Raw genomic sequence first — 72089 nt, forward strand, 5'->3', positions numbered from 1 at the left:
AGGATAGAATTTCAGCATTAGAAGCAGCCTTCATGTTCATTAACCCCAGCCCTGGTCTGATGCTAGAAGCCCTTCTAGGATACACGCGCGGAATTGTGTTTTTTGCTTATTCCCAAGACAGGGTGCTCACTACCACCTGGGGAGGGGCTTGGACCACCCCCGGGACACCCATGCAGAGGCCCCAGTTTGCAGAGCCTGCTTCCAGCTTTGGGGAGTGTGAAGGCTGAGGAATGATGTTCCCTGTGTGTCTGGCTTGTTCGGCCTGCCCGGGGCCCCAAGCACAGGGATTCCAGGCTCTCGGGTTGCATCTCGGGTGTTGGAATGGAGGGGCCAGCTGCCAGCCAGTCACTCTGAACGCGCACAGCAACTCAGGGCATGGCATGTGCCTCTCAGGGCAAGCAGCACAGCCCAGCACACGGTGCCCTCCCCAGGCTGTCCCCCTCCTCTGCCGTGGGGCCCGTGGTAACCAAAGCTGTGACGGGGCCTCACCTGGCATCTCGGCTCAGCCAGCAGGTGCATCATGCTGTATTTAGATGCACTGTTCACCTTGCTTTGGAGAGTTCTCATCTCATAACGTTTTATGTCTGTCGTGGCCGCAGGGGGGTCCCCGGTCATTCTTCCAAGTGCATCGAATGTTCTAGTTCATGAGAGCAGAGGGGCCGGATCTCTACTGAGCCGCTCCCTATAAAGTTGAATTATCCACATCACTACCACCTCCAGTCCCCAGTCAGCCCCTCTGCGTTTTTCAGTGCCCTGCCCTCTCTCCCGACCCCTTCCTTTCTCAGCATCCCTCTCTGCCATCCTCCTCCCAACAGAGAGTTTTGTTCCATCCGTCCCTCATAGCCTTTGAACCACATAGTAGGTTTCAACACGCGTTTGCCGAACGAAAACAATGATTACAATTTGAACCCTGCCCCCTTCCCAAATCTCACAATTACCCGGGGACAGGGAAATGACAACACATCATTGCAAACAAGCAGGAGGAGTATTTGCAAGGGGGGGAGGTGGCAGGGAGTCCATAACCATGAGTCCTCCATAAACATGTGACTGCTTGATAAACAAGATGTAGACACACGATCCGTTTCTTTTTTCTCCGCTCATTAGCCATGACATCCAAACAAGGAGCCAGCTGCCTTCCTTATAACACACATCTTGGTTTGTAGGCTTAAGTAAGGAGAAATGTCATCCTGAAAATCATGACGATTGTATTTGTGCGGCGATGTATAGTCTTCAGGGTGTCCTGTGAACAAAGCATTTGTGCGTGCCAATGACGGGCCAGATGGCTTCTGGAACTTTTTCTAAATCGCGTCCCCTTGTTTTATGGAAAAGAACAGAGATTCCAAGTGACTTCTCCGAGTTCCTGCAGGGAGGTGGACACGGGGCCGGAGCTGCAGGTTACCCCATTACCCCGCGCTAAACCCACTCTGCCCAGCCAGGTGCCTCTCCTCCAACATTTCCAGGAAAGACCCCCTTCTTTTTACAGCTCCCCTCAAGTGATCTACTGGAAAACATCTTTGCTTTCCAAGACCCATTCAGAAAAAATGCTGTCCAGGACACAGTAAGACACAGCTTACCTGGTGATGACAAATCATCTGTGGTTTTCCAACCTGTGCCTGGAGGTTCTCCAAACCGTTTGCTCCTGATCATAGGCCCCCTGTACAGCTTTCTCCTGCTCCCACAGTGGAAGCCCGCAGAAGTGGAACTCTTCCCTGATGGGATTGTCTGATGAGGATCTATCCTCCATTTAAGCAATTTGGGAGGGTGCCCCCTCGTAGCATATTGATTTTAGGAACCAATTCTAAGACGATTTCTATGCCAACAGAAGTGTAATATTAGTGGTCATGGAGGTGAAGTGAGTTTTTTAATGAAAAAAAGGGGGAAAAAAGACCCTGATTTGTAGTGTTTGCTTATTTCTGTGGTGTGGATACTCCCACCACGGTCGATTTCAAGCTGCTAACATGTCATTCGACATGGAGCTCATGTACATAGTTGGCTCTTATCAGCTCTGCTCCAGCCACCACATTTCCTGAGATTTTTTTTCTATGAGCTAGCGCCTTTTTAAGCTCATGGAATCCTATCACTTCACTGTGATTTATCTATAAAAAAATTGGAACAATAAAAAGACTTTCCTGACAGGTTTTGTGAGGACTGAATGAAGTAATACACACAAAGTTGACTTAGAGCAGTACCTGGCCCATAAGAAGCACTCAATAAACAAACACAACTATAATTACCACCATTACTGCACACATGATCTCATTTAATCTCTTCAACAGCCATAGGAAGCAGATGTCCATCAGACAGCTGACAGGAGCCCCTGCTTGGTGAGCAGGTGTGTAGGTAGAGCTAAGAATGTTGGGTACTGTCTACTGTTCTGCTGGGGAAAGCAATGCTACACATTCATCTCTTGACACCAACACCCCAATTTACCAGACCCCCTGAGGATGGCTGTGAATTTCACTAGGCTAAAGGATGCCCAGATAGCCGGTAAAAATGTAATTTCTGAGTGTGTCTCCAGAAGAGATTACCATTTGAATGGGTGGACTGAGTGAAGAAGATCCATCCTCACCAATGCAGGTGGACCTCCTCCAGTGCACTGGGGGCCTGAAGAGAACATAACAGTGAAGGAAGGGTGAATTCTCTCCCTCTGCTTGAGCTCAGACCGATTGGTGCCCTTGGTTCTCTGGCTTTCGGACTCAGACCAGGACTTACACCATTGACCTCCCCCAGAGAATTAATCCATATTCTCGAGAGGAGCAGAACCAGTAGGACACATAGAGAGATGTACAAGAGGACATATACTATAGGAATTGGCTCATGTGCTTATAAAGGCTGAGAAGTCCCATCATCTGCCCTCTGCAACCTGAAAGATCAGGTATAATTTAGCCTGAAGGCTCGAGAATGGGGAGACCCACGAGAGCCCACTAGATGGTCAGTGGGAGTCCTGGGGCATTTCAGCACCAGCACCCATGAGGATGTCCCATAGGCCTGCCCACTTACAGGTGCATTGGCCCCTCTTGCCCCGCTCCCCAACACCTGTCGGTTGAGCTTGACCCTGAGCTGCCGGAGAGGGCTCTGAGATTTCGCTAGGCTGAAGGCAGGTAATTTCCTTATCACCCGAGCAGTAGTCACAGCCCAGTCACTCCTCACCTGCCCTGGTCTGTTTCAGATACATCTCAACATGGTCTTCAAGAAAGAGGGGAAAGTATGCCCGGCACTGAATGGTGTTCACTGGCACGTGTGTGTAAATGAGGTGGGCTCATCTTGGCTTACAAGCACCAGCTCTGGGCACATTTATTTCCTGTTCACAAGGTCTGGATGGTTCCATGGCACTAGATGCTTGGGGGAGGGGAGCTGAAGGCAACCAGCAGCTGACTCCTGCCTGCTCAGCGCAGGTCAGAGTCGGGCTAGGTGGGGGTGAGTCTGGGGTTGTCTCGTGGCTGCTTCTCTGAGGAGCTGAGTTCTGCTCCCCAAGGTCCTCACACACTCTCAAAGATGGTCTCTCCTGAAGGCCACAGACAGCACCCTTGCCAAGCTGCCCAGGGCAGGGGTGCACAATGGGGGCCTGTTCCTGTGGAAGCCAGGAATATTCTATGAGAAGAAAGCAAGAGGAAAAAAATGTCTAAATATCTGTTTTTGCATCCTACACCTCACCCACTCAAAACATTAACTTCATACCAAGCTCCCACTGGATTGGTGTCCAGGGACTTCAGGCAGCCCTCAGGCAGGTCAGGAAGGAGCCGAGGAAAGTCAGCCATTTCTATATTAGCTCTGGTACGTGTCAGCCCCACAGCCGTAGCCCCATGCTTCGTGCTTTCGGGGTTTTTTGTGGGGTTTTCTTTTTTTGGTTGGTTTTTTTCTGTTTTGTTTTTTGTTTTGCGGGTTTTCTTTGTTTTGTTTTGTTTTTTAGTTTTTGATGGAATTGTTTGCCACGGTTGTATTCCAAGGGTGCCAAGGGTGGGATTATTTTTTTTTTCCTGATTTGCATTCTTCTCCTATTTTGGTATTATTTTTTTTCTTAAATGAAAAGGGCATAACTTCAGCCAACTACATGAACTGGTAAATTTACGTTTTGACCCTCCCTATCACACCTGCTAAAGATCACCTAAGCCACGGCATAATTTCAACAGGTTTGGGTGCAAGCAGGGTTACGACTTCAGGGGAGGTGAAGGAATACAGCTTTTATTTTACGATCACCTTGTTATGAGATTTAACCTTTCAGAAGGAAGACGGGCTTGTCAGCTAACAGGATCAAGGAGCTTACATCCTGTGCAACATTCTGGTCACCGGGGAGAAAAGAGGGCAATTTTAGACCCTAAAAATCGCTTTCATTCTTGCCAAAAGGCTCAGTGACCATCAGGAAAAAATTACAGAAAGGCCCTCTGGCCTTACTCTTATCAGAAGGTAAGAGAGGTTTTAAAGCTGCATTAATGAAAACAATTTGATTCTGGCGCATAAACAGGCAGACAGAGCAATAAGCCAAAAGGAAGAGTCTCAAAAGATACTGAAAAACAGAATAATTTAATGTGTAAAAAAGGGCAAACATCCAATCACTGAGAGGAAAATGGATTATTCCACAAATACTATTGGAAAAACTGGCTAACCATTGGGGGAAGAGTTAAACTGAGTCTTCTTTCATGTCCTTACACTAAATGTCCTCAAACTGTGTGTTTAAAAAAGACAAAAGTCATGAAAATACCAGAAAAGAACATGAGATCATTTTTTATGTCAGTTTGGAAGAGGAGAAAGTCTTTCTCTTAAGACAATACTCAGAAGCCATAAGTAAAAATATCGATGAGGTTGACTGTATAAATATTTAAAGTTTCATCCATACCAGAAACACAAAAATGATGTCAGAATACAAAGGAAAAGATGCGGAAAATATTTGGAAGACAGATTATGGATAAAGCACAAGTATGTAAAGGGCTTAATATGAGAACAAGACTCGTGAACTACAGGCCAAAAAGGCCAATGACTCAAGTTTTTTAAGAGTAAAACATATAAACAAGAAGTTCACACACAGAGAGAGGGAAAGAGAAATGGCATATAAACAAATGCAAAGAAAAAAAGAAAAAGCATATTAAAATCTATAAAATTTGTTACCACACCGTCAAAAAAGATATATTTTTTGTTCCTAATTAGGTTGACAAAGATCAAAACTTTGATAATACGCAGTGTTGCGTAAGATGTGCCGAAACCAACATTCTCATCGACTTTGGAGGGAAGCATAGACAGGTGTGACCTTTCCCAAATATCTGTCCAAGTAAGAATGCACATACACATCAACCGCATTTGCAGGAACTCATCCTGGAGATTCCTTACGCATGTGAGCAGAGACACAGGGCACCCTTCACTTTTGTCTGTCATAGCTAGAGACCGGAGCCCACCTAGATGGTCACCGAGAGATTACATTGGTTAAATGCTGGTTGCACACACTATAAACATTCACACAACTATATACTCTGCAGCCATGTAAATGGATGTGGTGGCTCTATGCGTTCTAAGAGAAACAATCTCCAGGGTTGCCAAGTGCAAAAAATAAGGAGTGGAACGTGTGTGCGTGTGCATGCGCGTTTGGGTACACTCGTGTGCGCTTGCTCAGCAAAGCTTTACTGAACATCTGCCACGTGCCAGAAGGTTTTCTACACAGTGAACAAAATAGACAAAATCCTCTTTTCATATATACAAGCCTTTGTGGAGCTCACATCCTTATTATATTACATGTTAGCTTCTTATATCAACGGGGAGAAGAGTAAGTGGACAGGGTGGAAAGTCATATGTGGACAATGAAGAGATGGGGGAGGGGTACAGGGACAGGGGTGCCATGGTCAATCAGGTTCTCAGAGAAAAGCTGAGAAAAGCCAAGGCTTGGGGATGGGGAGGGGGAGGGGCTTCGCACCTGGATGGGGAAGAGCGGTCCAGCCAGAAGTTGCAGCAAGGGCCAAGGCCCCAGAAGGAAGTCTGGTGGCTGGATAGAAGAAAAACCAGGGGCCAGGGAGGCTGAAGCAGTGGGTTCCAAGGAGAGCAAGGGGGAGACATTCCAGAGGAGAGGGAGCATAGAAAATCATTGGCTTTTGAAGGACTCTGGCTTAACACCCAGAGATGTGACATGATCTAACCCCAGGTTTTAAGAAAATACAGAGAAAATTTCCAAACAGATGCACACCAAGCCATAATGGTGGTCGCTTCCAGGGAGGGGAAGAGTGGGGAGCAGGCAGGGAGGTGTGGGAGAGAATGACTTTGCATTATATTCTGTGGCCTGTTTTGTTTCTTAGTTTCACTGCACACAGATTGCTTTTTCCATTAGGAGCTCTTTGCCCTGTGTAAAATACAAAATAAAAGAACATCCCCCAGAAAGGGACCCCCCCTTATTCCTGGATGGCTCAATAGTCTAGAGGTTGCCTGTGTGATATCTCAGGTTAGGTTCCCCTCCAGGGCATCGGGAGAAAGCTCCCAGGAGGAGAGTTGCAGGTGCTTGAGGTGGGACTCCATTGGCATGTACAGGAATTGGAGGAGACAGGAGCTGTTCTTTAGTGCATTGCACACAAAGAAGGAGTAAATAGAAGGGAACAGGTGGGCTAAGAGAAGAGCTCAGGAAGTTGCACAAAACCCAAAGCCTACCTCTCTTGGAGCCCACACAAAACCAAGAACGTCCTGGAAGGAGGGCATAGATGCAAACCCCCTCTGCCTAGTGTGCTCTGGGGGGGAAACATGTTTTTTAAAAGTTTTTAGGAAAATCTATGGTTCACCAATTTGTTGGGGTTTTTTTTAGGAAAGGAATTGTAAAGGGGCCCCCTGAGTGGCTCAGTTGGTTAAGCATCCAACTCTTGATTTGGACTCAGGTCATGATCTCAGGGTTGTGAGATCAAGCCCCATGTCGGGGTCCATGCTCAGCAGGGAGTCCGCTTGAGATTCTCTCTCTCCCTCTAACCCTGTTTGCGTTCTTTCTTTCTAAAATAGGTAAATAAATCTGAAAAAAAATGAAAAGGAATTGTAGACAGCAGTCAACTTTTGAATACACCTGGGATGCCCCACCCTGTCCTCCACACCCATTCATATCACTTTCTCTTTAAGCCTGGCTCTAAAATCCTCACCTCTTCCAGAAAGCTCTCTCCAAGTAATTCACCTACCCTCATCCAGTCTACCAAGAGATGCTCAGCACTCAAGCCACTAGGCCCACTTCCCTGGTCCATGGCAGATGTCAGCAGTGGACCTGGAAGACACGGATGCATTGAAATCAATTACTCGACCAAATCACTGGGCCTCTCTGACCCTGTCTCCTCATCTTCAAAATGATGGCATGAGATTAAAGGATCTCTATAAAATGATCTCGAACAAATCTACTCACTCAATCATTTGTTCTAAAGCAACTGGTTGTTGGGATAGCCCATGACCCAACTCAGAAAATGAGTTACTGAAAATGGAGCTCAAAAGCTCTGAGCAGGCCCAGCTTTGCTGTAATAAAGACACAACCTTTCACTTTGATGACTTTGAAGGGGACAGCTCTCACTTGGTATGAAATTTCCCATATATACTTTTTAAAATTATTTGTGAGTTCCTCAAAGACAAGCCTCTTATCCTACTTTCCCTCATCTGCTCCAAATTTAAGGTTCAGCATGGAGTTATTGATAAGCCAGGTCAGTGACAGAGGAAAGCCAAACTGGTTTTAGCCTCTGCTTATAGATTTAGCTGTTACTCTGCTTCAAACCCTGCCATGGCTATCCATCGCTCTTGGGAAAGAGGTTTGTCTTCTGGTTTTGATTTTTCGAGGTGACCCACCTTCACCCTTTACCTACCCCCCGCCCAGCCTCAGCGTGGGTCACTCAGCCCACTAACCTTCCCAAACTGGAGCTTCTCAAATTGCTTTTCAGGCTACCTGCATTGGAATTATCTGAGAGGCTTGTTTAACATGCAGCAGTCTAGGCCCCCATCAGACCTATTAAATCATGCTCTCTCAGTGTGGGTCCCAGGAATCTGCATTTTTGGCACATGCATAAGGCAATTTGTAAGAGCTCTGAGGTGTGAAAACCACCGTTTCTGCTCAGCCACCCTAACCTTCTTTTAATGTCTCGAATGAACTAAACTCCTTCCCACTGAATTGTCTAGTGGTCTGTAAAAAATTACTCCAAGATTTAGCAGCTTAAAGCCACCAACACTTATTACATCACAGAGTTTCTAGTGGTGAAGAATTTGGGGAACAGCGTGGCTAGGCACTTCTGGCTTATGGTCTCTCATGAGATTTCAGAGGTGTTGGCCAAGGCCACAATCCCTTGAGGGGGCCGGAGGATCTGCTTTCGAGCTTTCTCACATGGCTGTTGGCAGGAGCCTCTATGGGCTTCTCCACAGTGCTGTCCACATGTGGTGGCAGCTCATCTTCCTCACAACAAGTGACCTGAGGCAGAGAGTGGGCACCCAAGACTAAAGTCACAGTCTTTTTATAACCTAATCGTACAGGTGACAGACCATCACTTCTGCCATATTCTACTCGTTAGACGTGGGTCACTAGTCCAGCCTCACATTCAAGGGGAGGAAATCAAGTTCTGTGTCTTGAAGGCAGGAGTATCAAAGGATTTGTGGACATATTTTCTAAAATACTGCTGTACTTCAACATCTTCACCAATGCAATTTTTAGTAAGTGAAATGCATCCCCATCCCCTACACACACACACACACACACACACACACACGCACCACTCGTGCACACTTGCCAGGCTAAATCCTCCTTGCTCTTCAAGTTTGAGTCAAGCATCACTTCCATCAGGAGCTAGCTATCCTATGTGGTCACAGGGTGGTAGTACAATTGCACAACCCCAGGGGGCACCATTCACCTGATAGTCATTATAGATTTATGTTAAGTAAAACAATTTTTCAGCAGGTGACTGAATGTATAAGAGGCCTATATTCTTGAATATCTGTCCCAATTTTCAGGGAAGTCTTTGTCTGGCTACAGGCCGGTGAGAAGCCATCTCAGGAACCCCATAGGTCCACCTTGCATGGCCCACTGCCAGGCCCCAGACTCACAGCAGAGCTCCTACCACATGCACCCCCCATGGAGGGCCTACAGCCCAAACCCCACTTGCTGGCTGAGCTCCAGGCCATGTGGTGTCTTTCAAGCAGTTGGCAGCACTGATGAGTATGAGCTTGGTTCTACAGGGCAGAGTCTCATGACTGTTTGTTGGGCAAATGCATCCTCAGGTGGTTGGATGCTCCACACCCTCAATGGAGGAGCTGTGAGCTGTCAACTCAGAGATGATCCAGGGCAAGAACTGTGAATCAGGCAGGGCTGATAGATGCCTGTGTGGAGAGGCCATGCTGACTGGTGAGGAAAACTGAGTTCTGAGAGTCAGATACAATTTCTCTGCTTGTGTGAGCCTAGGACCTTCTCTTAACCTGGGTCTTCCCCATCTCGGGATGGTTGAAACATTAAGTAAGGTGTGAGAACACACTGAGATGTATATGTTTCATACAAACATAAGGCATTATTCCACCAAGCCAAATCTGAGGGCAGGTCGGGGAGAAAGGAACTCTAGAGCTCGAAGACTTTGTAGAAATCAAACAAGCAAATCGCATCAGGAAGCATTGATTACCACGAAGTGTCATCCAGCTATTGAGAAGAGTGAGTTAGATCTCTACCCATTGACTTCAAGGACATCCGTGATGTGATTGTTAAGTGAGAAAAGCCAAGGAAATGTATTTTGTGAGGCGCGTGGCTGGCTCTGTTGGTAGAGTATGGACTCTTGATCTCAGGGTTATAAATTCAAGCCCCACATTGGGTGTAGGAATTACTTAAAAATAAAATCTTGGGGAAAAAAAGAAATGTATTTTGGGATCCCATCTTTGTAAAAACAATGACTTTTTTAAGGAAACATTAATTTAGCTATTTCTACCTATGAGGCCAGGGTTGCTGTGTTACGCTACTCAGGGAGTTCCATTCTCATTATAGTCTATGTGAAACTGCATCCCTACCCCCATGATTAGTGCAGTTCTCAGCCTGTGCAACTGTACAAAGAGCCCTGAATAAGATGCTGTGCAGGGACCTAGAGGACATAAAAAGAAGGGTGAAGTAGTCACTACCCCTGCTTTGCTTCACAGTTATCCTGTGAGACCACTTGAACACCAGGATCTCTGATCATCCTGTTTGAGCATTTCAGAGGCCAGAACTCTCCCACCGACAAGCACATAAATGTCTCAAGAGCTTACTGGAAAAGAAGTTCAAATATGGGTCTCCGATACATGATAGCCCACTTACCTCCATTTCCTCAGGAACAGACCCTCAAAAGTGACTGAGACACTCAAGGACATGGGCATGAGAAGATGAGGGGAGGGGATCCCTCAGGAAAGACATCAAGATCCATTGCAGCAATAATAGGTTTCCAGAATGGGGGAAAAATTGGAATCAACCTGCATATCCATCAGGAATGGATAAAGGAACTCTGGTATCTCAAAGTGATCCAAAAGGATGGAAGCGATTTAGGTACCTCAACAGGGAGAGATGTCAAGTGAAAAAAGCAAGTTGCAGAATATGTATAGTGATTCCATTAAAAATAGCTGTGTGTATTATGGAATGCATATATTATGTATATACATATACTAAATGTATCTGCTTTGAAAAAGAGTCTTCAGGGTTATATGCCAACTGTAAACAATGGTTACTTGCTGGAGTAGATATCGAGGGAGAGAGACTTCCACCATTCACGTTAGACGCTCAGTAAAAGCAAGATATAAAATGTATTGAAGTCACAAAAGCTGAACTTATGTCAGGAGTTCTTAACGTCTTTTAAATAAAATGCATATGAAATTATTTTAAAACTAAAGGAAAAGAAAAAGGAAACTAATTATTTTAAGGAAGGAAAACTAATTATTTTAAAAAGGAAACTAATTATTTTAAAACTAAATAATCAAAGTATTTTTTAAAACAGATGTTTTTGAAGTGGACTGTGGGTTTTATTAATGCATTACATAACAAGATGTAGCAGCAAGTCTAATGCTTACCATCATTTCAAAAAAGCAGTGAGCACACACAGTACTTCAAGATGTCCACGACCATCGTGTAGTATGAAGACGTCTGTGATTCCTACTGGTGACAAAGTCACAGGTACCGTGAACCCCAAAGTGCTAAAACTCACTGAGAGATCAGTGAAAATAAAGATGTAATTTTTTTATTGTCCAAGTTCATGGACTCCCGAATTCTATTCGTGGACCTCAACTGAAGAACTCGGATTATTTCCGCCATCTAGAAGGTCAGCACTTGTCTCTTGGTCAATTCTTCCTTCTCTTCTGGGAGGGACCACCTTGGAGAATTTGTTGATTCATGCAAATGTAGGGGATGTTCTTGGGGTGAATAGTGTCAGTGAAACAACCCAAATTCAGATGCTTCTCATGGTCTTTTTTCCCCCACTTTCTTGAGATATAATTGATATTTAAGGTACACAATGTATTGATTTGATACATTTATGTATTGCAAAATGATTACTACCATAACATTAGTTAACACCTCCTTCCTGTCACATAATTACTTCTTTATTGTAGTGAGAAAATTTTAAATCTTCTCTCTTACTAACTTTCAAGTATATAATACAGCATCATTAGCTATAATCACCATGCTGTACATTAGATCCCTAGAATTTGTTGAACTTATAATTGGAAATTTGTACCCTTTGATCAACATCTCCCCACTTCCCACCCCTGGACCCCTGGTGACAACTCTACTTCTGTTTCTCTGAGTTCAGCTTTTTTAGATTCCACATCTAAGTGAAATCCTACATTATTTGTCTCTCTCTGTCTGACTTATAAAATAGGTCTTTAATTGAGACTGTGCCTTCCCTGGTTAGTGATGGTGGTGGTGATGGTAGTGAAGGTGATAATTATGGTGGTGGTGGTGAAGGTGATGGTCATGGTGGTGGTGGTGGTGGTGGTGATGGTGAAGGTGATGGTCATGGTGGTGATAGTAGTGGTGATGATGAACATGATGGTCATGGTGGTGATGATGAAGGTGATGGTCATGGTAGTGATAGTGGTGGTGATGGTGAAGGTGATGGTCATGGTGGTGTTTGTGGTGGTGGTAGTGATGGTGGTGAAGGTGATGATCATGGTGGTGGTGGTGAAGGTAATGGTCATGGTGATGATGATGGTGGTGATGGTCATGCTGGTGATGGTGGTGGTGATGGTGAAGGTGATGGTCATGGTGGTCATGGTGGTGGTGGTAGTGATGGTGGTGAAGGTGATGGTCATGGGAGTGGAGTGGTTGCTATAGTATGTGCTCTGTCCAAGAGCTACTCACTCTTGGACATCAGAAAGTATAACTTCCCCACACTCTGGAAGCAGGACCATAAAGAGGGCAAGACAAAGCCCTTTGTTCTGCTGAAGAGTTCTGAAGTCCCAAATGCACTATGTTCTGTTGAATATTTGATTGTCTTTTCCAGGCCAGAAAAACTAAACCTTATCTTATGAATGAGGCAGTTGGTATTCCCGGTGGCAATTTTGTTTGCAATCAAGAACAGAAGGAGGCTATTGCCGGCGGGGGGGGGGGGGGGGATGTAGGGTGGAGATAGTTCTTGTACCTCCAGGAATAAGGTGGAATTGGGCCTGGACTGTGAGTTAATGAAGATGCACTGAGATCCGTGTTGGAGGCCGTGCTGGCCCTCACCAGGGAACAGAAATCAGACTGAGACTTCTAGGCCCCCCAAAGTAGATGCTTCTGGTAGCAATTGCTATTTACTCTGTCGTGCTTCTGTGATCCCAGGTCTTCAGAGCAGACTTGTTGACTGTTACCATCTGGGCAGAGCTGAGCTTCAAGAGGCTTCAGGGACCCCCAAAGGCTAGGTTGGGAAGAAGCCAGACAGCACTGACCTAGGACCTTGAGGCAATGCTTTTGGGGTGAGACGGGTGGCCAGACTGACAGGTGGCTACAAGGAAGGTTTTGTGGAACATGCAAGCATTCCTCAGAGCTCCCCCACAAAGTACCTGGGGACTTCCTGCTGTCCTCAGGTTGGAGGCTCAGACTCCCGGTATCTGAACATTAAGGGGACATGCTTCTCCCAAAGTTCGTGAGTTCAAGGTCATCTTGGTCACTTCTGCTTCAGGGAGCCTGATTCACTTAAAACAAGCATCATTTAACTTGGAAATGACTAAATAAATAACAGTGAAGATCAAACAGAAGGAAAGCAAGTGGAGGGAGGAAGAGATGGGAGCAAGAGAGGAACTATATGGGTACAACCAGAGGGTGGAAGGAGACAGAGTAAGAGCAAGCAGGGAGAGCCATGAAACAGCACACTACTTTCTCCCTGGGTCGAAATGTACCCCTTGCCCCAAATCCACACAGGGGCCTACAAAAACCTGGAAAAGCTGATAGGAAGCAGCGCTGTCTGTCGTAGAGAAGAAGAAAGGTGGACCTGATCCTTTTGCTCTAGAAACCTGGGGAAGTTGCATTCAGACCCAGTGGGCCAAGGGCCAATGTTGGAGGCCTGAGCTTGGCCCCTGGCCTGGGGTCTGGTGGGGAGAGTAAGGGAGCCCTGAGGTCTCCTTTGAAGCTGCCCAGCCCAGTCCTCCAGGCCAGAAAGACAGGCAGGAAGTGAGTGTGCTGGGACAAGCAGTGTGCAAACATGGGCACTGTGTCTGGGTTGCTGCAAGGGGTCGAGAGGGAGACGCCCAACCCCGAAACATGCCTGAGCTGGATGACAGCTCCACAGTGCGACAGAAACAAACATGAAAGTTGGGGGCCAAGCATCAACTGGAGGCAGCTTTGGGAAGTTTGAGAAACTCACCAGGCCACTAAAAAAAATGCAACTTCGCCAAAAATTTGCCATGACCTCACTTTTTTTTTTTTAATGAGCAGCTGTCCTGATACTAATCCTGCCTCTTTCCATAATCTCGTTTTCATGAGATTGGAGGGAACATGTCAGGAGCCTAAAGCAAGTATGTTGTCATTGAAGCTCAGGCTTCTTTATAACGTGCACCGTGATTGTGATTGTCCGCTGTGTCCACTGCCAGATGTAAGCCTGAGGGTGCCATGTTCACAGCTGGGCCCCCAGCATGGCACCTGGAAAAGCAAGCTCTCACTGCCCATCAGCATGGCTGCAAACATAGGGAGGGGAAGGGGGAGGTAGGTCTGTGAAATTGCGTCCCTTCTGACAAAGGTTAGAGAAAAAATATGGTCCACTTGGAATTCCATCATATAGTCATGGGTTGGTCGTTAAACAGAACCACCAGACATTCAGTTTTAAGAAACTGTCTCTTGGCCCTCAAATATCCTATAAGGAAGGGTACGTCCTTCCTAGAAGGGCATCCGGTGGGGTGGGAATTTTTATTTGCCCTAGAATAGAAAGCCTGGGAGAAGCGATGGGGGTCTCAACACCAAGTCCAATATCTTTTTCATGACACTGTTTATTCTGCCCTGCCCCATATGGAAATCGGGTCATGGTTGGGATCAAGGCACAGAATATGGGGGTGGTAGTGGGTTTCACCTAAAATTGAGGTGTTCCTGCATCACTGCTGGCCTTGACTGCACCCCACCCCCAAAGCCCCAGAGAAATCACACATGCATGTTCACTCCAGGAACAGGCGCAACCCAGCCATGCCTGACAGGTTTGGGACACTATAAGTAGCTGGCTGAGGCTCTGGATACCAAGTAAGAGATTGGGATGGGGAAAGGGGTGGTGAGGGAGGAAGGGGAAGGATTTCTGGATTGCCTGACAAACATAAACCCAGGCCTGAGCTTCAGTCCGGGCTCTGAGGACACGGGATCACAGTGTATCTCAGGTGCCTGTTTACTCCCTCCCCTTTCCCCACCTCCTCCCCCACCACTCTCTCATTCTGTCCTCTCTTATCTGGCACCAATATAAAGTGCAGGCTCTGAAAATGTGCGGTCTCTCGAGAAGGGTGGGGCTACCAGAAAGCTTCTAGGAATGAATGACTCAGCCAACGCTGAAAAGAGCCACATTGTCTAGATGCATCCCTTTGCTCGCACACATCTCACAAAGAAAGCACTTTTATGACCATTTTACCACCTCTGTTGACACATGGAGCGAGGCTACAGGCCTGAGATTCCTGCTGCTTCTGGTTTTCTGTCTCCACACACACACTGTCCGTCCCTGGTTGGGATTCCTGTGCTGTATCCCCTGCCCCGTGGAATTTCTCGGCTACCTCTGAGGACCCTTATCAAAGCCCAAGGGTCAAAATCCTTACCTCAGGGTACCCGTGTTTTGTTCTCCCTGTCCTAACAAAATGACTTAAGGGGATCACTGTGAGGTCTTTGTGACTCCTACATGAGGACCTTGGGTCAAGAAAAGGAAGATTAGCTGCTCATGTTGTGCCAGTCACATGGGCTGTTAATAAAGTCCACCACTCATGGAAGGCACCTCTGTCTTGGTCCCACCAGGCCTCCCATTCCAGTAAGAGAGCTCCCAGGCCACCCCCAAACATCTGGCTTGCACGCACCTGCACCAGCAGGTTTATGCAGTTAACCTCCTGGAGGGCTTTCTGGGAGGATCTTATCTGCCAAGCAGCCTAATCTTCAAGACGTGCTCCCGGGCCATGACTGAGACATTGCAGCATGCGGGACTATCTGATGTCCTTACAGACCCACCAGAGTGAAAACGACCAGAGGCCGAGGTCAAGCATTACTGTTTAAACACCAACGGTGGAATTTGCAAATGGGTAAATACCATATTGTGAGCAGGAGCCAAAGAATTTGTTCAAAAACAGCTACTCAGTATGTGTCAGAAGGAGGCCTTCGTTACAGAGCAATGCAGAAGGGCCAACAAAATACAGATTCGGGTGTTTCGTAAACCTACCACGGCAGGGAGACTAAGTGAAACAGCTCTCCTGCCAAACAGAATAATTCCAGATGCTGAAGAGATAAATAAGAGGCTGTGATCTGTGGAACATCAGAGAAAGCTAGTCCCCTCTTAGAGATGGAAGTTCAATATGTTCAGAGGAACTGGGATAGCCCAGACCCCTCCAGCTTCGAAGAATCCCCATTCCATTCCATGCCCCACCTGCTCAGCTCAGATTTCAGCCCCCGGAAGGGCTGCACGCCTGTTCTGGGAGCACCAGGAATATCTCTCAGGTTCTCATGAACAAAGCTGGTGCCGCAAGCATCCACTGGCCTCTGGCAGACCCAGGACAGTGGGACCCTGCGTGCTGGGGTGTTGTGAAATCAAGAAGCTCTCCTCCCCCTTTCTGTGCATACTCAGAGCTTTCTAGGGTTTTAGCAAAAGAACCTTTTAGGAGGAGTTTGACTCACTGGTCCCCACCTCCATCGTGCTCAGGAAGGTCTGGAGCAGAAGACAAATCTAAGCAACACGGATTACTGAGGATCACCCTCCCTCCCCCAATGACGGAGGCTTCATTACTGGGTCCAACTGGTCTTGTTTAACTGTGTCTTCCCAGCAGCCCCCTCGGTGCTCATGCAAACGTAATCACGGCTGGTCAAATCCCCATGGTGGCTGGGCCTGTGAACCCCAGCTTGGGCTCGAACAGAGTCCCCCCTTTCAAAAGGAATTAGACTTTTTCTTTCTTAAAACTGTCTTAGGAGGCAGTGGGTCTGGACTATAGTCCCAGATACGAGCAATTTTCATCACAACATAAGGTGTTAATAATGTCCTTCCACTCATGCTTGTGTTGTTATAATAGGCTGAGAATTAACTCAATCTAAACACTGTTATCTGTAAAACCATCATTTTAATTTAGAGAATATATGGATGCTTTTGTAAAAACTATTAAACACCTAGAAAACTTTAAAAAAAAAAAAAAAAGTAACTGCTCTGCCCTCAAAGGGATTGGAAGAAATAATCCCCTAATCTCCGTAAACTCTAACAATGTTAGACATTTGCTGGGACTAACTTTGTTCATGAGAACCTGAGAGACATCCCTGGTGCTCCCAGAATAGGCAAATCTACTCCCAAATCTACTCCAAATATATTCTAGCTTTAAATTCCCATGAAAGGATAGAAGAGATAAAAATTCTTGTTGGAGGAATTTATCACCTGCCTCCATGTCTATAAATGATCCACGGACACAAAATACAGTCATTCAGATTCACTGGAAACCAACTGTATTTTTGCAAGAATTCGTTCTCGCCAAGACCTGGCAACCCACGAAAGGGTCCAGAGCTCCTAATTTCTGCAGCTGTCTCAACACTACTCACACATCAGAGGTGAGTGCCAAAGTTGCTGCAAGATTCCTGTATGGAAATAATGCATGTGTAGGGCAAATTTGACTTCTTCAAATGGCATTTACAGCAACTTGCCCATCACATCCTCTACATCTCTCTGAGGGAAGCAAGATGGGTATTGACTGCTTCATGAATATAAACACAGAAATTCAGGTGAAGTCAAAGAAAAGCTACCAAAAAAATAAATAAATAAATAAAAGAAAAAAAAAAAAAAAAAGAAAAGCTACCAATGGAGCCATGCTATCCTCAATAGATAAACTCCAATTGTGAGACCAGCCAGGTCTCCCTGTCATAACCAGATTCCCCTTGCATCTAAAGACAAAGCCTGTCCGCTTTGAGGCTAAGTTTAACATCACTTGCTTTGGGGCCAATTGGGAACTGCCCAGAGCACGGATGGACCAGTGCTAAGTGTGGTCTGACAAATAACAGCTGGGGTCCAGCCAAGAACTTCTCCCCTGCCAATTCTGCTCCACAAGGCAAGCCTTAAACTAGTACAGGGGAGGAAATCCTCCATTTCTCAGCAGGGGACACTCACACTCCCACTGCCACTTTGTAAACCCACCAAGGAGAAAACATTTCAATACCAAGTTCAGGTGCCAGATGGAGCAATGTGGGCTTACTCAGAACACCACCATGCTAGTTTGGCTTCAAGTCTATCCTTTTATCCTATGCTGAGATGTTGGGGTTGCGGATTCCGCAAACCACATTCCTGCTTTCCTCCCTGAGAGGCTCTGCCCATAGGAGATATGGGACAGGGGGGAGCTATGAGGCTGGAAGAAGATGAAGGAATTCTCTCTTGGTTTGTTTCCTGTTTACCTTCTGTTGGCTTCCTGTCCCTGTCTGTTTCCACTGGCAACGCTTCTTGTCCACTCAGGCAGTATCAATTCCTTCCAGAAGCATTTGAGTCCAGTTTTTGGTTTTCTCAACAATCACAGAAGCAACCTCAGCCAAAGAGCTTCCCCTCCACAGAGACTGAGGTACCATCCCCACTGGAAATTTCCTCTGAGCTCAGGGACACCAGAACCAGCTGAGGAGCATCACCCACCCCGCCCAGTCTCAGAAATCTCAGATTCAGCCCACATGCCTCTTCTCCAAGTGCCTAACTTTTAATAAGTCCAATATCTCACCTTTGTTCCCCCAGCCTTGGGAAACCTGCTTCCTGCAGGTGGCTACCTCCTCTAATACCCTTGGGTTCTCTTCCCACCTTTTCAGTTACCTGGTTAGAAATTCTTTCTATCAGATTATCTCTGGCATAGTAACTGGAGTGATTTCTGTGTCCTGCCTGGACTGGGACTCATTCACCCTCAGTTAGGTTCTAAGCATCTATGGCAGGAACTAGCGTGTGGGGCTTCCCAACCCCATCTGACTATGATGCTGGAGGGGATATACCTGCCCACCCACAGCCCACATTCAGATCTGGTTTATCTAAGCCAACCTCTGCACAAGCAGGGGCAAGTTCACATTTAAAGGACATAGTGAAATTTGCGGCAAACGGAGCTTAATTGCTGTACAATCTTGGGCGGAGGAGCGGGAGGGGGGGATGACTGCAGGGACTCCCTGCTAAATATTTGAATGTTTCTCCTTGCTGGCTAGAAGGGAGCTGTATGGAAGCATCCTCATCATGGGTTTTCGAGAGAAGATGATCTTGTTATAGTTTGCAGTGGGATTTTCTCTGGCATCCGTATGAAAGTGCCTTGGCTCTGGGATAGTGGTAGGACCCATGGCCGGCATGGAGTATGAGCTCCACACCGATAACATGGTCTCTGACCTCGAGTCCTTCAACACCAAGTTTCCAGAGCACTTAGATGACTTTCTCCTTTTCAGCTGCGTGATGCTGGCTGGCTTGCTCTGCCTCGATGTCCGTTGGCTTTCCTCGAGTGCTTGCATGCATTCCAGATCTCTAGCTTTGCTTTTCTCAATGAGTCTTTTCACCATCGGGGACACATATGTGACATAGGCTGGCCAAGGGTTGTGTTTCTCAAGCACGTTCAGGGGAAGCCCGATGTTCTCTGTGAGTTCTACCAGCAAAGAGAAATACAGGTGATTTAGAGGCGCTTGCCTACAATGATCCAGTTCTTCGAAGAATTGGAGGGTATTGGAACCACATTTTGAACTTTTCCCCATCGCACATAATTGGCCTTAACACCCCTTGTATTCAGTGGGAATAAAATCGAAACCAAAGTTGGGAGACAGAATGACATTCCATGGGGTATATCAATTAAAGGAACAGCATGGTGGTAAAGAGCAGGGAACTTGGGAGTCCAGCAGGTTTGGCTTCAGATCTTTATTTAATATTAAATTGTTTACATTCTGGACTTCTATTTCTTTTCCACCAACAAAAATGGTTACCAGGAGGCCATTGTAAGGATTAAATAAAGCAATATATTTTAAGGGCTTGGAACAGTTCAGCTTAGGGCCTGAAAGCATGGGCTATGCAATTAGTCTGGTTGAGTCCAAATTCCTTCTATACCCACACAATCGCTGTGAACCTGAGAAACCCCGTAGCCTTTCTAAACCTTAGTTGCCTTATGTGTAAAATCGTTGTTAGAATATAATCAACTTCATAGAGCCTTCTGTGGGTTAAAGGAAATGTAAAGCTTTTAGCACAGTACCTGGCATGTAAAAATCAGTAAATGGTAACTGTGAACATTTTGGCTATGTCTCCTCTCCTGTACTGTTTTGTTTAATCCCCCAGTTAACTGAGAATGAGACCAAGGCTGACTAGCTTGCATAACTAGGGAATGGTGGGTTTGAACTCAGATCTAACGGGCTCAGAAATCCATAAGCTTTTCACTATAGTGCTGGCCAGAAGTTTTGGGTATTTGGGGTAGGGAGGCTTTACTAGAAAATTCTATTCATGAGTTTACCAAACATCTTCCTTTGTAGATACCAAATCATGGGCAGGTCAGTCCCTCCCTTTTCCCTCTGCAACTTCACTCTGTCTAGCAGAAATGCTTCACGATTTCGCTCCTGGTGGTGCTACATTCCCTGTTTTCTCAAATGGTGCATACTTTGATCATTTCAATAGGGGTTTGGGAGGCAAGGAAGTTAAAAGGTTGATCTTGCCATCTTCAACCTAAATTCAGTAAAAAACATTATCACTGGGGATAATCAGAGACAATGCAGATTATACAGTTATTCCCAGGCTGCCTTGTGGACATTCAGGAGCTGGAGATTGTCTAGGGACAGATTTGTCAGTAAAGAATGTGTTGGGGACAGATGTTGGTGAGGATGCAGAGAAAGGGGAACCCTCCTACACCGTTGGTGGGAATGCAAGCTGGTGCAGCCACTCTGGAAAACAGTATGGAGGTTCCTCAAAAAGTTGAAAATAGAGCTACCCTACGACCCAGCAATTGCGCTACTGGGTATTTACCCCAAAGATACAAAGTAGTGATCCAAAGGGGCACCTGCACCCCAATGTTTAAGCAGAAATGTCCACAATAGCCAAACTATGGAAAGAGCCTAGATGTCCATCAACAGATGAATGGATAAAGAAGATATGGTATATATATACAATGGAATATTATGCAGCCATCAAAAAAATGAAATCTTGCCATTTGCAATGGCGTGGGTGGAACTAGAGGGATTATGCTAAGTAAAATAAGTCAGTCAGAGAAAGACAAGTATCATATGATCTCGCTGATATGAGGAATTTGAGAACCAAGACAGAGGATCATAGGGGAAGGGAGGGAAAATGAAACAAGACAAAGCCGAGAGGGAGAAAAACCATAAGAGACTCTTAATCTCAGGAAACAAACTGAGGGTTGCTGGAGTGGAGGGGGGTGGAAGGGATGGGGTGTCTGGGTGATGGACTTTGGGGAGGGTATGTGCTATGGTGAGCACTGTGAATTGTGTAAGACTGATGAATCACAGACCTGTACCCCTGAAACAAATAATACATTATATGTTAATTTAAAAAAATTAAAAAAAAAAAAGAATGGGTTGGGAAAGACTTCATCTCCCTGCAAGAGTTGTGTATTATTCTGCCTGAGGAAGGCAAGATGTGTGACATCACCCCTCACTAAAAAAAATGCACATCGAAGCTTCCAGGTGCAGACTCGATGGTTCATCTTTGTCTCCTCCAAGCAAATGCAAAATGCAAAGATCTCAGGACGCCTGGCTGGCTCAGTCAGTAGAGTATGCACGCAATTCTTGGTCTAGGTGTTGTGAGTTCAAGATGCACATTGGGTGTGAAGATTACTTAAAAATAAAGTTTAAAAAAAAATACAAAGATCTTGCAGGTTAAGGCATTTGCTTTTATCTGGCAGAGGTGAAACTATACTTGTCTGGAACAAAATGAGCAGCAGCTCTCCTTCATCTCCCCAGCATGCTGTATACTCTCTACCTCTGTAACAAGAGTGGCCGCCCTGAGCCCCACTTCTATGTCTTCCCACCCCAGATCTCTCAGCTTTCGCTCTCAGCTCGCAGCAGGAGCTCCCATTGCTAAGGCCCCAAGCCCTACCTTCTTCTGTCTTTATCTTTCTTGCATCGATCATCTCCATCACTAAAGAGTTCTTCACATTGAAGGCCCAAAGACCTTGGAGGAAAATAACACCTGTTAGCCAGGGCTACCACAGAGTGAACTGAGAAAAGAGGATGCACCTTCCATGGAGCTGGGGGCTAGGTGAGCTCAACACAAGAGGTCACAGTAAATGTCGTTTTCTCTACCAGGATGCAAGCATGGTCATGTTACTGGGCCAAGTTTCTGCCTCCTGGCTGCACTTCTCAGCCAGCAATGGGGGGAAGGTGATCATGCATGTGGGCAGTTTGATGGGCACTGTGGTCTAGTGGTCCTCAAATGGGAGGGTGAATCTGCCCGGAGGGCTTGTTAAAACACAGAGTGCTGAGCCTCACCTCCAGAGTTCCTGATTCAACAGTCAACGTTCTAAACCAGAAGTGGGGAGGGAAATGCTGACAGTCTGTAAGGTTTTATTATTAACTCCTAGTGACAGGAAACAGGTCCAGGAGATCTCTGTAGGTCCTTTCCAGTTCTAAGACTGGGAAATGAGCAACTGAGAAATTTTAGCCAAGAGTTCATTATTTTGTATGTTCAGTTTGGCCATCTTTGTGGCCCTTGAACATTTGAAATGCCATGGAGCATTTCTACCATCACGTGCTAGTGAAAAAAGGCTCAGATGGTTTTTCACAAGTTCCCTAGGGATGATAGTGCTATGGGTCAGGAGACCACACTTTGAGAACCAGCAGTCTAGGGCAGTGCTTCTCAAACTTTAGTGTCACCAACATTGCTTGGAGAGCTTGTTAAAACACAGACACCTGGACCCACCCACCCTGCGATTCTGATTCAGTAGGTCTGCTTGGGAGACCTGGGAATGTGCATTTCCAAGAAGCTCCCAGGTAAGGCTGCTGGTCTGAGGACCACACACTGAGTGACACTGCTTTAACTGAATAATGATTCTACATTTTTCTTTCTGCTGCAACATCCGCAGGGGTTGACGTGCTCGTGTGTGAAACATTCCCCTGAGATAAGCAAATTCCCAGGTTTTCCACCTCCTTTTTTTCTCCCAACCAAGGAACCGCTGTGGTATGCAAGTATGTTACTGACAAGGGCAACCTTAAATCCCACTATATTTCTAAAGTAAGTTATTCCCAATGTCAGCATTCTGTTATAACACACCTAAAAAAGGATAGCATCCTAGACATTTATTCATACTCTTTTTTTTGAAAGCTACTTTTTGTCAAACCTGCTCAGATCCAGGCCTTATGGGGTCCCTACTGTCCCGTCTTAGTGGTAATCTTTCATGACAACACATTTTTAGGAGAATTCACAGTATCGTTTTTCTGAGGTTAAAGAAGAAATAATGTTCACATAGTCCTCTAGCCTACAGCTTCAGGTAATAATAAACAACAAAAAAAGAAAGTTCTATATCTCCTTCTGAGACCATGGATCTCAGGATTGTGGGCCACCCATCCCAAGTCCCCAGTAATGTAGAGGTTGTAACCTCAGTGCTCCAATGGAAGAGATTTCTTGACTTATCCCCCGTATCTGCAGAACTTTTGGAAATGTATGATAGGACTAATCCATCGGGCCAGATGATGGGAAAATGTTTTGAATTCATGATATTTGGGGAATTTTGGGATAATGCCTTTCATCTTTGCTTCTAAGTTTCTAGCTAATGAACCCTGAAGCCTCAAAGAAGCTCAGTTCTTAACAAACCGTTTGTCTCAACGCCCACGTGCATTTGTTATAACCCAACATCTTGCTCAAAGCTTCTCACCTTATCTCGCGGGACCCCCTATGATAGCCTGCTGTGGCTCCTGAACAATTCTATAGAATGGTACGTTTTTGCCATGCCTGCTCATGCAGGCAGGGAAACCCAAGGCAGGGAATGTTTGAGACGGCCTCAGAACTCATGGGGAGGACTTGTTTGTTTGAAAATAAAGGAGACAAATAGTTGACATTAAGTCTGAAGACAAGCTGTGGGCTTTTATAATTTCCTTCAACTCTGGCACAAAGGTTCCATTTTGTCTCCCCATAAATGAAATGCAAACCAGCAGTCTACAGACAGAAACAGCATTGATGGGAGGGGCAGGAGACATAACATTGAAGTGGGTTTCTTGTTTCTTCTACAGGCACAAAGGCCTATGTTCGATCCACTTCGTTTTCAAGCCCAGCTCCTCCCACCCCAACCCATCTCTTGTCCCACCATTTCCAGAATCTCATCTGATAGGCTGGCAAGGAGTGACACTTACCTGGGATCTGACACAAATTTGCTACCTTGATCATGTTCGTTAATGTCTTAGGACCTCCATTATCTCACTTGGGAGATCAGGATGAATCTCTGCCTGTTTCTCTCACAGAGGTTATGGCTGTTATAATAAACTGTCCAGAAACTAAAGTGCTTCTAAACCAGCAGTCCTCCAACTTTACTGCATATTGGAATTACCAGGGATCTTTTAAAAATTCATATGCCTGGCTCCCACCTGCAGCGCTGTGATTTAGTTGGAATGGAAAGAAATACAGCCGTCAGAATTTAAAAGCTTGGTTCTAATCTGCAGTAAGGTTGGGGAACCACTGTTCTAGAAACCAAGTCAAAAAACACTGAAGATTTATGGGGTATTCGCTACTTAGAAATGGGAAACAGGTTTGGGGGATCATTCAGTCCTTTTGCAGTTTTAAGACATACTTGCTTTGAAGGATTCTTGGATATATATGTATATATATATATATGGTACTGAATGTCAGTGGCCTTTAAGCATTTAAAAGGACCATAGCTCATTTCCACTACCACCTGCCAATACCAGAATTTACTTGGATCAAAGGACAGCCAGAGCCTTAAAGTACTAAGCTAAGAAAATTGGCTGTGGATGGTATCCTCATGCAAAGCTAATCTCACCCTCTGTCTGTGGCCACAAGCTGCATTCTTATCTCAGGAAACCATCTTGCAAAGGGATTTTGTGGATTCCAGGCAGGATTGATGGATGAGTGCATTGACATAAGTCAACCCCACTCAGACTTTGTAGCCCACTAATGCTGTGGGAGTAATGCCGTTTGCACACTCATGATGGGCAAAACATTATCTTAATCCAGTGTTTCCTAAACCATGTCCCGTAGAATGCAAGAATCTCTCAAGATGTTAATTGGTGTTACTTAAAGATAGGGGGCAAAAGGAGGTCACCCTGTAAGGCTACACTGATTGTTTAATCCATGGGGCAGAGCAGGACTGCCTTCAGTCAGGGAAGTTTAAGGAATGATCTGTTAAACAAATTCCTTTAGTACAGCACTTCTCAGAGCCTTTAATATGCTACCTTGCTCTGTAACCCTCCAAAAGGGACATTGCTATGCAGTATCCGCTCATCTCATTTGACCAGGACCTGATCCATCCGTCCATCCATTCATTCAATAGGTAGATCATATCATGGAACTAGTAACCAATAAACGTTTGTGTGGATTCTAAAGCACTGTCCTTCTGCATCCTTGTTTTGGAACTCTGAGCATCAGAGGCCGTGATGACATAAGAGGATGGAAGGATGAACTTGCTCAAGGTATAACCAGATCTCCAATGACTCACTTCCTCTGAAATCAGCCTCAGAAGCTCAGTCCCACGAAAGTGAACGTGAGGGCCTTGTGCTCCATTGGGAACTAGACCTATTTTCCTCTCTTCAGCCTCTCTCCTCTCTCCCCTGCTCCAAGCTGCAGGCATTTTGTCTTGCTTGCATTTCATCTCCCACTCTTCTCCTGGAGCCATACCTACGAGTCTTGTCTGGCCCCAGAAGGAGAACAATTTCCCAAACAGGAAACTGATGTGGGGTGTTGTTTCACCTCGGCCTGCTATCCACCACCCCCTCCACCTTGCATATCCTCCCCTGCCCTCTGTTCCCTTTTCTGCCCTCTGGCTACTCTTCATTTATTTTGGCTGAAGAGGAAGCTGCCACTTAGGCTATTAGCATCTTGGAAGATTTATCTCTAAGATCAGCAGAAATGTTCCTGTGCGTAAATCAACTTGATGCGGTGTGTGGTTGATGTGTTGATGTCCATCCCAAGTGGCCTGCCCAGGAGACACACAGAGCCCCCCTCTTATAGGCCAAATGCATGCTCTGACCCCCTGCATTCCAGGGAAATACAGTGCACATCCAACAAGCTTCCCATTAGCCCTGCCTCATCATGACTCTTTCCGCCTCACTACCCCGCCCCATCCCATGGGTGTCATGGAAACTCTTGTCATAGCCTCACCTCTACTTGGTGGGCTCTAGGGGGATACACACACGATAATGGTTTGATGTGTCTTTAAGGACACTGATGCTAGGGAACATGGGAATCTTACAACTGTTAAGACAGAGGAGAGTGAGAGCGGGGAGAGGCAAGCTGATCTCCACCTCTCCGTACGCAACAATGTGCTGGCCACCTTCCCATCCTCATCTTTGCCCTTCCCCAAACACATACACTCCACTGCAAAGAGAGGAGAAACAAGCCCATTACTGCACTCTGTTAAGCTGTACCCAATGGACAGCATAGTTGGTAGCTGTCAACATGTTCGGATATAGACCATGCTTCTCTCTGGGGGAAGCAACTATCTCTAACTACGTCTAGGGTGGGGAGGTGGGAGTCTAATCAGAATTGCCCATCTTCTAACACAGACCTAGCATTACTGATTCACCATTTATGGTGGTTGGGAGGGGGATACACTGTTTCTCGAAAATGCTTCTGTCCTCTACATATTTTCTCTAAAGATTATGCATGTACTTTGAGAGAGACAGAGTGGAAATAAAGTTCAAGTACCTATGGCCAAGCAATAGTCATTCATTAATGCATGCATTCAACATTGAATTCCAAACCCTACACTTTTAATGCATGCAGGTTGCGCTCACCCAAAACACTTTATGAATTCTCCACATTCACCTCTTGCTTTGGGGTCTGCCCTCCTCAATGTCAAAGGCTTACAGGGCAGATTTGTTTTCTGTGCCAATAACAAATCAAACAAGAATAATCCATGTCTTCTTCATCATCAAGAAAAAAAAGCAGAGAAGTCTCTGTGCAGAGGCCAAGATGAGTCCCAGGACTCACTCTGCAGATGGTTACTGAGCGTCTCCATGTACCAAGTACCGCGGTGAGTGCTGGAGACACAAAGCAGAATGAAGCACAGCCTTGGTTCAAGGAACTCACAGCCCCTTGAGGAAGACAGACCACAAGCTTCCTAGCTCAGCCTGGGTGGGGAGAGATGTCAAGAAACAGATTTGAGAAGAGAAAATGTGTTTGTGCTGAGTCTTTAAAAACAAGGGAAATGATAGTCAGCAGGCATGGTTTAAATGCCAGGCTCAATGTTTTCAAATGTTGAGTGATGTGCTCAGGGCCCACATTCTTCTTCCAGTATGCAGATCATAGAGGCTGTTTCCAAATGGTATCCTTTCTGCATATGAACTTCAGCGTTGAGTGGCTAAAGGAACACTTTACAAATTCACCACTGGAAGAATCACTGGGCTTTGTATACCTATCAGGTAGAGCTATGGATCTGAATTTTATATTTACCCAAGGTCTATTCAGTCATAAATATTAAAATTTCCATTTTAAGATGTAATATGAAGACCCATTGGGCACAAAGCACACGTGGTCATATTATCTATAGATGAAGTTCCAAATCTTAACATCAAATTTCCAGAGCAAGCCAAACAGGTATAGTCAGAGGAGAGCTTTTCAACCTTTTCCTTCCATGGACATTTTGGGGACACTTGTACATGGATAGACTAGACAGGTAGGAAAGATGTGGAAAAACAGGCAGCAAGAAATAGTCTTATCATTTCATAGTCAGGAAACCAAATATGAAAGGCTGTCAGCAGTTTGAGCTCAGAGACCTTCTCTCTGCCTGACAGCTGGCTCATGAGCCATGGGACTGTGAAAATGTGTGGCCCCACAATGTTTAATCAATCAGAAAAAGGAAGTCCTGCTTCACTGGAACAATGGGGCATTGTGAACCTAGAAAACACATGGGGGAAACAGGCAGGCATTTCCCAGGACTGGCCTCAATCAATGGGCCAGGCCACCCCCTTCTGAAATGCTCAAAGCACTAGGAACGCAGGCCAGTGTTTGTTTTGAAGAAGGTGACTTGCATTTGAGACTTGGCCTTGGAGCAAAGCACTAAAGTAGCTGCCTTCTATAGGATTCAATTATTCCATCAGCCTATTGACAGCATGTCCTCAGTATCATACAGTTATCCCAGTTCATGCCAGAATGTGAGAAAATCCACGCGTCGCACATTGCTTGCACCCAACTCTTGGGTCACAGACAACTCTCATTTATGATTAAATAAAAACTCTCAAATGTCTGGGGTTGAGTTGTCCCCACCCAAACCACAATCTACACTAATCATCCTCCTGAAAACTAAGAGTTTGACTGTGCTTTGTCCCAGATCTCCTCATTCATACTCAGCAACAACTTTAGTCCTAAAACAACGTACAAAATGGAAATGAAACAAAAGGAAGAGGTGACGTTTGGGACTGAGGCAAAGGAAGGAAAGTTTTGAAGATAGATACTCAGCACTATTACAGGTGGAAGGTGGGGTGAAGGAGGCTAATTTCAATGCTGTGCCAAGATAGCTCTCTCTGATTAGCATAGTCCCATACTCCTTCTTGCATGGGGCCAGCCCCCTCATGCACTAGCAGATTGTGGGGAGGAATCAGAACAAATCATCACCTTTCCTAGAAAAGCAATTCAAGGCATGTGTCATCTATGATGGCCAGTTGCATCTTGCTGTATTTATTTGCATGTGGCTTCATAACAGAAATTATACATCAGCATTATAGAAAGTTTGGAAAACATTATTTTTTAATTTCATAATCCCACTTACCAACACACATTTATCTGGGCGCTCTCATTCTTGGCTTACATAGTGATGGCCACAAAATGTACATATCCTTCTGAATCCACCATTTTTGTCCTAACATTAAGATCGTATTTTCTCATGTTCTTAGAGTCCTCATGGTTATTTTAGAGGCTGCTTAGTAATCCATCAAGTGAATGAACTATTATGAATCATGCCTGCATTTGGGAATTTTAAGGTGTTCCAATTTTAGCCACTGTAAGTGATGGCAGTGTTTTTAAAATGGAGAATTCACTGGTGCCCTTCTGTTGTTTATAAACCTATGTATAAGCAAGGTGCTCAGGAGATGTTGGCTGCTGGTTTTTAGTCTCCCAAAGGTCTCAGTACTGCCAAAGCCACTCCCCTATCAACGCTGAGAGGTGATTTGTGTCCTCCCTGCTCCCCTGTCTTCATGGACAAAGAGCAATTAGGATATTTGTGGCCATAGTCTCTAGGGGTCCTACCATCTCCAAGGTCTGTCATTCACTGGAGCACAACCCATAGTGATGAGGTCAGAGACTAATACAAAATCTGTGAGCAACTGCTCCCAGTGCCAAAATGAGGCAGACTTCAGGCAGAAGAACTGTAGCTAAACCCCACCTCTGCCACCCCATCTGGAAGGGTTGGGAGAGACGTTAAAAAGAATCAGCTCCCTGGGGACAAGACCAGCTGTGCACAGGGAAATTGCCCCTCAGAAACAGCCTGCATGTTGCAATGCTTTAAGACTGTATTGTTAGCAAGGAGATAGCAATGAGAGCAATGAAAAATACTCTAAGTTTTCAAGGTATGGTGCCTAGAGCTCAAGGCATAGGAGCCAAGTGAAAGCCACTCAACAACTGTCTCCAAACAAGGAGGTACAAAATATTCCAGCCAACTGTCAAGACACTGGGTGACTGCTGAAGGAACCAAAGAACCTCAAAAAGCAAACCAATTCCCTATAAAAGTACAATGAGCATGAGCCATTTAGTGAAGGGGCCACCAATTCCAACTCCCCACTCCTCCGCCCAGCTGTAATGAGACCATTCCAGCAATATCACTCCCAATTGAAATCATATATGCTCTTGATAAGGTCCCTGAGTCATCAAGAAATTGTCAAATTATGTGCCATTTTTTCTAGTGAGAAAGCAAGGAAGTATGAAAAAGATCTTTCCAAAGTTTACAAGTTTCCTCCAGCAGTATGCGAAGGGAGAGGGTGCCATTAACTTGGGAACATCCATATTTGTTCTCTGAAGTGACTGAATAGAAAGGGGGGCCTCACTGGTTATATGGGTTGACAAAAGTGGTCCCTTTTGCTCTTGTTTACTCAGCAATCTTCTGAAAATTGACATATCAAATTACTCAGGTATATGTCCCATTACAAATTATTATATTGGCATCCTGAATTATTAATCATTTTCCACTGAGTGTGGTCAAAATCACTTCCCCAAAACCGTATCACTCTACCTCTTCAGTACCACTAGGACCTTGATAGTTAACCAAAACATGCTCCTAAGACCCATCTCTCTTCTGAGAATAGATTCTTATTTCTAGCCGTATATTAGACAAGTTCCTCTAAGTGTTTTGTCTTTTCATCAAATTTAAACCTTTTTGAAACTAAGTATCTGTTATTGCACCTATATTTGCACAAACATCTCCTCCATCTCCATGCCCTGTGTCTGTCAATGACATCACCATCCTTCCTGACACTCAAAGTAGAAATTCAACTCTTCCTTCCCTCTCACACTCCGAATTCAGGCTCTGATCTCCAAATATGTCTTCCCACCTTTATTCTTTTTCCCTCTAGTTCATCCTCCATATGGTGGCTGCAAGGAGTATCATTTATAAATATATTAATTTATCCATTCAACAAATATTTGCTGAATGCTCCTTCAAGCACTGTGCCAGGCATGACATTCTAATCAGAGAAAAACAACTGAGAAGGTTCTGATCGTGTCACACTTCTGTTCAAAATTATTTACTACCTATTTCCAAGAATGCCCTTTCTTTAAAATCTAGTCCCAGAAAAGCCTCCCAATCTGGGCTCTGATCACTACGACTCACCCCTGCACACACACATAGACACATGTGCACTCAACTCCCCACTGTTCCCTCACACTGGCCAAGCCCTCAGCACGTACCACTGCCTTTGTCCTGAGTCCTCTTCTCACTTCCCACTTCTAAGAGGCTGCATGTCCCCAAAAACCCAAAGCATAGCTCAACCACTCAGAGAAACATTTCCTAACCCTCCCAGGGGAGAAAAGCTGTCCTTCTCCTGTGCTCTTGGAGGAAGGCAAACATAATCCTATTATAAATAGCATTTACAACATTACGTGAAGAAAATTGTCAGGGATCAAAAGGTGTAGGATTTATCTGAAGCCTTAAGTAAACTGATAAAATTGTGTTCAAAATCTGAAAAACTGAGGATAAGAAGCAGAAATTTGGAGACACCCCCACCCCTATACATCCCTGGGACTTTTCTGCAACAAATGCTTTGTTGGATCATCACCAAAGGATGTGCCCTCTCTTCTCTCAAGGGAGGGCGGTTTTTTCCCTGAGGACCCACAAGTTTCTGGACCTGGAGGTGGGTATTCATCCTCCCTACTCCCCACTGCCATTCTCAAACCATTTTCCTCCCTTCTTCTTTGAAGCTCATCCTATCAGACCATACCACCCCTTTCCCACCTGGTTGTTGTCAGTCTCTGCCCCTCAGCCGCTGACAAATTCAGCTTCTGGCACACTGGCTTCCTTTGAACCAACACCACCCCATTATCAGTAGTGGTTTCTTCATCATCTCACGAGTGATGCATGCATACTGCCTTCCCTCCCACTACAATGGATAAAGTACCCACATTCTTATCAAAAAACACCTCTCCACTGCATCCCAGGCTCCTCCCCCTCTTATCTTCCAAAATGCAGTGGTCATGGGTAATAGTTGACCACCCTCGTGTCCTTGAAACATCTTCCTACTTGGCTTCCATAACATCATACAGACCTGTTTTCCTCCCATTTCACTTGTCACCCTCCTTTTCAGATTCCACTGATGGTTTCTGGGCTCCTTTCTTTTTTTCTATCTCCACATGTCCCCAGGATGACATCAATGAGTTCTGTGGCCTTGAAGCTCATCTATTTGCCAAATCTTAGCACTAACCTGACCCTGTCCCCAAAGACCAAACGTATAAATCCAACTGCCATCTCTACATTGTCATTTGTATGTCTAATAGGACCTCAAACTTGTCATGGTTCAAACACAACTCTCCACCCTACTCCCTAAAATGTTCCTCTCCAGTCTTTCCCATCTCAGAGAGAGGCACCATCGTTCACCAAATCACCCAATTCAAAAATGTCAGGGTCGTCTTTGATTCCTCTTGCTTCTTCACTTAGTACATACAGTTCATTATCTTCTCCCCACTCACACTCTATTATTATGTAACTCTTCATCTCCACCCTAGTCCAAGACATCAATATCTATTCACTGGACCACTGGACACCTGCTCACTGGTCTCCCTGCTTCCACTCTTATGCCCTTACAATTCCTTCCCCACAGAAGACCCAGAGTGATCATTTTTAAATATAAGTCAGATTAAGTCATTCCACTTCCAATACCCCAATATGCAATGCAAATTCCTGACCTTGGCCTACAAAGCTCTCCTTGATCTAGCCCCCACCTACCCTTCTGGCCTTAGCCAGTTTCACTCCCCCACCACTCACTGCAAGGTCACACTGGCCTTCCTCCTCTTCTCAAGCCCACCAAGTTTCTTCCCATGTTAGCATCCTTCTGCAGCCTCTGCCTGGGATGCACTTTTCCCTGATTTCCACATGGGTTGTTCCTTCTTACAAGTCAGGATCCAGCCTAAATGTGAATTCTTCGGGAGGCCTTCCATGACAAGCTAGAGTAGCCACCAATCACTACCAAATCTTCCATTTCAATTCTGTGCATGGCACCATCCCTGACTGATATATATCCTATGATTTATTCATCTGTTTATTTTCTCATAACCAACTAGGAGGTAGGCTCCATAAGAGCAGGGATCCCATTCATCACAAACTCTGTCCCCAGGCACTTGGAACAAAATCATTAGATAAATGAATTCTCCTGCAATTGCCACAACAATCGTCCCTGGAATTTCTAAAAATTTTTGGAAATCCAAACATCAGGCAGCTACACGCCTGTGCAGGGGGCACAAAAGGAACCATGGACTAAATGACCTGATAATAGCTACTATGAAAGAAGGTCGATTGGAAAGGTGAAACATCACCCTAATAAATATGACAAACAGATAATGGCTCGTGAGAAGAGCTGGGTTCAAGTCCTAACAACAACACTTACTGCTTCCAAGTGGACAATCACTTCCCCTCTCTCTGAGCCTTAGGTTTTCCCCATCTATAAAATGGAAATGATACACCTCTCCTGTAGGATTCTGGTAAAGATTAAATGAGACACCTCATGTGAAGTGCCCAGAAGGAGCAACGCTCGGAACCACAACCATCCAGGATTCAGGCTTCATGAAGAAGCTAAGTGATTATTTATGATTATAAATTAAATGCATGCTCCCCCCAACGCCCCTCCCCACCCCACTGGTCTCCTTATCTCTCCTCCCAGGGCTGGTCCAGTGACACTTCCCTTGGGAGCCCGTTCAGCCATGCAGGTGGGCTTACACGTGCACCCCCGTGTACCTCAACTCTCAGGGCCGTTTGTCCCACTGTCTGTTACTTAGTTGGTATACATCGCTCTCCCTCCCAACACTGTGTTTCTTAAAGCTCAGAAGTAAGATCTTTAATTTCCAGTCAACTCCCGGCCCACATGTTGTCTACTTTGAAGACTAACTATGATCATGATCTAAGGCCAGACTTGCTTACCTTTTTCTGATCTCTTCTTGTCTTCCCTTCTCCCATCTGGAAGCTCTTGCAAGTCTCTGGTGCAGTTCATTTAACTAGGTTTCTGGAAAAATAGAATGAGAAAGGTAAATTTGTAAAACACAATATATTGTAACTAATATGGATAGTTTTGGGGGAAGTGGACAGTGGAATGTATAGAAAACTGTTACCTACAGTTAAAAGAGAAGATAACAATTGCCAATCCCCCTGAGGTCAAGGAGGGAGGGGGTCTCTTGAAATTGGGGAGAAATATTTAGTTACTAGTCTCAAATGAATCTTTCTAGGCACAAATATACACAAGTAGTATACAACGAAACATCACTGCTATCCACATCGAAAATATGTGTGGGTAACATGCCAGGAAATTTTGAAGTTCTGACAAAAGGAGTTTTTATTGAGTCAGAAACCCAATTAAACAACGAGGGCTGTAATGTGTCTCCTTGGCATGGAGGAGGGATGCATCAAATGCTTTTAAGATCCGGGAACAGGCCCCTCATGGAGTGTGTTGTGTGGACGTCCTCTGCCCAACGAAGGTCTGGCCTTTGAGATGCACCCTCGTGGAGCACCACAGCACCAGCTCTCTCCTTGCTGTCATTGTTGTGTTTCTGGGATACCATTGTGTATTTCAACATCTCAAGAGGGCAAACCGATAAGAGAATTAGCCAAAGTTCCTAAAAAGGCAAAGCTGCATAGTAAACAATTGTTTGCAAACAATTGTTTGCAGCTCGGGACAGTCCAGCAGATTCTTAGCTGTGTGACAAGAAATAAGATACTTCAACTTCCTAATCTCTGTGTTCTCATCTATAAAAGAGGGGCAGTAACAGGAACTATGCTTGGATGGCCATGAGAATTTTTGTCATAATTCATAAAAAACATTGGGCACAGGCCTAGGCCCATGGTAAGAGCTCATTGGTTAGATTGTGGACATCATCATGAATGCAGGACTGTGATATTGTCCACAATTCCAAAACAATGTGGTCCAGTTTTCAGGCTGGAGAAATTAACCAAATGTGTCTCCTCAAAAATGGACACTAAATTGAAGAACAGGGAAGAGATTGGAGCAGTGAGAGGTCAGAGGATGGGCCTCCAACAGAACCACTGCCATACTGCTGTCCCCACATCTCACCCATCCCACCCCACTTCTCAGGTCTCAACAGCCCTGTTATACCATCTGCTCATCAAAATGACACCCACTGAGATCATCCCTGAGCCCAGGCAGGTCTGAAACATTTGTGTCCACCTGCAGACATGCATGTGTTCACATGCACTCATACACACATAGCCCTGAGTAGAATATCTGTACAGTCCCTAGGATGAGAAAGAGTCTATGAGCTGCACGCACACATGTATACACATGCATACTCAAACACTGTGTAACTCTCCAAAGTCACCAGCCATGTCTACCATGCAAACTTCAGCTTTGACATACCCTGTCCCAGCTGGGTTCTATTTCTCTTCTCAGGTCACTGCAGCCCTGGTCTAGAATGACTTAATGAGCAAACTGGGCCAAGAAGTCTCACCAGATTCCCAGTAGGAATAATCTGGACTCAGATATGCAAACAACTTTAAAAGGGACATGGGGTGGAGCACAGAATTGGAGTTGGGAGAACTGGTTTTAAAATCCAGCTTCATTTTTTTATGTCCAATCTTGAGCAAGTTCCTTAATCTTTCTGAACCTTGGTTTTTTCGCATCCAGAATGAGAAACATCCTGCCTCGTGGATGTTTAGAATGATCCAATTAATTCAGTCAAAAGCATTTCATGACCCATAAAGATCTTTCTAAGTCTGCTTTTGTGTTGAAGACAACGAACCCTGAACTAATGGTATAAATTTCATTCTCTGGTTTATGACCAGGGCTCCTTTTGGTAACGAGAATACTGAATAACATTGGCACCCAAGGTGAGCACTAAGTAAACTCCAGAGAAAGCATCTGTGTTGGGGAGCTCTATTCATAAGTGACAAAGACCACAGAGAGAGGGCTGTCTTGGACTCATCTGCTTTCCTTGGAGTGAAGGTGGGATGGGATGGGAGAGTGGAGTTTAAGTGTATCTAGTTTAGAAGTTTAGAATCATTTGCCCCTGAGAAGTCCTCAGAAGGCTACACCAGTGAAGGTACCCACCTCCCAGGAGGAGTAAGAATGAACACAAAGCTCTGTTCCCTCTGCCCCTCACAGCCACTGGCTTATCAGAACTACTGGGGTGGCAGGGTCCACAGGCGGAACAGACTCAACAGCCATTGGGCCCAAAGGCCTGTGGTAGGCAGCGTCCAAGATGGCCCCCAATAACTCTCTCCTGGTGTTCACATCCTTAGGAAACTCCCTCTCCTTGAGTATGAGCTACATCTAGCGACCCACTTCCAACAAATAGAATATGGAAGAATGGTGGAATGTCACTTCTGAGGTTAATTTACAAAAAAGTATGGCGTCTATCTTGAATATGCTCTCTCTTGCGCTCTCTCTTATTCATTCTGAGGGAAGCCAGCTGCCATATTATGAGCTGCCCTATGGAGAAGCCTCGTGGCCAACAGCCAATAACCATGTGAGTGAGACTGGAAGCAGTTCCTCCCCCAGTTAAGCCTTCAGATGGGACCACAGCCCCAGCCAAAGCCATGACTGCACCTTCATGGAGAGACCTTCACACAGATGCACACAGTTAGTTACATCACACTCGGATTCTTGACCGACAGTAACTGCAAGATAATAGACGTTTGTTGCAACTGAGTCTTGGGTAATTTGTTACACAGCAAGAGGTAACTGATACCAGACGAAGCCCCTGAGACTAAGATGGAAGAGAGCTTCCTACCTTACCAGCAGTGAGAGTGATCTTCTCTGCATCATCCCACTCCCATCTCTAGGGGACCATGCAATTTCTACTGGAAGAAGGGAATTTATCTAAGTGCAGAATTATAGCTATAAAATACCACAGAAATAAAGCCATCCTGTAAAAGCCAATTTTGATAAGGCCATTTATGACACAGCAGATATAATGATGTGGCCAGAGAGTCAGGGATGGAGTAAGGGATGGAGCAAGGTGCAAAGTGGGGCTCAGAGACTGTGCTAGAGCACTTGCCTTGCATAGTACTTGAGAGATATAGGAAGCTGAAATTTTAGAGATTTCTTTTTAAGACCAGGTAAAAAGGTCCTTGGCATAAAAATGGCTTTGTGAAAGCAGCCAGATCAAAATGTCAGGTTCTATCATGGAATGATTTTATCCAACCCCACCACATACTCTTTGGGCTTCTCCTCGGTCCTGAAGACAGGAGGATTGCCACCAATCTTTCTTTCCTGCTTGTGCATGCACAGGCATACACATACATAAAAGGGATTCAGGAGCAGGTTTCCTGGGTCCAAAAGCACAAGGTCTAAAATGATGTGAGTTTCAAGGCCACCATCTGCCCCACGCCCTACTTGGATTTGGGCTGTTCAAATTCAACAGGCTGAAAGGCACCTGCCCAGAGGCTGGAGCTTCACCAAGAACTCTACAGAGAGCAAGTCCTTGTGGGGTTCCATGAGAGTCCCCCCTGCTTTGCTCGTCAGCTCAGAACACAAGAATGAAGACACTGTTTACTGTGGCTGGTGGAAATGAACGGTACCTTTATATTAGAATGGATCCCGTTAGTTTCCTGAAGTGTTCTATCTTTAAAACCATTGACTTGGGGAGCCTGGGTGGCTCAGTTGGTTGAGCGACAGCCTTCTGCTCAGGTCATGATCCCAGGGTCCTGGGATCAAGCCTCGCATCGGGCTCCCTGCTCCGCGGGAAGCCTGCTTCTCCCTCTCCCATTCCCCCTACTTGTGTCCCCTCTCTCGCTGTCTCTCTCTGTCAATTAAATAAATAAATAAAATCTTAAAAAAAAAAAAAAACATTGACTTATCAACACTTAATGAAGAATGTCTCCCATGACCACATGTGGTTTGTGGTAATAGCAGTAGTTACAAGTTGACACAATCCCCAACCCCTGTGGTTCTGAGAGATCCATTCAGCTCTGTCGGGGACAGTTCCTTCCAGTCTGGCTTTCTAGCCTTCATGTCTCTAGGCCTCTCTGTGCCTCAGTTTCCCCCTGTGTAAAATTAAGGATTTGGGCCTCCCGTCTCCCATCCAGCTCTGCCCTCCTGGGTATCTCTGAAACCTCATACCGCAGGACCCAGAAACTGGAATGCACTCTGGTTTCCCAATATCCCACCAAATGAATTCCTTATGAGCACAACTTCTGGGTTTATACTAACAGAGAAAACACTGCAAGCCCTGACCTTCAAAACTCAGCTTGTTCTCACTCCCTGCTGTGTTTCGAAAAAGAAAAGCTAACTTTTGCCCTCTAGGGTGGGAAATGCGAAAGGCACAAGCCCAGGGCTCGGAGCTGGGACCACAACAAAGCCCTCCAGGGGCAGAGCCCACAGAGCTGGCGCTGACAGCCTTTCCATCCACCGAGTGGAAATTCTAGATGCAGAAGGTGCCCAGAAGGACCCTGATTTTCCTCCCCTGCCAACTGCCGTAAACCTGTTTCTGTCCCGTTGGAGTTGCAACATGGAGCCAGAAATCTGGAAGAATTTAACACCCAGTCGGTTCAGACACAGGAAAACATTGTTCAAAGCAAACACTGGAATCCCTCCCTCATCATCCAGGAATGTAGAGCCAGCAGGGTTGAGATCAGCAGCTTCTCAGAAAAGCCATCGCTCTGCTGCTCTGCTTGGGGCTGTGGCCCAGGAGGGCCAGGAGGGGCTCCAGAGCTGTTTTCTGACTGAGACATGGTCAAGGCTGGGAGGTCAGCATGCGGGGCCTCTCCCCTCCTGGGCAAACATGGGCAGTGCTGCCCGTAGCCTCTAGCTACAGAACTCGCGACTTCCCTGCCGGACCCAGCCTGCATGCAAAGGCCCTGTCCTGTCCCTGAACTTGGGAGAGGCTCAGGAGGCAAAGTGCCCTTGGAAACTGAGAGGGCCTCGGGATGCTCCGGGATTTTCCATTTCCTTTGCCTGTGGCGGGCTGTGAAAGGGGCACTTTTCCTCGAGGAAGAAAGAAAGCTCTGTGTGCCCAGCAAGGGTGCAGCGCCTCTAACCAGAAGACGTGTGCGCTCCATGGGATGTGGCCACTAGCGTTCGCCCCGCTTGGACTGAGACTTAACTAATTCCATCTCTCCAAAGCCCTGTGCCAGGTCCCCACCCCATCTCCTCTGGCCCTGGAAGGTCCGGCTTCACCCAGGGGCTACATAATGGATCCAAGAAAGACGTTACGCATTAAATCACGTGTGTCACTGTGTCCCCTCTGCCTCAAATTCTGCCTAAACTCCACCCATGTAGATAGATGCAGGCTTGAACCGAGTTGTTAAAATCTTTCTGACAATCAGTATGTAGGACAGAACCTGCAAGTTAGGAACAGTTCAAGGAGAACAATGCAGAGAGTCCTAGATGGCGACTTGGCCACCGGAAGCTCTGAGAAGAGTCATCATGGCGGGGCTGCTGGGCAGGGCAGCAAATCACATGACAGCTTGTCTGTCCTTGACCCTGACCACGGCACTCACCCCACCTTCAGCTCTGAGGGATCCACAGAAAGGGTATTTAATCCCCTCACTTAATACAGATTGAGTGCCTCCTACTGAACCAGGTGAACAAGAGGGACGCCATCCCTGCTCTCAGGGAGCATATAATCCAGACCAGAGGTTGGGAAGGGTGTTCCTGGGACCACAGCAGCAGCAGCAGTCATGGTGGCATGACCTGGGAGCTTGTCAGCAATGCGATTTCTCCGGTCCTACCCTGGCCAACTGCATCAGAAACTGTGGGGTGACGTCCAGCCACCTGCACCCTAACAAGCCCTCAGCAGATGTTGATGGGCACAGAAGTGTGAGAATCACTGATCTGATCTGTCGCCACTTTACTGGATAATAGGGGAAAAGATTAATTTAAAAGGTTAATGGTCTGCTTCGGGAAAGGCTTAGAAATGGTGTGTTAATATGCTCCTAGATGCAAAACAGCTGTGTCAAACTGTGGTGTCACTGAAAATTTTTGATTCCAGTTTCAGGAACACTTTCCCATGTCAGTTTGGTCACTGGTAGGTCCTAAAATTTTATTATGATGGAGAGGCGAGGGTCGTTTCTCCACTCATGAGCGATGAAGCAGGTGGGATCTTTTAGGAGGCAGCCACCACCCCAGCTTTGTGGAAGGCTGTTTGCTCTGTTGCCTTCGGGGCTCCCCGCTCAGCTAATCCTTGTTGGCCATCAAGGACAGGACACAACCAGACATTCTAATTGAGTTGATTTTTAAATAAACTGACCAACTGATGAAGTTAAATTTTGTTCATCCATTCAGCAAATGGCTTCCATGTTGCCAAACTCGATTACCTGCTTTGCATTTAGTACCAAGCTTGTCTGACCTATTGGCAGCCTTGGATCCCACTGGCCACTCTCAAACTTCCTCTTCTCTCTCTTGGTTTCACAACCTCACTGCCTGCTATTTCGGGTTCATTGCCAGATCCTGCTCCTCTGTTCTACTTTTAATTCAAGAGAGCCCAGTGCTCTGTCCTGGGTGCCCTTCTCTTCCCCATCTGCACACCCTCCTGGTCTAACACCATCACTGTGCCATGACTCCCACATGTGTGTCTCCAGGCTTCCCTGAGCTCTTCCCTCAACTCCAGGCTCATATATCGAACCCCCTGCCAGACATCAATTCTCGGATGTTCTATGGGTGCCTAAGAACTACCCTGTTCAACACTGAGGTCTACACACACCAAGACCTACTCCTCCTCTGGTCTTCCATTTTCTTAAATAGCACCATGAACAAACCTTTTGCCAAAAAACTAGGGAGTTTTTTCCCTTCCCCTTCATTCTTAAGATCCAATATATCATCAAGTCATGTCAACTCAGCCTGTAGAAATATCCTGAATCCATTGTTTGTCTCCATGTTATCATGATGACAACTACTACTACTAATAATAATAATAACTCATAGCACGGTGCCATGTTTTACATGTATTAACTCTTTAAGCCTTCCCAACAAACCTAGGAGTTAAGTGCTACTACCCTCTTACAGAGGATAAAATGGAGGCACAGAGAGGTTCAGTGACTTGCTCAAAGCCAAAGCCCATTTGGACATGGGCACCAGGATCCACGTGATTAAACGTTCTCAGTGCTGCCTCCATATCCACCAGGATACTCACACAGCCTCCAAACTGGCCTCCCTGCTTCTATTCCTGTCTCCATACAATTTATTTTATACACACAGCAGCCAGCGTGATCTTTCTAAAACACACACCAGTATTCACATCCTTCCTGGAGGGTTTCCACATAGCCCTTGGAATGAAATCCAAACTCCTATGAAGTTTGCCTCTCTCTCTCCCTTCCCACTCCAATCACATTGCCTTTCTCTCTGTCCTCAAACTCACCAAATTGCAGCCATTCCCTCCACCTGCAATGGTCCTCCCTGCACATTTTCCCATAGCTGGCTTCTGATCATTGTAGACCTTAGCTCAGTGGCACCTTCTCAGAAAGGCTTTCCCTAGCTTTCAATCTAAACTAGCCCCTCAACCCATCTCCATCACATCACCTTATTTTATTTTCATTATAGCATTTATCACCATCTAAAATTATCTTAAGTTTGTTTAAAAATTATTTTCTGCCTGGACTGTTAGAATTTAAGTTCCATGGGACAAAAGAGCTTGTCTGTCTTTTCCCATATATATCCCAGGATCTGAAACTGTGGAAACACTCACTGAGAAAAGTGAATACGGCAGATCCCTACCCTTCTGGGTGCCATCATATGCATTTCCACTACAGTACAAGGGGATTTATGACAAAAGAAGACACAAGGTATCATGAGAACATCAGGGGTGATTTCTCACCCAGCCTACAAAGGTCAGGATGATATCTAGGGGTAGAACTGACTTCATTTCATTTCAACAAAATTATTCTGGGGCCAGAACTGGCTGTTACATAGGTGGGTGAGATCAGTGGTCTACTTCCCTGGTTCCAGAATCACCTAGAGAACCTAGTAAGGCCCAGGCTGTTGGGTGTGAGCCCCAGAGTTTCTGCAGAATTTGCAAATTTAACAAGTTTCCAGATCAAGCTGATGTTGCCAACTGTGGGGGGGGGGGGAATTATGAGAAACTGAACCAAGTTAATGGCAGTGAGAACGAACATTGGGGACAGAACATGGCCACAGCTAAGTATAGGGCTGAAGGAGAAAGAGGGGTCTAGAATGATGCTCAGGTCTTTGAGTTGGGGGGTGGACAGAGAGGGAGAGCGGGCTTGGGGAAAGTCTGCCTCATTTCATTTGGGGCATTATAGAAAAACCAGGTAGTCATGCCTACTGAGCAATTGTCTATGTGAACCTGGTATCCAAGAAAATGGACATGGTTATAGATATACAGATTTGGTAAAAAGATGAGGCCAAAGATTGAGTTGAGAACAGGGATGAGAACTGAATCATGAAAAAAAAAAATCAATATTTAAGGAATGGGAGGAAAGAAGAGCCCATGAGGAGACTGGGCAGAGACTCCAGAGAGGAGGAAGAACTGAAGGAGTAGGAAGAAGCCAAGGGAAGGTATCTGCAGGGAGACTATGGTATAGTTTTTTAAAAAATGGTTTTTGTCCCTCATTCCTGGCACAAAGCTCCTAAAACCTTTGGAACTTATTGCCTCTTGTAGGCTCAAGAGATAGCTCATGGGGGAGCTCTAGATAGAGCTTCAGGATGGTGGCTGATGGCCAGAAAGACCAACCAGGTAATTATAGGGTTAGGGAGAAGGGCTGGCCATCGAGTTCAATCACTGATGGCCATTAATCTCCCATCCAAGTACTAACCAGGCCCGACCCTGCTTAGCTTCCAAGATCAGACGAGATTGGGCGTGTTCAGGGTGGTATGGCCATAGACTGATGGCCATTAATCTAATCAATCATGGCTACAAAATGAAATCTCTATGAAAATCCCTAAGTGATGGGGTTCAGGGAGCTTCTAGGATTATGAACACATCAACTTGCTGGGAAGGTGATGGGCCTGGAAAAAGCGTGGAAGCTCTGTGCCACGCCCTCCCCCCCCACCCCGTCTCTTCCATGTGACTGTTCCTGACTATATCCTATTTAATAGGGGAAACAGAAGTAAAGCATTTTCTTCAGTTCTATGAGTCATCCTGGCAAATTATCCAACCAGATGGAGGAGTTGTGGGAAATCCCAAATGTATAGTTAGTTAGCCCGATGTACAGGTGGTTCCGGGGACTTGAAACTGGCATCTGCAATGGGGCAGTCCGTTAAAGTCGGCACTAGGAACACACCTATGAGAGCGATTCCATAAAATGACAGGGTAAAAGCCAGAATCTGGAGAGCTGTGGAGTTAAAAGGGAAAGAGGAAATCGAGGATAAGGAATGTAATGACACATCACAAATGGAGAACCGTGTTTGCTAGCACTGCCTCAAGATGACACAGTCTTCATTCCATTTATTCCTTACCATAGACCTATGAGAGAGCATCACCACTCTGTAGAGAGAGAAACAGCCTCAGAAAAATCAAGCAATTTTCTCAAAGTCTTACACTGAGTAAATGATGAGGTTAGAATTCAAAACCAAGGGAGCGCCTGGCTGGCTCAGTTGGTAAAGCATGAGACTCTTGAACTCAGGGTCGTGAATTCAAGCCCCACATTGGGCATAGAGCCCACTTTAAATTAATTAATTAATTTTTTTAAGTTTTTTTTTTTAATTTATTTTACAGAGAGAGACACAGTGAGAGAGGGAACACAAGCAGGGGGAGTGGGAGAGGGAGAAGCAGGCTTCCCGCCGAGCAAGGAGCCTGATGTGGGACTCGATCCCAGGACTCTGAGATCATGACCTGAGCCAAAGGCAGATGCCTAAAGACCGAGCCACCTGCCCATTACTTAATTAATTAAAAAAAAAAGAATTCAAAACCAATTCAGTCAAATTCTAATACCAGTGTTCTCAACTAGTATGCCATGATTGCCTATGTAGAAACCCAAACAAATCTACAAATAATTAGCATTAGTGTGTTTAGCGAGGTTGTTGGATACAAAGGCAGCATGTCAAAATCATTTGCATTTCTACACATCAGCCATAAACATAAAATAAAATGTCTAAAAAAATACTGTGTACAATTGTTTCAAAGATATCAAAGTTAGGAATAAATCTAACAAAAAATGTGCAAGTCCTCTCTATGGAAAATTATACCTTACTGAAAAAAACATGTTTAAACATCTATATAAATGAAAGGAGGTACCATGTTCATTGTAAAGAATGCCAGTTCTCCTAAAATTGGGCCATAGATTTAATGTAATCTCAAACAGAATCCCAACAGGATTGTTTGTAGAAACAGACAAGCTGATTTTAGTTTATTTAGATATAAAATGAGCTAAGAATAGAGAAGGTAATCTTGAAGACGAATAAACTTGAGGAATGTGTTATGCTAGATTTCAAAACTTATAAAGCCCAAATAATTAAAACAATGTAGAACTGCATTGTCTACAACGTGCAACATTGGATAAATAGACAATTGAGTAGAGTAGAAAGCTCAGAAAAGACTTTAGTAACGACAGCACAGCAGTGAGTGAAGGACAATATTTTCATTAAATGGTGCTAGATCACTTGACATCCACCTGGAAAAATAATTATCTCCTCATAATACCCAAAAACTCAAGTCCAGGTGGGTCGTACTGTTAGAAGTAAAACAATAAAGCTTCTAGAAGATAAGAGAAGAAAATATCTTTACGCCCTCGGGGTAGAAAAAGATTTCTGAAAGTTAAGAACTTCTGTTCACTGGAAGACACGATCAAGAGAATGAAAAGACAAGCTTCTGTCTGAGAAGATTGTGGTCTTCCATATAACCAAAAGGGGCTTGTATGTAGAATATATTTTTTAAAATGTTTAGGGGCACCTGGCTGGCTCAGTCGGTGAAGCATGTGACTCTTGGGCTCGGGTTTGTGAGTTTGAGCCCCACATTGGGTGTAGAGAATACTTAAAAATAAAATCTTGGAAAAATAAAAATAAAAACAAAAAAAATTTAAACCCTACAATCAATAAGAAAAAGAAAAAAACCCAGAAAATTAGCAGAGAAACTTGAATAGTCTCGTCACAAAAGAAAATATGCAAATGACACAATAAACAAACGAGAAGTTAACCCACAGGGAATGTGCATTAAAACCACAATGAGATACCACTACACCTCCTAAGAATGGCTACAACTTTTTTAAACTGACAACACCAAGTGGAAAAAAGAGGTAGAGCAATGTGACCACCCATAAGACTACCGAGGGGAATGTAAACTGAACACAATTTGACAGCATCTACTAAAGACAGACATATGATCGCTCTTCGACTTAGCAATTTCTGAACACCCAGGTTCAGAAAAGTGTAACATGAAAACTCATGGTCAAAAATGTTTCTAACTGTGATAGTTATGATAGCCAAAAATTAAAAAGAACCCGAATACCCACCTAGAATCCCAAGATTTTTACCTGGAGTAAAAAGGATAAATATAGTGATACATCCATTAAATGGAACAGTATGAAGCAATAGAAAGAAATAAGGACACCTGAGTGCAACCACATGACTGAATCTCACAAACATAATACTCAGTGAAAGAAGTCAGGCAAAATGCATTGTCTAGGAATACATTTACTCAGTGTAAAGGACTGGTGTGATGACCACAAATTCAGGATAATAGTTACCTTTGAGAATTAGAGAAGAGGTAGGTAATGGGAGGGGACGGACTGGGGGGGCGATGGGGTGGGGGTCCTGGGGCTGGCGGCGTCCTACCTCCTGACAAGGGTGGCTGTTACCAGGTGTCCACTTCCGATAAGTCACAAAGATGTAAGCTGTATGTCTTTGTGCACTTGATGTGTATTTCAAGGTTTTTTTAAATAATTAAGATATAAGGATGGCAGGGGAAGGGAGAAGGATGCGCAAGCAGAAATGGGGCAAAAGTTGCTAAAAGGAGGGATGAGGTGGGGGTGAGTGTGGGGGGCTGTGTGTGTGCACCTGTGAATGATTCTCTTTAGCATTTAGTAAAAGGAAACTCATACTGGAAGATGGGGACACAGAAGGATACAGAGGATCCGTGTAATGGAAAAACAAGGGGGCAGTTGGGTGGGGGAGGGCTGAGTCTTCATGACTGTGAGTAAAATAATGGATCATTAGGTCAGAGAACACATTAGCAAAAGAACACAGGGCCTGGAAAAGTAGGGCAGGTGGTTTGCACCGATCAAAGAAGGCCTGGCCATCAGCCAGTGACTTTTAGGCTATAATTAGCAAATTGGTCCTCGTCTCCTTAAGGCCAAAAGTAAGCATCGAAAACCAAAAACAAAATCATTCTCTCCCATGTTCCTAAAAGCCTTAAAAATTATAAAGGTAAAATAAACACTTATTTTCAAGATAAACAATGAAAACTGAAAATCAAAGTAGGCCAAGTATTTCTCAGGCAGCAGGCCTGACCAGCTGCTGCACCTTCCTGGCAGCTGGCCTCAACAGGCACTCACTGTCACTTGGCAAACCTTTTCTTCCTTTCCCGTTGATTCCACAAGCCCCGCCCTCTGCGGAGCCACGGGTTCTACTGCCCATCTTCGCTCTCTGCAGTGGAGTCCCCACCATGCCACTTGTTGTAGGCCATGGACCTGAAGTTGGTCCGTTCCAACCTAAAATACCTCCTCCTAGACACCCTCCTCGGAGCCTGTCCTACCTGTCTGTCTGTCCTGGCATCAGAGATATGGTAGCCTGGGGGAAACTAGGACTGGGGAAGTCCCATGAGGTCCTGGGGAAGAAACAGGGCTAGGGGCCAGCCAGGGGCCGGTAGCTGGTAGAGAAGTCTGAGCTGAGACTCACAGGCTGGCTGAAGTTGGAACAGCAAAAGACCAAATCAGGAGCCAGCAAAGTGCTGTTAGGAGGTGAAGCAGGCAATAGGATCAGAGGTCCCCCAGGGACCAGGCACCCAAAGCCATGTAGGAGTATGGCATGGGAGTTCAGAGCTTGAGCATTGGTGTCAGGTGGTGTTAGGTTCTAGTCCTGGACGTGCCTAGCCAGCAGTGTAAATTTGGACTGGTTACTGACCTCTTTTGCCCTCATATTTGTCTGGCGAAGTGGGAATTGGATAGACATAAGGATGGGGATGGGCATGGGTTTGGCGTTAGGGATGGGGATGGGCACAGAGTTGGAGATGGAGATAGGGATGAGCACGGAGAGAAGCATGGAGATGAGCATGGGGAGAGTGAAGGGGTAGGGATGGGCATGGAGTTGGAGATGGATATGGGGATGAGCATGGGGAGGTTGAAGGAGTAGTGATGGACATTGAGTTGGAGATGGAGATGGGGATGAGCATGGGGAGGGTGAAGAGATGGGTATGGGCACATAGTTGGAGATGGGGATGAGCATGGGGATGGGCATGAGGAAAGTGAAGGGATGGGGATGGGCACAGAATTGGAGATGGGGATGAGCATGGGAATGAGCATGGGGAGGATGAAGGAGTGGGGATGGGCATAGAGTTGGGGATGAACATGGGGATGAGCATGGGGATGAGGATGGGAAAGGTAAAGGAATGGGAATGGGCACAGAGTTGGAGATGGCATGGGGATGGAGATGGGGATGGGTCTAGGAAGGGGTTCAGACCCATGGGCCAGGCAAGCCTTCAGGTGTGAGAGACTGATACATCTATGTCCTCAAAGATGCTGAGTCTGTCAACGGCTGAGACCAGGTCCTAGCCCAGGCTTGGCCCCGGCAGGAGTGAAACAAGGAAATGAACTTGCACATGTACATGAGCAACAATATCAGCCTCACTGGGTGTTTGCTGCCTTTTCAAAGCTTGCTTCTGTCCACCCCTTTGCAGGTCAGAGCTCATTCCTGGCAGTGACAGCACTAGATGCTGGGGGTGTTTGCCATCTCGGGACTTGGTAACAAGTCCTGGGAGCAGAGCAGTGGGTGCGCACATCCATCTCTCCTCCTGCCTCTGGTCCCACCCTCCTCAGCCTCTCCCAGCCAGCCTCACTCCCTGCCTCCTCACCAGCGTTTTCCAAGTGTCCCTCTCCTCTGCTCCTCCCCTTCTGCGTTCAAACATCCCCACAGCTCCCCGCCTCTAAAAAATTCTTCCCTTGACCCCAAGCTTCCCTGACTTCTATTTTTCTCCTTTTCTCAGTCAAAATTCCCCAGGGACTGGCCTGTACCAGCTGCAGCTCTTTTCCTCACTCCCCAAGGCCCTGCAGCCTGGCGTCCATCCCCACAGCTCCATGACAGCCACTGGGCAGGAAGGAGCTAGTGGGGTGACACATCAGCAGAAGACACAGTGATCGGGGACTCCAGAAAGTGGGGGGGGCAGGCAGGCATCCACACACAGAGACACACACATGTGCACACATACACACAATGATGCACCAATTCCAATATGGCACCCAAGGGGCTCTCAGTTTGACTAGAGGGAATGAGGGCGGAAGCCCAGGGCCATCCATGGCTCAGCCCGTGGACTCCAGACCCCTAATGGTGGCAGCAGCAAGAGGGCAAAGCAAGGCTGCTAGAATTGCTACCCCCAGACCGGGGCTTTGTGAAGCCTGAACATTGCACAGCCTGGGGAAGAAGCCACCACTGTGCCCTGCATGAGTCCCAGCTGCAAGCCCTTGGAAGACATCCCTGAAATAACGTCCACTAAAGTGGAGGGAGGGAAGTGCTCTGAAGTCTGAATTTGAACCCAAGAACTCTGGCTTCCCATATTCTTGCCTCTCATACTGACTCAGTGTAGCTCAGGCAGGTGCAAAACCAGAGTGGCCAGCGCAGGGTGGCCCCGGGGGCTGGGGCTACCAGAAACACCACTGTGGGGGCCCCAAAGAGGCACCTGTTCTCCTTGCTACCCCATCTACACCGCAGTACCTGCATTGATCATAAGGTTTACTGAGTGTTATTTTTTTTTTTAAGATTTTATTTATTTATTTGAGAGAGAGCACATGAGCAGGGGCAGAGAGAGGGAGAAGCAGACTTCCCTGCTGAGCAGGGAGTCCAGGTTGGGGCTCGATCCCAGGACTGCAGGATCATGACCTGAGCTGAAGACACATGCTTCACCGACTGAGCCACCCAGGAGCCCCCTGAGTGTTATTTTTATTTAATGTCACCTTTTATACCCTGTTCTTATTTTTAAATAAGCCACTTGAATATTCATTATTTTTTTTAAATCCATGGTTCACATGGCTGTTGATTTTTTCCCTACAGGTTCCTCTAGTTCTTAACAGTGAAGGCATTTACCAATCCTAGCTTAATATTCTCTCAGTCCTGAGCTCTGTCCAGAGGCTGTGTATCTCTGGGGGGACGGGACACATGACCCCCTGCCGCCCGGAAGAAAACATGAGTATATTGTGTGTGTGTGTGTTCTGTTTTCCTGTTTAAGTAGAATTGTAAAGAGTAAAATCACCTGACTGGTTTTGTTAAACGTATCCACGCCCAAGCCTTCTGCAAACAAAGTTAACCAGGATCTGGGCGGTGGGCCCTGGACATCATCCCCTGGGGGATGTGCGACCAGAATTGGGAGCCTGACACCCTGGGAATCCTCAAACAAACAGAAGACTCCCGAGGAGGACCTGCCCTCCTGGTGGTAGCCGGGTGTGTGCATTTTCACGGTCACCCTGGACTCTCCCCATCAGAGACACCTGCTGTTCCAGGCAGACTCTTACCTGAGAGGTCTCCGTGACTCCCCATGCTTCCTTCAGTTCCCTGGTGGTTCTCCTGCCCAGTGCTTATATTTCAACGGCAAATGGCCCCCTAGTCCTCGATCCCACCTCCCCGTTGGTCTTCTCACTGCTGCCAGCCATCCTTTCTCTACCACCCTCTTGGGTGGTCCAGGTGTCTGACGTCAGTGTCAATGGGGGCATTGTGACATCAGCAGTCACCATGCTCCCCCACCCATGAATCTCCTGTCCTTGTTCTCTTCCTCCTCGGTGAGCCACACAGTCCTCAAACCCTGGCGCTGGAACAATCCTTCCTGCCCCCTCAGTGAAACGCCTACTATGTGCCGGGCATGATCTCATTTGGGATCTCTGATGGCAGGGGAGAAGACGAGACATGGATTTCCTTCATTTTAACACATATTTATCCTGCACCACACCTGGCCAGATACAGAGATGGATGAGACCAGTGGTCAACTTCCTTGGTGCCAGAATCATCTAGACAGCTTATTAGGACACAGATTATTGGTCCCAGCCTGGAGTTTCTGATTCAGTACCTGAAGGGTGGAGCCCAGGAATTTACCTTTCTGGGATGCTCCTTACAGCATTCTTCTGAAACAGAATGCTCTTTGGATGAACAGGAGAGAGAACTGTTATCACCAAGAAGCTGTTTGGAATCAGCCCCCTCCCCCTCCGCTCCAGTGACCTGTCCACATTTGCAGTGGGGTGTGCGTGCAGCTTCTAATCTCACCTGTGACCCCCAACTCTGAAAGATCCTCCAGGATTCAAGGAGGACAGGCACAGAGCCAGCTGGAAACATGGTGGTGTCATTGCAGGTGTCAACTTGGGAGAGCACTCCGGAGCCAGGCCGGACTTGTCTGTTACTGGTAATTCCTCTGACATGTCTTCTCTCTGCCCATTACATAAGCCCACCCTTCCTGACTGCCCATGAGCCAAAGCCCCACTCAGACCCTTCCTTGCTGCCTTGCTCTGTCCTGGCATCAGGTCTTTGCATGCATTCCCACACCATAATTCCCACGCCAGTAGGGCCATGGCTCCAGCCTCTCCTCAGGTGTCATGGAGGATACTCCAAACAAGGATGGAGGGTCCCTGGCCTGGTTGTTGGGAGAGGCTCTAGGGCATGCATGAGCAAGAAAGGAAATGAGGTCTAAGAAAATTCCATCCTGTCTCCTGACAAGTCTAGGGAAGACTGTGGACATCTTTGTATACAAAGGTCAGGGGCAGGGCTAGGTTTGGAATGGGGAGGATAGCAGGTGACCCATGGTTTCACAAGAACCTCCAAAGATGAAACCTCTGAAGCCTTGGGCAGCTTGAAGGAGTTGTTTGAGCTACTTGTAGGCCTAGCACTGCAGGTAACAGGGACTGGGGCCCAGCTGGGAGCCAGACTTCTAGACCAATCAGTTAAAGAACCAGAGTGACATTGAGGAGTGACATCAGCCCTGCCACCTGACAGCACACAGACGGTGTTTCAGGAGGCCATGATGCTAATCACATCCATGTCTATGTTGTTCATGGCGAAACTCCAAGTCTCGGAAAGAAAATCTATAGCCCGAGTTATTTTCCTCCCACAGGCCTGGCCTGGCCTTTGTTGGCTTTAAGGAGGTGCATTTTTCCCTCCTCTGTGGGCAGCAAATTCCCCACGAGTCAGCATAATGTGCATCTGGGTTCACCCACCGGCTTCCATTGGCTGTGAGAGGGACAAGCCAAGCGAGTGTGCAAAGCAGGTCTTTGTGCCACCCTGGTGCTCACCAGCCTGGAGACGCCCATAGGCTGCCAAGGTCCCTCAGTGTACCTCGCCAGCCTGGTCACTGGCCCTCCTTGTCACTTCCCAACAGGCAGATGCTGAGCATGGTTCCTTCCCTTCATTCAGTGCAGAATGAGCTAAGGCACCCAGGGTTCAAGAGCTGGCTCTCAGTCACCTATGCCAAGGACTGTTCTCAGCTTTTCACACACTGATCCAATGTTCAAAATCTGCAACATGGACCTAACATGTAGGTTCTACTATTTTAATCCCCATTTCACAAATGAAGAAACTGAGGCACAGAGAAGTCAAGTGAGCAGTGCATAGATACACAGTTCCTCAGTAGAAGAATCAGACATGCCAACTCCGGAGTGTATGCTGTTAAGAAGGGGAAATCAGGGGCGCCCAGGTGGCTCAGTCGGTTGGATGTCCAACTCTTGGTTTTGTCTCAGGTCATGATCTCAGGGTTGTAAGCTTGAGCCCCACATTGGGCTCCATGTTCAGCACAGTGTCGGCTTGGGATTCTCTCCCTCTCCCTCTGCCCTTCCCCCTGCCCTCACTCATGCTCTCTCACTCTCTCTAAAAAAAAGAAAGAAAAAAAAAAAAATAAGGGGAAACCAGTTAGCTCTCCGCATCAGTTCAATGTGAGAACCCACTCAGAATCCGTGGTGGGCTTGCCCAGACACCCAGCTCCTACCCCTCCTACATACACTGTTCTTTCTCCTCACCTCTCCCCAAATCACTGACTAAATGGACACAGATGTATCTCTTTGGCCCACACACTTTGGCCAGGAGGAATTGTGGAATCAATTGTGTTGCAATCAGCTGATATCCCTTTTATTGCACAGGTTTACTTCCCTCTCTCATGTTGTATCCTTATTTGTAGAAGAAACAGTTTCCTACAGTCTAGAGTATACTGATGACATCTGCATGGTGTTCTTTAACTGGTTCCTCTGTCCCCTATGAATTGGCCGTAAGATCTAGAGCCTGGACTGGGTCCAGTTTCGCTTTTCCATAGACAGCGTTGAAGTAGTAGGAATGTAATGCTGAGTTGTCTCTCCTTTTGTGATGTTAGCAGCTGTTAATGATTGCGGATGAGAAAAGTTACTTCATCAGGAGCTTCAAATTGATATCTTCATTCTAGCATTCCTTCTCTATTTTTTATGCAGAATACATCTATAAGAAGACACTCCTCATCAACTCTTTGCTTACACTGAGGCTCAGTACATGGGAAAAGTGGGACAACTCATGGATTTATTTTCTTTTATTTATCAGTCTTCAAAATAATAAATTGGATATTTTGCATGCTCCAAAAGTGACTGAAGTTATTGGGTTTTGTGATGAACTTAGACTTAAACAAATTTGAAATGTTTATGCAGCCCTTATTCTTACAAATGCTCAAACTGTCCCTTCTCTAGCCAGTTAGAACCTTTTCAAGCTGGTTCCTGAGTTCTTTTGACATGAGCCTAGATGTGCTTGATAGCGCCCTTGTATTTTTATGACAGGCTGTTCTGGGTGCATCTAAAATATAAGATAATGTCTCTAAGGAGCCCTCTTCCTTTGGTGTGGAATGGTTGTTGGAGGCCACACGAGACTCACTCCCATAGCTATGTTTGGCCACATCCGCAGCCCTCCCCAGATGTTCTCCACAGGCCCTTCATGCAGAGCTCTGCCAGGAACAATCCAGCATACCCCATAACATAGTGTCTTTAGGCAGATTTCCAGAGATCCATGGCTGAGCTACGAACCACATTTATTTCACTCGAGCACTTGTGGGTCCAGAATTCAAGGAAGGCTCAGCTGGACAGTTCTCCAATCCACGTGGCATCAGCCAGGGCAGCGGAACTAAAGGGTCTATTTCCAAGATGACTTCTTTATTCCTTGTCTGGCATCCTGATGCTCCCTAGTCTCTCCCTTCCTTTCTCTCTCCCCATGGTGTCTCATCCTTCAGACCTGTCCATGTGATGTGACTTGGGCTCCTCACCAGCACGATAGTCACGATAGGCAGGAGGTAGAAACCACAAGGCCAGTTAAGGACTTCCCTAGAACTAGCACAGCTGCACCTCCACCCTGTTCTATTGGCCAGAGGAGTCACAGCATTTGCCCAGATTCACAAGGGTGGTACAATAGATCACACCTTCTGGAGCAATGACAAGGACAAACTGCAGAAGAGCATGTGAGGTGAGAGGGATTGTCATGGTATCTTCAGAAAATAAAGTCTGCCACAGTAACTACACATACTCTCAGCTTTGGGCGTCCATTCCCAACAGCACTTTCCCTTGAATCATTCATCCACCCAACAAATAATTCCTGAGAGTTGGGCTAGTAACTCTTGCTAAGGAATGAATACAAAATTTCTTAGAAAATGAGAAAGGTTTGGAAACAATTTCAATTTTTAAGTTGAATTTCCCATTAATTCCCAGCTTATTTTTGTTTAATCTCATAAAAAAGCAAATTTTGCCTGCCTTAGGCAAGCTCCAGTATGATCTCCTCTGGGAAGCTTTTCCTGATCTCCCTTCAGGCATATTGGTAGCTCCCACAACACCTTGTTCACACACTAGCAGTGCAATGCTTAGATCTGATTTTTAGCTGAGTTCACATCCACCCGCAAATAAAGACCATGTTTCCCAACCACCCTTGTGACTAGATGGCCATGAGACTAAGTTCTGGCCCATGAAATGTAAGTGGAAGTGGTATGTGCAACTTTCAGGAAAGGTCCCTAAAGAAGGAGTGTACCTTTGTTCTTTCCTTTCCTCTTTTTTGCTGCCTGGAATACACAAATGATAGCTGGAGTTAGAGCAGCCATTTTGTAACGTATGATGACTTTGGGAATGGAAGCCACAGACAGCAGAACAATGAGTTGAAGAGCTCACGTTCTTGACACTGTAGGGCCACTCCCACGCTGGAGCCAGTACATCTAGGTTTTCACATGAGACAGAAATGAACTTCTATCATAAACTGCTATCTGGCTTAAGCCACTGTTTGGGATTTCCTGCCACTCACAGTTGAACCTAATCCTAGCTGAATAAACTCATATCAAGGGAGTGGGGCAGCAAAATGCAATGCAATGTCTTCTCCACTGAACTATGTACAGAACTTCAGCTGTTGGTGGGGAATATTAATTCTACACTATAATTCTATTTCCCAGGCAGGAGAATGGGTAAGGTCAAATAATAACATAATGGCCTGAAACTAACTGCATCTGGTGACATTGTTTATGATGTTAAGGGTCTGTAAATGAACTCAATGCTGCTCAAAGAGGGGAAGGGGGGCTGATTAAAATATGGAATATCCATGTAATGGAAATGTTATGTCTCTGTTTAAGTGAATGAGGCAAATCTCTATATACAATGATCACAATAAATATTCAGGTAAAAATGTAAGGCCTTTAAAATACTATAACCCAAGGGAAAGCAAGCAAAATCAAAGAAAGTAGGTTATACATGAAAAATATGGGCAAAAATAGATAACTGCAGAAGCTGGTCAGTGGTTATGTGAGGGTTCATTGTACTTGTGTCTCTGTTCATGTGTACATTGGAGAAAATTCTGTAATAAAAGTGAAAACAAAAACAAAACCACAGGGTTCTGGGCTCTGTTTTCATTTTTGGTGGGTTTTTTTCACTTTTTATTTTAAAAATATTTTCAAAGTGCTGCCCTTGTGGGGAAAAAAAAAAAAACAGGGGCGCCTGGGTGGTTCAGTTGGTTAAACGACTGCCTTCAGTTCAGGTCATGGTCCCGGAGTCCCTGGATCGAGTCCAGCATCGGGCTCCTTACTCAGCGGGGAGTGTGATTCTCCCTCTGACCCTCCCACCTCTCATGCTCTCTCTCACTCTCTCTCAAATAAATAAAATCTTTTTAAAAAATAAAAAAAACTGAAGGGAAGAGAGGAGATAGATGCATATTTAGATGTTTGGACATGCACAGGTGATTGGCTTCTGGATTGCTACAAAATTCCAAAATTCCAACAGCAACCAAGGAAGGAAAGGAAGACCACAGGCCAAAGATAGGAGACTTGCTTTTCGTTCTGTAGTTTGTTGTACCAGGTGCCTGCATGACTTGTTTATTATAGAAAAACTAATTCCAAAAAGGAAGTATGGAGAAGAGTGACACTAATCATGTGGTAGGATTGTATACTTTGAAGTAAGTCCATAAGAAATGCCCACACCCTCATTCTGCCCCCTTCTGCTTTCTGTCTAGGTAATTCAGAGCCAGCCTTTAAGTTCCAGGTCAAAGGCCATCTTGCACCGTGTGGCACAGAACTCAAGGGCCTCAAGGAGCAGGCTAGGAACATAAATGTTCCAAACAAATGAGCCTACTTCATTAAGGAGTGGTAGGGGTGCGTGCCTGCTCAAAAGCGTTGAATGTGAAAATCTTTAAAATACAACAGTAGGTCTGGAACTTGGTTGCAATCCTGAAAAAAAAAATCCTCCCCTCCCCCAGCCCCCACCCTGCTCAAAATTGATTTCTCCCTTCACTGTGCCCCAGGGCTCTTTGATCATAGGTCTTTTGATGAACTTATATTGTAGTATAGTCATTTGTATGCCTAACGGGCTGTGGCTCTTTGAAAAATTAATGACAATGGTTGTCAGCCTTTCTTGAGGGCTTATCAGGGGCCAGGCAATATGTCGAGAGCTTCACATCTATTATCTCATTTTGTCCTCATGGCCATCCTAGAAATTAGGTACAATTTTTAATCCCCATTTTTCAGAAGAGGAAACGAATCTCAGGAAGATTGAATAACCTGCTCAAGGTCGCACAAGTAGCAGTGAGGTGGGTGGGCAGAGCTAGAATTTGAATCCAGGCAATTCGACTCCAGAACCTATCCTCTTTCCCAGTACTTCATTTTGGAGGACAGGACTTGTGTCCCAATCCTAGTGGGAGATTCAGTGCTAACACCTTAGTTTAAATAAGGCAAAATTAATTCAACAATACTTTATTAGGCAATACAGCATGCAGAGTTTGCTTCCCTACTTCCATAAACTCAATGACAGGGAGAACGTTTTATTACATCTCACCTGACTCATAAAGGCTTCTTAAGAAAAATAGCTACTATGTGGGTAAACCTTGAAAATATTAAGCTAAGTGAAAGTAGCCCAGCACAAAAGATACCATCTCATATAAATGTCCAGAATAGGCAAATCCATAGAGACAGAAGGTAGAGTAGTAGTTGCCAAAGACGGGCGGGGGGGAGGCGGGAGGCAGGGGGAAGGTGGAGCAATCAGGGAAGTGACAGCTAAAGGCTATTGGGTTCCTTGTTGGGGTGATAACAATGCCTTAAAACTTGACTGTGGGGATGGTTTCACAATTCTGTTAATATTAAAAAAACCATTGAGTTGTACAATTTAAGTTGGTGAATTGTACGGAATGTGTTATATCTCAGTAAAGCTGTTTTTTTTTTTTAAAAGGAAACTATCTGTTGAATTATCTTTCCAAATATATGCCAAAGATTAGACAAGAAGAAGAATAGGTGCAAGATACACGTAATAAATACCAGATAATGATAGATTGGACAACTGGCCAAGTAGAGAGAGATCTAGATAGACAGAGGACTGATACATACATAGATTGAGACATGCTTCCTCTTTATTTTTTCCTTCATGTTCTCCCTTCTAGAGGCCAACACCTCAAGAGAGTAGTAGATCTCTCAACAAATCAGGTTATTAAGGAAATGCTGAACAGCAAAGACAGCATTAAACACCAAGCCATATAGACTCAAGTCCTCCTCCACCGACTCCTCCAGCACTTTCTTACCAGTTCTGGTGTCCCTAGTTGTTCGGGCTGCCTGTTACTTCTCTTAGATGTGCATCAAAACTCCCAGTTTTGAATCATGTTATCAAGTTAGAGCCCAAGACATATCTCACCTAGTCAACCTTCAGCTTTCAACTCAAGAAAGAATGTTATAACATAGTTATCCAGAATAGCAGGCAAGCCCATCGGAATTTCTTTTATCTTTCGAACGCTTTACGTAATTTATTTTGCAAGAGATCCACATAGTTAATTCCATTTTTCATTGGCAAGTGTTAATATAAGTTCTCATTCCCAGAAGAAATTCTGGAGCTACCCAGGGTGCTGGCAGAGGGAATGGGAGGCGAGACAGGAAAAAGAACAGATTCTCTGAATCAAGAGTCCTGGAGCGCCGAGAGGAAGACACCCTGCATCAAGATGGCCTCCACTGGGGACCCTCACTGACCCATCAACTAGGGACATCTACCATTTCATTCGTCAGTCCCAGAACCAAGCAGGAGGAGGAAGGACTTAAGTGCCTCACAAGGGGTTGGAGGCATGAAAGCGAAAGCAAAATCTTGCCCCACAGGAACTAAAGCCACATCATAGGATTTCCCTATGAGCCAAGTAAGTCGTATCAGCGTGATGCTCCATGGTGCTCACCATTTGCAGCTACATCAGGAACGTGCATGCTGTTCCCTCCATCTGGAATGCTGTCTCCTCCTCTACTTTGCAAAGTTCTACCCATCGTTCAATGCCAACTTCTCCACCTCTGTGAGGCCTTCTCTGATCCCACCAGGCAAAGCTCACCACTCCTTTTTCGGACCTCCCCTAACGTGCCATTCATACTTATCTCATTGTAATATTGTTGGCTCTTCACGTCTGTTTACTCTAGTGGGTCAATGGCTTCTTGAGGATAGCAACTGTGTTTTAGTTACTGCTCTACCCAAGACATAAAAGGTTGACAATGTGCCTGCCCCACTTCCCACTGTGCATTATTGAATGTTTATTTTTTAGAAATCCCATAGTTAATTAAAATAGTGCAATTACATTGCACTACACTCTTAGTATATTGAAAAGCATTACTTTTTATTAAGGCTTTTTTTTTTTCAGAGCAGTTTCCAGTTTAAACAAAATTGAGAGGGTGTTACAGAGATTTCCCATATACTGTCTGCCCCCACACATGCATAACGTCCCCCATGATCAACATCCCCCAGCACGGCGGTACATTTTTTACAATTGATGAACCTACATTGACACATTATCATCACCCAAAGTCCATCATTTATCTTAGGTTTCACTCCTGGAATCATATATTCTATGGGTTTGGACAAATGTATGACATATTTCTGTCATTATAATACTATTTAGATCACTTCTCAGCCTTTTGGCTAAGATCAAGTATAATATTATCCAGAATATTTTCATTGCCTTACAAATCCACTATGCTCCACACATTTATCTCCCTTCCTCATCCCCTGTCAACCATTGATTTTTTTTATTGTCTCCATAGTTTTGCTTTTTCCATAATATCATAAAGTTGGAATCACATAGTATGCAGCTTTTTCAGATTCTTCCACTCATAATTAATATGCATTTATGGTCCCTCTGTGTCTTTTCCTGGCTTGATAACTCATTTCTTTTTAATGCTAATAATATTCCATTGTCTGGATGTACCACAATTTATTTAACTATTCATCTACTGAAGGACATCTTGGCTGCTTCCAAGTTTTGGCAATTATAAATAAAGCTGCTAGAAACATCTGTGTGCTGCTTTTTGTGTGGACATGGGTTTCAGTTCATCTGGATCAATACCAAGGAACACAATTGCTGGATCAAATAGTAAGAGTGTGTTCCGTTTTGTAAGACACCGCCAAACTGTCTTCCAAAGTGGCTGTACCATTTTGCACTCCCACCAGCAATGTATGAGCGTTCCTCTTGCTCTGTATCCTCACCAATATTTGGTGTCATCATTGTTCCAGATTTTGGCCATTCCAATAGGTCTGTAGTGATAGGTATCTCATTGTTTGAATTTGCAATTCCCCGGAGACCCATAACGTGGAGCATAAAAGCATTACACTTCCAATGTGCGCATCAAAGATATCACAGCGAGTTTGGAAACTTGTCATTTCTATATTTTACTTTTCTAGGAACCCTGGAGTGGCCTGTGGCCTCTCTTGACCTCCAACAGCCCCTGCACATACATCAAAGTCCTACCCAGAAAGCATTCGGGAAATGACTGCTGATAAATTGCTACTTTGTTGCCAAATTCCTTTCAGATGGATCAATGCCAGGAGATGGTGGCTTTTCTATGGGAGAAAAACTTGGTATCTTTCCATTTCCTTTCCGGCCCTGGATTATAGGATGCTGTGTGCCTATAATAATTCCATAAGACGTGTCTCTGCCTACGGACCCACCACAACAGTAGTCTCTTCTTAGCATATTTCTCCCCTGGACACTGGTCACCTAGAAGCCCCAGGCAAAAAGTATTCTGCTCCAGGGACCTCCTACTAACCTAGGAACCTTAGGAATGTCCCTCTCTTTCTCGGGGGGGCACGATTTCTTCATTATAAAAGAAAGATCGCAATAACACCTGCCCTCTTCAATTTGCAAGGATGCTTTGAGCATTAAATTAAAGAATAGATTTGGAAATGTTCATAAACTGTCCAAGGACCATGCAAATGTAAGAGTTTTGCTATCAGCTTCTTCTTTGTAAGTGGATTAGCCAGGCTTGGTATGGAGAATAGTTCCATTTACATGCAGAAAACATTTGACATAGAATATATTCACTACCGGGGCGCCTGGGTGGCTCAGTTGTTAAGCGTCTGCGTCTGCCTTCGGCTCAGGTCCTAGCCCCACATTGGGCTCCCTGCTCAGCAGAAAGCCTGCTTCTCCCTCTCCCACTCCCCCGCTTGTGTTCCCTCTCTCGCTGTGTCTCTCTCTGTCAAATAAATAAATAAAATCTTTAAAAAAAATACAAAATTAAAAAAAAAAGAATATACTCACTACCACACGGAGCAAGAAATGAATAACGCACACAGTAATTGGCAAGCCTAATCTTATTGTGTAGCAGGACAACCTTTTTTTAATCTAATACTTCTTTTGAAAAATGAAAAGAGAAATCCTTCATGTTATTTGAGGTTTCAAATAAATAAATACCAGAAATTAAATATCATGATTCCAATATGATCCCCTACCCACCCTCCCCAGCTGAAAGCCACTCTTGGGGTTATTAGCTCTTTCCAAATTGGGGGTTTATAATAATAGCTAAAATTTATTGAAAATTTATTATGTGCCAGGCCCTGATCTAAACATTTTACAAGTGCTAACTTAGCAACTAACAACAACTTTATAAGATACGTGCTCCATTTTACAGATGAAGGGCCTGAGGCACAGAAAGAGTACATAATTCGCTTCCAGACATACAACTAGAGAGTAGCAGAACCAGTCTTTGAGTCCCTAAATTATGATAGGGCTAACCAACCCCTTAACATAGTACTGATCATTTGATCAAGTTCAATTTGGTTTTCATTCAACAATGGATTAACCTTTTGGAGTATCTGTAGATCAAAGTTCTGATATGGGAAGCCGACCCCGGGCACAGGATGCGTCAGCAAGTCCCCACAGAATAGATGCTCTGGGAAATAAGTCAATCAGAGAAAGACATGTATCATATGACCTCACTGATATGAGGAATTCTTAATCTCAGGAAACAAACTGAGGGTTGCTGGAGTGGGGGGTGGGGTGGGAGGGATGGGGTGGCTGGGTGATAGACACGGGGGAGGGTATGTGCTATGGTGAGCGCTGTGAATTGTGCAAGACTGTTGAATCACAGATCTGTACCTCTGAAACAAATAATGCAATATATGTTAAGAAAAAAAAAAAGAAGATAGTAGGAAGGGAAGAATGAAGGGGGGGAATCGGAAGGGGAGACGAACCATGAGAGACGATGGACTCTGAAAAACAAACTGAGGGTTCTAGAGGGGAGGGGGGTGGGGGGGTGGGTTAGCCTGGTGATGGGTATTAAAGAGGGCACGTTCTGCATGGAGCACTGGGTGTTATATGCAAACAATGAATCATGGAACACTACATCAAAAACTAATGATGTAATGTATGGTGATTAACATAACAATAAAAAGTAAAAAAAAAAAAAGAATAGATGTTCTGGGGGCATTGGTTCTCAGACGCCCCCTGCTGGTACCCACTCCAAACCCCATAAAGTCCTCCTGCATCACCTCTAAACAATCCCATGAAATTGGGGTGGTTTTTTTTGAATGTTCTTAGATGAGGAAACTGAGTCCAGTGGGCCTGATCCCGAACAACACAGCTGCGAAGCAGCCAGACTGAGACCCAAATCCAGCTGTCCCCCAGAGCCAGTTTTTCCTGCCTTACTTCGCCCACATCCCAGAGAGCACCTTTGAGATTCCTGGGACCATCCATCCACTTGTTCAACCCTTGGTGAGAAGCTGCTCTGAACTCTCATTTCCTGGGACAGAGCAGAGGTCATTTCCATTTTCCTGAGAACCCAGCCTGAAAGCTCGAAAGACTTTTCTAAAAAAAAAAATTCAAAACACCCTGTGTGTGATGCGTCTGATGCAGTACGTTTAATGATTGAAAATTTCTCCTTCACAATGGAGCTAAAAGCTGCTAAGGATAGAAGGATAGAGGCTCTCATGGTATATGCTGGTTTGAGGTGTAGAAAGCACTGGAGATATATTAATATTATAGGAACAACTGCAGCCAAAAACTACAACTAAAATTCAGACTCATTGCGTGTCCTTTTGGAAGAGGGAGTAAGTGACATAAAATCCTGAGGAAGCCTGGTGAGAGATGCTAGGTATGTGGGCATGGTCTGCAAGGGTAACATGAAAATAAGAACTTTCTCCGCCTTGCGTTCTCACTAAAACTTGGGCAGGGAGCTTAGGGTATCAGGCCAGCTTCCCCAGAATGACACGGGGACTCCACTAATCCCACTAGAATGTAATCTCCTTAACATCCAAGTCTGTGTTTCTCTTGTTTACTTTTGTGTCCTCGGCACCTAGAACAGTGCCTGACACGAAAGAGATTCTTGCTATTCTGCTGTGGACTTGGGTAAGAAACCAGCCTAAGGGAGAAATGTAGACATCATGCATCGGTTCGGCCCCTGGTACATCGGCTACAAAGGAGATCCGATGTGTGACATCAACTCCCCCAGGCTGGGGTAGCCCCCAACTCTGGCTTCTGTCCCTCTCTTCCCAGATCTCAAGCTGCTGGGCTGGGTGACCAGCAGTCTCAGGGGGAGACTTTAATAGCATTCAGGGAAATAAGGGGAATCCCTTTTGAGTGGGGGGAGGGGCAATACTAGTCGGGTTAGATGTCGTTCTGTTGTTTTTTATCCTGGGATTAACACATGAGAAAGAAAGCATAGGCACTCTGAAACATTCTATACCATAAGCATAGAAATGATAGACAGAGGATTGATTGATGATACATAGATACATAGATACATAGATACAAAGATAGATAAGTAGGTGATAGAATTACATAGAATTCACATAAATATATATGTGTATTTATATGTGTGTTTATTTATTTATTTATGTATTTATCAAGAAATATACAACGCTGCCTTCTTCCTCACAAATCCAGTTTCTTGTTCTGTTGTTTTGTTTCCAGCCTCCTTCCTCCCAATTACATAGAAAAATTACATGAAAATGAATGGAAATGTCTGTTCTTCATTTGGATGGCTTCCTGCAAAATACAGGATTTGCTTTATGGAACTGAAACATGTAAATCTCTCAGCTACAAGAGATGTGGTATGGGCTGAACTGTGTTCCAAATAAAGAAGAAATGTTGGAAGTCCTAACCCCCAGTCCCTGTGTATGTGACCTTATTTGCAAACAGAGTCTTTACAGAGGTAATCAAGTTAAAATTAGGTCATTAGGGTGGGCGTTAATCCCAAATGACTGGATTTTTAAGCCACCCAGTTTGTGGTACTTTGTTACAACAGGTCTAGGAAACTAATACAGATAGACACTAGCTGAAGCAGAAAAAGCAATGTCATCAGAACTCACTTTTTCTCTATTTCTCTAAGCTCTGCTTTCCTCAGTCTGGGCTCCACTCCCAGGCAAGCTGTCACTCTATGGTGGCCCTCAGACGTGACAGACGTACAACTTTCCTGTTTCAAGTCCTCTGAGAGAGGTTTTCCTCTCAGGAATTCCAACAAAAGACCTGGAAGCCAGTCTCAGTGACTTGAATCTTGGGCGTCAATTTGGCCTCCACCCCCACCCCAGGGTCTGAGAGTGGGATGAGGATTTTTCCCCATGGAAAACCAGGGTTCTAATCCCCCCCAAAAGGAAGAAATGGATGCTGAATGCTAGGCAGGCAAAACATAGGAAGGAATCTGGAATATATTTTGACATAAGAGAGTCATGCATCCATTCAATCAACAAGTGTTCACTGGGCACCAGGCATTATTTGAGATACTTGAGATACACTGGTAAGCAAAACAAAGACCTCTGCTCTCCTGGAGCTTATACCCTAGTAGGAGGAAGAGTAAGCCATTGAAAGCCAAGGAAATCACTGTGGCAAAAGCAGTGCCTATGTCTTCTTGTGGGCGCTGAATGTTTGTTGAATGAATAAATGAATGGAAATAGGAACAAACCTCTGAAAGTACATGGAGGGGATCGTGAGGTTCCCAAATGCAATGCAGGGCAGGACTTCAGTAGGGAAAGAGGCGGGTGGATCTCTGAACCCCAGGAAGGGGAGAATAAATAACCTCATCCACACTGGAAAACCTAATGCCTGATGATGTGACATTCTGTAACAGACACATGGAAATTTCATTACAAATGGACATGTAAAACCCCTATTACGATGGTCCTTTTATGAAGCTAAAACTGGATGTCTCTTAAATGCTGTTTTTCTGTTCCTTCAGAGAACTTCTCACCAGGCTGGCCCAGTGTAAAGAAAACTGTGCTTCTTCTAAGGGGGAAGGGGGGAATGAAGAGCATGAAGTCACCCTATTTTGCAATCAGGATTCTTCAACAGCCAAATGTGTTTAAATCCAAAATGCTCCCTCCCTGAATGAGATCACGGACTGAGTGAGTACTTGCAGCTGAGTCGGTGAGCTTTCCGAAAAAGCAGAATTCTAAAATAACAGATTCAACACATGTAGCTCCCTCTGAAATTCTGAATCATCCAAACAGGTCCCTGTTCCCCCAAGTAAAGGACACAGTCTCTCTGTTTGCTTTAAGCCAAAGGCAAAGATGGTGGCCAAGGGTGAAAGCTTGAGTGGATATTCACCATCCTCAAAATCATCAATGATGTTTTGAGGTTTTGTTCACTCATTTATTCACTCATCAACAAATATTATTTGAGCACTGTGGTCAAGCCTGAAAAATAATGATCAGCAAAAGCATGTTCTGTTCTACCCTCAGGGAGTGTAGGTATGGTTTTACAGCCTACAGACTGGCATCAGTCAATCACAAATAAACATACAATCTCAAGTTGCTTGGAGCATCAAGGTAGAGAGTTGATCCTAGGTTAGAGAAGACTTCTCGGAAGAAGTGATAATCCAACTGAAATTGAAAGGATTGAGTAGAAACCATCTAGCAAAGAGAAAGGAGAAGGAATCATTAGGGGAAGGGACAGAATGGTTAGTTGTGGAAAAAAGTGATCCTCAACATGCCTGAAATACACAAGGGGGTGCAGTGGGAAATGAGCCTGGAAGAGTTGCCAGGGGCAGACATTGAAGAGAAGCCACATGAAGAAGCTTTGTCTTCATCCTAAAAGGAATAGGAAGGTATCAAGGTTTTAAGCAGGGACTGACACTCTCAGATTTGTGTTTTGAAGTCATGGTAGATACAATGTGAAAAAGGATGGAAGGGTCAAGATGGTAGTAGGAAGACCATGGAGGAGGCTGCGATGGTAGTCCACGTGATGGCTGATGACCTGGGATGCTGGTGGAGACAGTGAATTCAGAGCTGCTTAGGAGGTCAAAGCAGCACATCTTGCTGATTCATGACATGCAAAATTGAGTGTGAGAAGGTATCAAGGTCAATTCCCAGATCCCTGGCATAACTGGATGCTCGATGAAACTGATTGAGACAGGGCGTGCTGGAAAAACAACAGGTTTTAAGGAGTAGTTAGCTGGTGAGTGTTGGTGCTGTTGTTTTAATTAATAGACTTTTTTTGCAGCAGCAGCAGCAGCAGTGTTAGTTTTACAGAAAAGCCAAGAAGAAAGTACAGCGAGCTCCAATACATTCCCTCTCCCACAGTTTCCCATTATTAGCACCATGCCCTAGTGTGGTATACTTGTCACAATTGATGGACCAATACTGAAACATTATTATTAACCGAGATTCATAGCTTGCATTAGGGCTCACTCTTGGTGTTGTATATTTCTAGGGGTTTTGACAAATGTGTAATATCACGTATCCTCCACTGCAACTCCATACAGAATATAAAGGTACCCGGTGTTTCAACTAATCATCCTCCTTCTCTCCCTCCGAACCTCTGCCAACCCCTGATCTCTTTAGTATCTCCAGAGTTTTGCCTTTTCTAGAAAATCATATAATTGGAATCGTGCCAATCAAGCTAGCCTTCTCAGACTAGCTTCTTTCACTTAACAATGTGCACATAAGTTTCCTACATGTCTTTCTGTGGCTTGAGAGCTCATTTCTTTTTATCACTGAATAATATTCCTTTGTCTGGAGCAAGTCGCATCTCAGGGTTTAATCCAGTTCCTGGGGTTAAATATGTGTTCAATCAATATTTGTTGGATAAATGAATTAAGTGGCTAATATGCCTTGTGGTGGCATTTTTATAAAAAGCCACATGATAAATTCATTGATTGATTCAAAATATATTTCATGATTTACTACTATGTGCCAGGCAGTGTAGTTGTTGCTGTGAACAAAACAGACTAAGGTTACTGCCCCCTGGACCTTATATCCTGGGAGGAGGAGATAGTGAATAAAATACAAACATAATAAGCAAATTATGTTGGATGCTAAAAGGATTGCCAAGGTCTAGGAGAAAAGAAAATGTAAAGCAAGGTGAGTGAAGTGTCCAGTTTATAGCATTCTTCTTTGGTCAGTGATACTCAAACAAAGATTGAAGGGCAGGAGGGAATAGCCATGTGGATAGCAGGGTGAAGAGCATCCTAGGGAGAGGAACAGCCAGTGCAAAGGTCCTGAGGTAGGGAAGTTCCTGGAAAGTTTGAAAAACAGCAAAGAGGCCAGGCAGCTGGAACAGAGAGAGAGCAAGGGAGAAAGGAATAACAGATGAGGTCCTGGGTGACAGGAGGGCAGATCCCATAAGGTCCTGTCGACTAAGGTGTGGACTTGGACTTTTCTTGAATGGAATAGGGAACTGTTGCAGGTTTTGAGTGAAGGAGTGACATGATCTGCCCTGCATTTTGAAAAGATCCCTCTAGTCTGTTGAGAAGGCTGGAAGGAAGATTAGCCAATGACTATAGTGATTTAAGAAAGCCATGATAGTGCATCATTCTAGATATATGCTGGAGATGGAATCAACAGGTTTTCCTGTCGACAGATTGGCCATGGTGAGCAAAAGAGAGGAAAAATCAAAGATGACTTCAAGGTTTTGACCTAAGCACCTGGAAGGATGGACTTGTAATCAACTGAAATATAGAAGGGTGTGGGGCACCTGGGTGGCTCAGTCAGTTGAGCATCCAACTCTTGATCTCAGCTCAGGTCTTGATCTCAGGATCTTGAGTTCTAGCCCCATGTTGCATAGAAGGATGCCGGGGGGGTACGGGTCTAGGGTGAGGCGGATCCAGAGTTCAGTGTGGGAGGTGTCGAGTTGGAGATGCCCACTAGAGAGCTAATGAACAGAGATGTCAAGTAGGCAGCTGGAGGGTGTCTGGGTGGAGATGCAGTTGGGAGTCTTAGTGTACAGAAGATGCTCAAAGCCATGAGGCTGAGCAAGATAGCCTCGCAAGTATAGATGGAGAAGAGAACTCAGATGTAACCTAGAGGTTCTCCAACTGTCACCCTTTACTACCTCCACTGCTACACCCTGATCCACAACCCGTCATCATCTGCATTTCAACAGCCCCCAACCAGCCTCCCAGGTCCCACACCTGCCCACCTTCAGCTGGTTCTCCACACAGTGGCGAGGGTGGTCCCAGTAAAGTCAGGTCCTGCTCCTCTTCTCAAAAACACTGTCATGGAGAACAACCAAGATGACCATCACTGGACAAATGGATAAACAAAATGTGGCATACCCATACAATGGAATATTTTTCAGAAATAAAAAAGACCAAAGTGTGAATACGTGCTATAACATGGATGAACCTTGAAAACACGGTGCTAAGTGAAAGAAAGCCCATCACCAAAGATCCCATAGTATATGTTCCTTGTGTGTAATGTGGCTGGAATAGACAAATCCACAGTGACAGAAAGTGGACTGATGGTTGCAAGGTTTGGAGGGAGGGAGGAATGGGCAGTGATTGCTAACAGGGAAGGGGTTTCAGAAATCACATAGTGGTGATGGTTGCAAAACTCTGAATACACTAAAAACCATTGAATGGTAAATTTTAAATGGATGAATTATATGGTACATAAATTATAGCTTCCATGGCCATTTAGAAACCCTGCCATGGCTGCCTATCTCATGCAGACAGAAGCCTAGTCGGTCAAGGTCCCGGATCCAGCTCACATGATCTATTTTCTGATCTCTACACCTCTCACCCTACCCTCGACCCTCCCGTCCCAGCCTTCTTGCTGTCCCTCATATATGCACACACCAGTTCTTTGCACCTGCTATCCCTTCTTCTTCTTCTCATCTGCATATTTCACCACCTCACCCCATGCAAGTTCTCATTCAGACATCACCTTGTCAGCTTGCCAGCGAGACCTTCCCTGGCACCCCACAGCTGCCTATGGTGGCAGGGCGCTCCACTCCCTTTACCAGTAGTCTTGCTTCCTTTTATTCATTATCCTTCTCATCATCGAGCCCCCTATGTCCTTACCCACTTTTTTCATTGCCCGTGTCCCAACTGGAAGGTAGACTCCCACAAACGTAGGGATTAGCGTTGGTTTTGTTCACTGCTGAGCGCACAGGACTTACAATGGAGCTTGGCATCCAGAAGACAGTCAATAAACAAATATATGTGCAGTGAAGAAATGATTATCTCTGTGTGCTGCCTTATGAGTACCTTCAGATTTCTTTTCTGGGGTGTTTTCCCCCCTGCAAACTTTCTACAATGGATAAGCCTTACTTACATAGTCAGGTGGGGTGGGGGGGAATGTTACTAAGGAAAAAAAAAATCCTGCCACTGCTCTCTACTGCTCATGGGATGAAATCCTAAAGTCTTTAGCAAGTCCTGGCTTTTCTAAATGCCAAACTCCCCATCCCCTCCTTGCCCTAAGCCAGAATGAGTCCTGTGTGACTCTGGTTCCCCAAAATGAAAACAAATGTTTTCTGGAAAAAAACAAAAAAGAGGAGGTTTCCTTTGTTTAAAAATGGTTAAGTAGGCTGTGGCTTGTTTCATTTTGTGTTGTTTGTTTTGCTAAGGGCTTTCAATATCCTTCTGAGCATAGAACTCTAACAGGGCCATGGAGCCTCAAGGCTCCCTGACATAGATGACCTACCAGCCCTTTTTCTGGTGGCTCATCTCTAAGGATTAGAGTTCCCTGGAACAAGTCTTAGAAACACCACCCTAGTCAAACAGGACTCGTGGCAACCCAGAAGCATCTCATGCTCTCTCCAGATGACGCTGTCGGAATCCTCAACCCTTCTCTAGCTGCAGAAACCCTATTGTTGCTTCAGAACCCAGTGGCACAATGCCCTACCTGTGAAGTCTTCCCCACCTCCTGCTCTAAATTAAAGTCTCACTCCCTTGTGTTTCTACAGAACTTTGTTTATATGACGAAAGCTTGTGTCATAGTCCTTGCTTGAGCTCTAGGCAACTGTTCAAGTGTCCATCTCCAACACCAAGACCACGAGCCCCTGGAGGGCAGCAGTGACGCCTCCCCAGCCTGGGATTCCCAAGGGCCCAGCATGACACTGGGCTCTGGGAGTGTCTGCACTCCTGGAACTGAGTTTCTAGAGGCAGGTGGACCTCCTGTGTGGCAAGAAGATCAGCGGGAAGCAAGCTGGAGAAGAACACCATATGCCCATTATTTCAACCCTCCCTCCTGGGTGTCTCTGGCTACTCGGGGGTGAGTGTCCCAGAAATCTTTTTCTTAGCTGTTGTCTTTCCTTGTCTTTGGCATTTCTTAAAAAGGCTGGGGGGGGGGGGGTCCAGTTTTATTGAGACATAATTGATGCATAACATTATATTCGTTTTAGGTGTACAACATAATGATTCGATATTTGTCCATGTTGTAGAATGATCACAATAAGCCTAGGTAATATCCATCACCTCACCTAGTTACAAACCTTTTCTTCTGATGAGAACTTTTAAGATCTACTCTCCTAGCAACTTTCAAATGTACAATATACTATCAGTAGCTATAGTCATAATGCTGTCATGACATCCCAGGATCTAATTATCATATAACTGGAACTTTGTACCTTTGACCCCCTTCACCTACTTCTCCCACTACCCACCCCCAACCTCTGACAACTGCCAATATGTTCTCTGTATTCATGAGTTCATTTTTTTTTCAGATTCCATGTAGGAGATCATACAGTATTTATCTTTCTCTGTCTGCCTTATTTCACTTAGCGTCATGCCCCAAATGTCCATTTGTGTTGTCACAAATGACAGGATTCCCTTCTTTTTCCTGGCTGAGTACTATACCATTTTCTATATATGTCACAACTTCTTCATCCATTCATTCATCGATGGACCCTTAAGTTGTTTCCATATCTTGGTTATTGTAAATAATGCTGCAGTGAATATGGGCGTGCAGATCTCTTTCTGAGTTAGTGTTTATTTCCTTCAGATATATACCCAGAAGTGGGATTGTTGAATCATATGGTAGTCCCATTTTTAACTTTTTGAGGAACCTCTACACTGGTTTCCATAGTGGCTGCACCAATTTACATTCCCACCTACAGTGCACAAGGGATCCCTTTTCCCCACATCCTCACTTTTCTTTTTTTGATAATAGTCATCCTTACAGGTGTGAAGTGATCTCTCATTGTGGTTTTGATTTGCATTTCCCTGATGATGAGTGATGCACTTTTTCCTGTACCTGTTGTCCATTCATACAAAAGGGCTGTTTTTAAATCAGAGGATCTGGATTCTGGAATTAACCTGGTCTGGCTAGGATCATGTCATATTGAGCCTGACATCTTCTACCAAGGTATTAATGAACAAAGGAGCTGTTTAGAAAATTAAAAACTACCTGCTCTGTGGGAGGAGGCTTGATCTGCTGGGAAAAGCACTGAACTGGGAGTCGGGAAGCTTCTATTTTTGTCTGAACATCTCCAATATTGTAAGGGTTTGTGTCAATCATTTAACTCTTCTGAGACTCTATTTCTTCAATTCCAAAAATGAAAGGGTCTCTGAGATCCTTAACAACTCTAAGACTAAAGATCAACTTAAAAGGAATAACCATCAGGGTATGTATTTGCTGAAAACTTTATTTTAAAACAGTCTAATGACCATATAGTAGTGTCTCATGTAGTAAAGTTCCATGGTCTCCACCACCATCAGCAAGGAGTCTGACAAGATTGTCATCCCCCTTTCCAGCCCCTCCAAGATGGTCTTTGAGGACATGTGCAGTTACCTTCCAGCTGGGTATCACGTTGGCGATCAGGTTGGAGAGAGCTTGACTGTGACTCCACACCCACCCTACATGGCCTCTCTGTATTTAAAGCCTACCCAGAGAATGCACTTCTAAGGCCAATTTAAAACACGTGGTCTTCATGTCTCACCAACCAAGACCCTCTCTCCATCCAGGCATCTTCTCCCTATTTAGTTTGGAAAAAGTGGTCGCTAGAATGATGGCTCTGTTTCTCCTCTAGACAAGAAGTTCATGGGGAGAATGAGTCAATTCCTCCTGGACTTTCAGGAGCCTCTGAGCGGAGGGAGGAGGACAGAGAATGGCAACAAACAGAAATCCTAGAGAGACAATCACTGAGCATTTGTCATGAGGCCATTCGTAGGACCCTGCCTATAGAGCGGTGAAGGGCCATTGATCTGGTTGGGGGGAGGGAGTGGCCCCTGAATGGGTGACATCTCCAGCAAGGGAAGGCACAGATGTCTGTGCTGGCTGAGATAAGAGGCTTCTCAGGAAGTCTGAGTCACCTTGGGCTGACTCTCAAAGCGTGAAGACCTCACAGCAACGCAGCCTGGAGGCAAAGCCAGCGTTGCCTCCCAGCCTGGGGGCCCTGGGAGTCAGCATTTCCTGTTGGTGTCCTTTGACCTGGGTCGCCACCACCCCTGGGAAGTTTCCGGCCACCCTCACCCGTGCACTGTGTGAGCCTGGTGTTAACAGGTCTTTGTCTCTCTGCTCATCTTGCATTTATTTCCTCTGGAATGTTCCAAGCCCCTCGTATCACCCTGTGCCAGGAATCTGAACATTCCAGGGTGGGAGAGGCTTCAAGTTACTCATTCCTCCATGTGATTTCCCAACGGAGGATCCAGAGTCCTGAATTCTAGTCCAGGCCTACAAACTAATGATGGTCAGGGTCAAGGCCACTCTCTGAACCTTGATTTCCTCATATACCTAATTGGGGGTGAGGAATAAGATGGAACAGTTTGGGGAAAACAGACTTCTAGAACTGGGATGATGTTAGGACCTTTATACTTCCTGCAAGGATTTGCTGGCTGATGCCTGCCATTCCATCATCAGATGGAAAAGAAATAGTTTAAGCTGTTATTATTCCCATACTCCTTAGTGATGGGACCCAACAGCAAAGTACACAAAGACACTGGTTCCCTCCTGGGGATGGAGGAAACCCCGGGAAGACTGGGGAAGGGAAGAAGCACAGAGAGAAGATCTCACTTCACATGTTTCTTAGGATGTAGCCTCACTGAAGGGACTTTCAGAGATTGTAACATGCAGAAACATGTGTTAGAGTTGAACAGTCATGGGAAGCCAACTAATCCACCCTTGATTTTCCTTCCACCCTTGATCTTGCAAGACCATGACTTCAGAGTCTTACCAAAGTTTCCAAAGCCAGGAGTGTTGGTCTGGTATCTCCACTTAACAGCTCATGACACTGGGCAAGCCACTCAACCCCTTGAGTCTCAGTTTCCTCGACTGTCAAATGGGGATGACAGAAGGACGACGAGGAATAAAGGAGACCATATATGCCATGTCTGGCCATTGCTTAATTGGGCTTTTTAAGATTTTATTTACTTATTTAATTTAGAGAGAGAGAGCACAAAAGGGGGAAGGGGCAGAGGGAGAGAGAATCCCAAGCAGGCTCTGCACTGAGCATGGAGCCCGAAGTGGGGCTTGATCTCACAACCCTGAGATCATGACCTGAGCTGAAATCACCAGTCAGACACTTAACCAGCTGAGCCACCCAGGCACCCCACCATGTCTGGCAATTGTAAGCCTGCAATAAATAGTAGCATCAAAATGATAACAATAACAATAATAATGCCACCCAGATGTCCCAACAACTCCTTCCAGAACCACAACTAAACCATCCCCCTAACCGACACTCCATACCCTTCTGTAAAATGTTTCAAAACTGGAGGAATACAAAACCATTATTAAAATGGACCTAACCTCAATTT

At 45.2% G+C, this 72089-nt stretch overlaps 1 protein-coding gene across 1 annotated transcript; it reads right to left on the bottom strand.

Annotated features, from left to right (window-relative positions):
• Window positions 1-18733: 18733 nt before the first annotated feature.
• CDRT4 (CMT1A duplicated region transcript 4) lies at window positions 18734-23918 on the bottom strand. The gene is made up of 3 exons (XM_078066360.1): window positions 23885-23918; window positions 21636-21710; window positions 18734-19191 (listed from the first exon to the last, which is right to left on the bottom strand). Exons 1-3 carry the CDS (start codon window positions 23916-23918, stop codon window positions 18734-18736), a joined length of 567 nt encoding a protein of 188 aa, XP_077922486.1.
• Window positions 23919-72089: the final 48171 nt, after the last annotated feature.

The sequence above is a fragment of the Halichoerus grypus genome, chromosome 2 (assembly GCF_964656455.1).
Source record: "Halichoerus grypus chromosome 2, mHalGry1.hap1.1, whole genome shotgun sequence".
In the NCBI taxonomy this organism is placed as follows: Eukaryota; Metazoa; Chordata; class Mammalia; order Carnivora; family Phocidae; genus Halichoerus; species Halichoerus grypus.

Coding starts and splice junctions, on each gene's coding strand:
- CDRT4 (XM_078066360.1), bottom strand. CDS start 23,918: ATGATCAAGGTAGCAAATTTGTGTCAGATCCCAG. Junction 21,711..23,884: donor AAATTTGTGTCAGATCCCAG/GTAAGTGTCACT, acceptor TTTTCCTCCAAG/GTCTTTGGGCCTTCAATGTG. Junction 19,192..21,635: donor AAAGATAAAGACAGAAGAAG/GTAGGGCTTGGG, acceptor CTTTGCTGGTAG/AACTCACAGAGAACATCGGG.